Source organism: Pistacia vera, unplaced genomic scaffold (assembly GCF_008641045.1).
Source record: "Pistacia vera cultivar Batoury unplaced genomic scaffold, PisVer_v2 Contig1044, whole genome shotgun sequence".
Lineage (NCBI taxonomy): Eukaryota > Viridiplantae > Streptophyta > Magnoliopsida > Sapindales > Anacardiaceae > Pistacia > Pistacia vera.
In genome coordinates this window covers 1-72,089 of record NW_022195076.1, presented here as the reverse complement: position 1 = coordinate 72,089, position 72,089 = coordinate 1, and the positions used below count along the sequence as shown (strand labels likewise).

The 72,089-nt window shown below is 34.4% G+C and overlaps 3 protein-coding genes and 2 pseudogenes across 3 annotated transcripts; 4 read left to right on the top strand and 1 right to left on the bottom strand.

Moving 5' to 3' along the window:
* Window positions 1-6,656: 6,656 nt before the first annotated feature.
* Window positions 6,657-7,500, top strand: LOC116126951. Its single transcript, XM_031412626.1, has 2 exons — window positions 6,657-6,786; window positions 6,920-7,500. The coding sequence occupies exons 1-2, from the start codon at window positions 6,657-6,659 to the stop codon at window positions 7,498-7,500; spliced, it is 711 nt and encodes a 236-aa protein (XP_031268486.1).
* Window positions 7,501-30,006: 22,506 nt separating this feature from the next.
* Window positions 30,007-31,098, bottom strand: LOC116126922 (annotated as a pseudogene).
* A 26,557-nt stretch (window positions 31,099-57,655) lies between these two features.
* LOC116126987 lies at window positions 57,656-59,951 on the top strand. Its single transcript, XM_031412655.1, has 5 exons — window positions 57,656-57,707; window positions 58,547-58,597; window positions 58,752-58,841; window positions 58,967-59,145; window positions 59,649-59,951. The coding sequence occupies exons 3-5, from the start codon at window positions 58,808-58,810 to the stop codon at window positions 59,745-59,747; spliced, it is 312 nt and encodes a 103-aa protein (XP_031268515.1). The 5' UTR covers window positions 57,656-57,707; window positions 58,547-58,597; window positions 58,752-58,807; the 3' UTR covers window positions 59,748-59,951.
* Window positions 59,952-63,081: 3,130 nt separating this feature from the next.
* On the top strand, window positions 63,082-65,216 carry LOC116126933 (annotated as a pseudogene).
* A 1,701-nt stretch (window positions 65,217-66,917) lies between these two features.
* LOC116126969 (diaminopimelate decarboxylase 2, chloroplastic-like) lies at window positions 66,918-71,027 on the top strand. Its single transcript, XM_031412639.1, has 8 exons — window positions 66,918-67,459; window positions 67,575-67,749; window positions 68,149-68,298; window positions 68,932-69,093; window positions 69,532-69,717; window positions 70,187-70,309; window positions 70,387-70,476; window positions 70,750-71,027. The coding sequence occupies exons 1-8, from the start codon at window positions 66,972-66,974 to the stop codon at window positions 70,828-70,830; spliced, it is 1,455 nt and encodes a 484-aa protein (XP_031268499.1). The 5' UTR covers window positions 66,918-66,971; the 3' UTR covers window positions 70,831-71,027.
* Window positions 71,028-72,089: the final 1,062 nt, after the last annotated feature.

Sequence of the window (72,089 nt, the reverse complement as noted above, 5' to 3'; positions counted from 1 at the left end):
CAGGTAGATTATTGCAGCAATATATTGTGGATGCATATATGGTTGTTGAAGAGGAAAGATTTCGTTGGATTAGAAACAATCAGAAAAAATTAAGGAGTGATTTGTATAGTGGGTTGATGGATGCCATTTCAAAGGATCATGTTAATGCACAACATCTAGGGAAATCTACATTGCTCCCTTCGTCTAACACTGGCAGTCCCTGATATCGTGTTTTGAATTATCAAGATGCAATGACGATTTGCAGATGTTATGGATATCCAGATATTTTTCTGATGTTCACCTGTAATCCAAAGTGGCCAGAGATACAATATCTACATAATTGTATTGGACAATGTGATCAAGAAAGTAGAATAACTGTAGTTTGAGGAGTTTTTGAGATCAAATTGCTTGAGCTAATGCAAGATATAAAAAAAAGGTGAATATTTTGGGGCAAGTAAGTATGCCAACGAATAATATTTCTACTTTTTTTACAAATTGTAGTACATTAATAATTTATGATATGAAATTATGTTATACCAACTATTGTTGAACACGTTATAATTGTTTCTGTCAGTTATCTACACTATTGAGTTCCAAAAAAGAGGCCTCCCACATGCTCATATATTGGCTTTTCTACATTCCCAATATAAGAATCCTTCGGCATCCAAAATAGATGAAATAGTTTCTGCTGAAATTCCAAATAAGGAAATTGATGGTGTTGCCTTTGCAGTTGTGGAGAATCAAATGATCCACGGTCCGTGCAGTGATGTTAACAAGAATTCACCATGTATGGAGAGAGGAAGATGTAAAAAAAAAAATTCCGAAGAAATTAGTCAATGAAACATTTGTGGATGACAACGGATACCCAATGTATAGAAGACGAAATAATGGAGCATTTGTTGAGAAAAAGGGTATCAAACTGTGTAATGACTTCTTTCTACTAGTATACTTTATAACATATAAAATGAAAACATACATAATTAACATATGAAAATAGTTGGGCCCAAATTTTTTTTTTCTTTACTTACAAAATATAATTCTTTACATATACTAAACAACAAGTACAAAAACTTAGTAATGGTGGAATATGCATGAATGAAATGCATGGTAATATGCATGAATGAAATGCATATGCAATAATGCATAAAAATGCATTTTCTTTCTTCTTTCTTCTTTCTATTTCTTTTTCTATTTTCTTTTCTTTTCTTTCTTTCTTGTCTTGCTTGCCCAAGCTTCTCTTTTCTTTCTTGTTTTTCTTTTCTTTTCTTTGCTTGTTCAAGCCTTCTCATTCTTTCTTATTCTTATTCTTTCTTTTCTCATTCTTTCTTTTCTTATTCTTTCTTTTCTATTCTTTGCCGATTGGACTCGGTTGATGCATGGATTTGAACCTTGGCCGTGTGAGTATTATAGTCCTCATCTACAGGCACTCTTGCGGACCATACAAATTCTTCTTCTTCTTAACCACTCAATTAAGGTGGCGTGCATGTAGAAAATTCTTCTTGGTACAACCCTCATCCACATACAATCTTATGGGTCGTACAATTCTCTTCTTCTTATCACTCAATTAAGGTGGCGTGTATGTGGAATTTCTTCTTAACACTCACGGTTCCCCATCACCAACCTATTCTTTTCTCTTCTTTACCACTTTTTTTTCTTTCTTTAATTCTTTAATGTTTATTCTTTCTTTCTCTTTACTCTTAAAGTTTTTATTCTAAAAATTCTTCATCTTCTTAAATTATTACACAATAACAAATATATGCATATATGGCTCATGCTTAAAATTTACTTATGCACTTATGAAATGCAATTATGCAATGTTGCATAAAATTAAGGTTTACTTGAGGAATGCAAAATGTCTATTCAACCCCCTAATGTCTAGTATTTTATACTTATGCTGCCTAAATGTACTCATTATTTCTTCTATTGATTTAGGATGCAAATGGAGGCGTTAATTGCAAAACGGAACTAATTAAGAGAATTCAGACAGTTTTGACATTGCTTCGTAATCTGGGCATAACTCTCTCATCCAGCTCCGATTGAGATGATTCAAAATTCCGTGGAACGCTAAGAAAGAGTCTAAAACTTTTATGTTTTGAGTTTGGAGAGATACTGATGCGTGTTTCTTACAACATGCAAAACTAGCAAATGCACTATGCTCAAGTAATAATGATGGGTAGATATCGTTCCCACGAGGACTGTTAGCAAAGCACTAAGTTTCCTAACGTTATCAAGTTGAAGTAATCGAATTCTTTGGATTGGTGGGAGCAAGTTTTAATTTAAAACAACAAAATAAATTTACTAAGGTGAAACTAAATTAGAAAGCAATATAAAAACACGAAATATCATTCAAGTAAAACGGGTAGGGTTTTGACTTCGTTGGGACTTTATGGGTTAAACCTAAAATTACACTAGGTTCACATTCATGCGCAGTGGTTGTAAATCAATTACTAATATGTTAAACATACCCTACGGGCTAGTTTTTCCTATTCATCCTTATTAACATTCCGCACCCAACAAATTGAAGGTTAATAATTCTAAATTCTTAAGCACAAGAATCCTAATTGATTTCATTAATCTTGAATCTATCTCTAGCATCCAATACTATAATGGTGATTACCCAAGAAGCCTAACTGAATTATTTCTCATCTCCTCATGTTCACACATACAGCATTCAATTTCAGAGTAACACACACCCAAAGCTTATTCACATGGAAATAACACAATCAAACACTTAACCCATTTAAAATCCAACTACAATCAAAACCCTAACCCATAAAGATTAGTTCTAGCTAAATAATACTACAAAAACGAAAAATGAAATAACAAGTTAAACATAATGAAACTGAGATGAAAGATAAAAAATCTCCCCAAAAGATAATCTTCAAGTCAAAATCTGAACCTTCTCCTTAAACAACCGAAAAACTCAAAGCTTTACTCTAAGAAAAGTGTAAAAAACGGCTTAACCTAACAGCTACCGATCCCTTGGCAAAAGGTTAGTTTTTCTTTTATACTTAGTCCAAAACCCCAGCCAAAACACGCACAACAAAACGTGCATTTAACAAAACTGAATAATTGACTGTCGCCGCGGCGAAGAAGAATTCTTCGCCGCGACGAAGAATGAGTCAGATAAGTCGTCCCTGGCCAACTTCGCCGCGTGAAGACATTTTCTTCGCCGGGGCGAAGCTTCTTCCTCATTTCTGAAATTACAGAACTGCCACTCCGCTTGCTTCTTCGTTCGATTCTTCGATTCTCGCTCCTTCCTTGGGAACAAGCTTCATTGCTTTGTCCTGCCCGGAACTCTCCTATCTTCTGAGATCCGCTAATTTCTGAGTCAAAACTATTAATTTTGTCTTTATTTGCTCAAAAAGTCCATTTTAACCTGAAACACGAAAATAAAGAATTAAGCAACAATTCAGGTCAAAATGCACTAGAAAGTACCTGAAATCCGACAAAGTTCTAATAAAAACTGTATAATTTACGGATTACAGATACTCACTGCATCAAGGTTGTAATCGAGCTTGAAGTTGACGCACCCTGCACTGCCGACGTTCTGGAACATTCCGCCTTGTCATGCAATTCAAATAGGCAGATTATTACAAGAAGTTTTGAAGACTTGTTGCACGCGAATTACACTGGGCACACCACTTTCCTATTTTGATTAAGACTTTATTTTATTTCAATTACTCAGATTGATAAAGGTTATGTTGGGATTTTAGAATATTTTTAGGAGATTTAGATTGAGTAGAATTTGAATTTGATTAGATATTTTTAAAGGGAGATCAGATTAGGGATTACAGGAGAATACACACGCTCTCTCTTCTCTCTCTGGTGGATTTCGTTTTTCCTTGAAATTTTCATGTGGCCATGATGGCTAATTTTTATAACTGGGTCGAAGGAAACAAGGCCTCGGATCAATAAACTGTGAGATCAACTGTTTTTTTTTCTTAAGCGTTCAATTTTGTTTGAGTATTGGATGTTCTTCTATGCATTTTTTAATGATTGTTGCGTTTATACTATAGGCCTACTAGTTTATTATTTTTTTGCAATCTACTGCTAAGTTAGATATCAAATCTGTGTTTGATCTTTTAACTTGTGACAATTAGCGTTTAAGAATTTGCTGCGTCAGAATTATTAAGTCTTAAGAAGAACATTCAACTAAATTAAATGCAACCGCTTGAGTTTGTGTTGTTTAGCTTCATCGATCTCTCTAGGTCTAAGGCTACCACTATTAAATCTTTAGCGCTTGTCTAGGGTTGTTTGTAGTAAGGTTAATTAGATCGCTTGTTTCTAATTAATTACAACTAAGGAGAGATAGGAAAAGTTCGAACGGTGAATATTCAGGGTATGAATTGATTTATTTTTGCATCGATGATCAGTTGTAAGATTCCGATGGTGGATGTTGACCTGACCAAGTTTCGTTATTTGATTGATTTTGATAGTTTAATTTGAATTGTTTTTCCTGAAATTATTCTCTTTTACTCAAAACCCCCAGCCTTGTTCACGTAACATTAAACTCGGCTAGACACTCTTCGTGGGAACGATCCCTACTCACACTACTCGTGATTTTTTAGGGTTTTAATTCTGGGTGCCTATGACAGCACGCCACTACTCATACTCATGCTTCTCTTAGGCATTTCGTCAAACATAAATGTGCATATGCAAACCCTAATTTAATTATCATTCTATTTGTTTCTTAAACCATCCAAATTGAAGAGAAAAACTCTCTTATATCATCACCATACCTACACGGCAAAAACACTCCCAAAAGTTTTCTCCAACTTCCAATTTCAACCTCATCATACCATCACATACACTTCTCATACTCAATATATCCACAACAAGCATAATAATCATCAATCTCATCTTAATTTCTCAATATCTTAACATATGCTGCTTAAAGAAATCTCTACTCACTGATTTCTTAAACTTTAATTTAATTTGGATTTTTGAGTGAATTACTTACCTTATACTTGAGTAATCTCTACTAAGCTCTCTACTCTTGTTGGATTCAAACCTTCTCTTAACCCTAAGCATAAACTTCATAAGAACTCAACTTTTCATAAATAAATCATAGATAAAGACAAGACTTCTTGACTTTTGTTGCCTAGGATCAAAACCCTATTAAAATCCACTCAAAATCCTTGGAGAATTGAGTGAAAAATTGAAAGAAAATGGAGAAGGAGAGTGGCGGTGGAATGAGAGAAATAAGGGTTTCAAACCCTTAACTTTTTATTTTATAACCACACTTTCCCATTTTGCCCTTACTCTTTCTTAGAAATTCCATCTTTGTCCCTTAGTCAATTACCATAATGCCCTCATTTTTATTGTATTCTCTATGAAATTCTATCTCTTTTCACTTCCCACAATTTCAACTAATCTTGAGTGAAAAGACTATTTTACCCTTAATGCAAGTTTAAGGCAATTTCTTCATATTCTCTTAAAATAATTCTAACAAAAATCAACTAAGGGCTATAAAACATAATTTAAATCATGTAACTCCATGTTGGGCATTACAAACTGGATAACCGTTTTGTTGTTTTTTATAATATGAATCTTTTGGTTAAGTTTGATGCTCAGATAAATATTGAGATATGTAATCAACATAGATCAATCAAGTATCTATTCAAGTATGTCAACAAAGGGCCGGATAGAACGAGAGTTTCTATGGAAATTGAAAACAATGGTCAATAGAATAATCAATGCGAGATTTTATAAGACAAAGACGAAATAAAGGCATATTTGGACTCCAGGTATTACAAAACACATCAAATATAATGTTTTTATATTGTTGTTGATAGTTGTTATAAATATGATATTAAGTAATTCAATCGAAAACATTACAGATATATCTCTTCTATGGAAGCTTGCTGGAGGATATTTAAGTTTGACATGTATTACAAAGAACCAGCTGTTGAAAGATTGCCATTCCACTTAGAGAACAAACAAACAGTTGTTTTCGATCCCAGTAAGTGTTTGGTTCAACTTTTGGGAAGCAATGTTGTTACGCAAACGAAATTGACTGAATGGATGAAGTGTAATCAATGATACCATTCTGCAAGATCATTGACTTATCCTGATTTTCTGAGCGAATGGGTTTGGAAGGATACAGAAAGACAATGGTCACCACGACAAAAATCAAGGTGTATTGGCAGGGTGTATTTTGCATTTCCAGGTAGTGATGAGAAATATTATTTGCGAATGCTCCTGAACTTAGTAAGAGGAGCAACATCATTTGAAGATATTCGAACTGTCAACAGAGAAATATTTGCTACATTCAAAGATGCATGTTATGCATTAGGATTGCTCGATGATGATAAAGAGTGGAATGATTGCTTGGATGAAGCATCAACGTGGGCTACCAGAAGACAGTTAAGACAACTTTTTGTAACTATTCTTGTTATAATGAAGTGGTGAGTCCAAGAGACTTGTGGAGAGCAAATGTAGAACGCCTATCTGAAGACATTCCCTACATCCTTAAATAGAAAATACGGATGACATAATTGAGATGCACTGAAGAACAGATTCACAATTATGCATTGTTCGAGATTGATGAGCTCATGAAAAAGGGAGGAAAATCCTTGGCTGATTTCCCTGGAATGCCAATTCTAGACTATTTTGTTTTTGAGAATTCACAAAATAGATTAATTGCTGAAGAATTAGATTATGATATCGACAACATGAAAACAGTGCACAGTGATTTATACAAGGGTCTTAACAATGGCCAGAGACATGTATATGATTCGATCCTTGATTCTGTCAACAACCAAAGTGGAACACCATTTTTTGTTTATGGACATGGTGGAACAGGCAAAACCTTCCTATGGTCAACAATCATGGCCAAATTAAGATTTGAGGGTAAAATTGTATTGGTCGTAGCTATATCAGGAATTGCTGTTATCCGATGGAAGAATAACACATTCATGTTTTTGAATTCCTTTAGATATCATTGAGGAAAGTACATGTGATATCAAAAAGGGGACACAATTGGCAAAACTACTTGCGCAAACAACTTTGATCATCTGGGATGAAGCACCCATGGCAAACAGGTACTGCTTTGAAGCTTTTGATAGAACTCTGAAAGATATTTTGTCTGAAAAAGATCAATCAAACACAGATAGCATATTTGGAGGCCTCACCGTTGCCCTAGGTAGTGATTTCAGACAGATTCTACCGGTTATACCAAAAGGGAAAAAACATGACATAATACAGGCATGTTTATCATCGTCTTCCCTTTGGAAACATGTAACAGTGTTGACACTTACAGAGAACATGAGGTTGAAGACAAACTTGGTGAACCCAATAGAATTGGATAATTTTAAGGCTTTTGACAAACGGTTACTTAATATCGGAGAAGGAAGGGACATTACAGAAGATGAAAGTTACATCCAAATACCTAAAGATTTGAAAATTGATCAACATGCCAGTCACAAAGAAACGATTATGAACGTTGTTTTTCCAGATTTATTTGCTCAGATAAATAATATTGATTATATGAGAGAGAGAGAGAGAGAGCAATATTGACACCCAAAAATAAGACAGTACATAGATTGAATGACTATATCACCTAGAGTCAACAGATGGAAAGACGTATTTCAAATCAGACAGCACTTACAAAGCAGCAAGTATCTCAAACAATAATGACATTCTCTACCCCACCGAATTTTTTTAATTCTCTGATGTGCTCCGGCATGCCCAAACATGAATTGCATCTGAAAATTGGCATTCTAATTATGTTGTTGCATAATTTGAATCAATCTGATGGTCTTTGCAATTGAACCAGATTGATCATAACCCATTTAGGAAAGTGGTACATACAAGCAATGATTATCACCAAGTCAAACATTGGGGATATTGTCACAATTCCCAGAATAATATTGTCAATTGCAGATATGAAGTGGCCTTTCAGGTTGAAGAGAAGACAATTACCTGTGACAGTTAGCTTCTATATGACAATAAACAAAAGCTAGGGTCAATCACTCAAAACAGTAGGATTATATATGAACCATCAAGCCTTTACACATGGTCAATTGTACATGGCACTATCAAGAGTAACTTCAAGACAAGGTATCAAGATTCTGCTAGCCTTGCAAGAAGATGAATCGGCAGAGACATTGACAAATATTGTTTTCAAAGAAGTCTTTAACTGTAAGGATTAATATGTTCTATATTATATAATAATTGTTTATAACAGAAAGGATTGATACATTGTATATAATATAAGAGATTGTTTATGAGAGATTGATGTGAAAAATTAAACATATTTATATGACTATGAAAAGTTCACATTAAATGTTTAAATAAATACAGTAATATAATTTGCTTGATACATAGATATTTATATGTTTTATATTATTATTGTCAGATACGATGAACACTACATTAAATGTATTATCTGTTATAAATACATATGTTTTACACACATAACTGATCTATAAACTATCACGTGACAAGTGTCATCAAGATATTTAACCTTAATATTACAATTAAACAATTTAAATATTTACAAAAATAACATTACATAAACTGGAGATTTTGTTTCGCATGCACAAAAATTAGCATCAACTGAATACATCCATGTCCATGATAATAATATGATTATAAACACTTGTGAGCCAAATTTTGACAAAATACGGTGAAAGTGCTTAACAAATGGTTTAAATATTTATAGAAGTGCCATTAAGTGGACCAGAGAAAGGTACAACAACATTGCAATCAATATAATCAAAATTAAACGGCATCTCCTCATTTTTCAACACAATTGTCTCTAAAAAACTAGAATCTTCATTTGGGAATTTGTCCTTAAATTCTTTCACACAAGCTTTTCTAGTGGTCAAAAACATATCTGACACCGAATCATAAGCCTCTTCTTTATCTTTCTCAGCTTGTGCAATTAATGATCTAATCTTATTATTTTCTTCAAACAATTCATAACTTTTCTTTTTAAAGACTTCCTTTTGTTGTCATTCATTTGCAAAAGACTCTTCAACATTTCTAAATGATTCTTGACAGTGTTTCAATTCGGTTTTGACCTTTTCAAACGCATCCTTTGATATTTTCAACCGTTCTTTCAATCTACGAACCTTGGCAATCGCATCTTCATTTTGTTTTGTCAAATCTGCAACCACGTCTTCTAAAACAAGCTAACGTTCTCTGATTTCTAAGAAACCTTCATAAGCCTATTTCAAAAACAATGAAACCACCTTAACATTATCATGCCATAAGAATATATTCACATGATACAGTGAAAAAACATTACCTTTTTCCCTAGACCGAAAGTTTTGCTGTCTAGATCTTCTTTACAAAGATTTTTCCATTTTTGTTCAGAATTTGTATTTGGACATTGTTGCTAACAAGTTTTCTGTTGTTTCACCAATTGACATAATGGAATTTCTTCTAATTGATTATCTTCTTCTTCAGTTATTTTAACATGGCAAGAACCAGAATCAGGTTTCACAAGATTGGAGACTGATGCATGAAGATCCAAGATTTATTTTTAAACCCTAGGTTGACCCACCAATTCCTATAAGGTCGAGGAAATCGGTTTTAGTGGGCCATGTACTAACATGTTTAATTTTTTGTTTAGAATGTATGCTAAGGTTGAATGTTCAATAACATGCCAAACAATGTCATTCTAACAAAGATAATAATCTGGTGCGACATTAAATAAAAACCCTCAAATAAGATATATTAACTCACGTATATCTTCCATCACCATGGTTTTAATCAAACCACTGTTCGTCGGAACCTTGTTCACCACAGCGAAGGGTACACTTCTATCAGTGGGAGGTTAAAATTCATTGGAGTTTTCCTTAATGATGATGGATCGACTTAAAAAATCAATTGGTGTGGATTAAGTTTGTTGGCCTACCTAATCAACCCATTTTGGCTTGTTTGCCACAGCGAAGGTTTGAAATGGGCCAGATGGGATCTCAGTCCACTAGGAAAGCCAACAGGCTTTCCCGAGTTAATAGTTAGGGCTATTGGCTTGAGGAAAATAGTGGGAGTGTTTTTTAATAAAAGACCATATTAAGAAATAATAAACATTATATTGACTTTACTTTTCTGAATTTTAGATTCACTTAAAAATGAGCATTATGAACCTACGACTGATAATCGAGAAAGAAAACAGGTTGGATGAATCCAATTTCTCGGACTGGTATCATAATCTTCAGATTATACTTAAGTCTGAAAAGAAATTGTAAATCCTTGATAAGCCATACATGGCTGAGCCTGATCCTGATGCCACTCAAGAAGTAAATGATACTTATCAAAAGTTCCTTGATGATGCTGATGGTGTTCAATGCTTGATGTTAGTATCGATGACACCAGTGCTGCAAAAGCAACATGAGAATATGGACGATAATGCCATCATTCTACACCTTAAGGTGCTTTACGAAAGGAATGCTCGACATGAGAGGTACAAGGTGTCAAAAGCACTGTTTGGAAGTCGCCTGACTAAGGGATTCCAAGTTGGCCCTCATATGCTCAAAATGATCGAGCTCATGGAGAGGCTTGAGACTTTGGGGTTTGAGTTAGATGCAGAATTACAAGTGGATTTAATTCTGTAATGCTTGCCTGACTCTTATGCACCGTTCATAATGAACTTTAATATGAACGCTATGGTGAAAACCTATCGGAGCTTTTGAACATGCGAAGGACTGTAGAGCAGGACTTGAAGAAGTCCAAGCCTGTTTTACTGGTAGCTACCAAAAAAGGAAAGGGTAAGGGCAAGGGAAAGGCCAAGGCCAATCCCAAGCCCAAGCCAAAAGGACAGGATGCTCTCAAGCCTGCAGGTGGTGTTGGGAAAGATGGGAAGGTAGTTTGCTTCTATTGTGGCAAGCTTGGCCACTGGAGGAAGCACTGTAAGGCTTTCCTCGCAAACAAGAAGAAGTCAGATGCTTCGACTTCAGGTATGTTTATGATTGAGATTAACTTCTCTCCTTCAACATCTTGGGTCATTAACACAGGATATGGTACTCACATTTGTACTGATGTGCAGGGACTAAGGCAAAGTAGATTGCTCGCCAAGGGAGAAGTGGACCTACGAGTTAGAAATGGAGCACATGCGGTTGCATTAGTTGTAGGGACTTATTGTTTATCTTTGCCTTCGAGCTTATTATTAAAACTCAAAGACTGTTATTTTGTACTTGCGATTTCTAGAAACATTATTTCAGTATCTGCTTTGGATAATATAGGATATCGTTTTGAGATTTCTAATGGATTGTTGTCCTTTAGTTTGAATGGTATTCTATTTGGAATTGCAAGGTTATATAATGGATTATATGTTCTTGATTTGAACAATAAGGATATTCTCAACGTTGAAACTAAGAAAGCTAAACATAGCAAACAAAACCATATACATACATCTGGCATTGTAGATTGGGTCATGTTAATCAGACCCGTATTGCAAAACTTTTAAGGGATGGAGTTTTGAACCCTTTTGACTTCCAGTCATTTGAGGTATGCGAGTCATGCCTTTTAGGCAAGATGACCAAATCACCTTTCACAGGACAAAGTGAAAGGGCTACTGAACTGTTAGGCATCATCCATAGTGATGTATGTGGTCCACTAACAGTTGAAGCTAGAGGTGGATATTCCTACTTCATCACATTTACTGATGATTTTAGTAGATATGGTTATGTCTACCTCATGAAACATAAATATGAAGTCTTTGATAAGTTCCAATAATTTAGGAATGAAGTACAAAATATGTTGGGCAAAAGAATTAAAGCTTTTCGATCAGATCAAGGAGGTGAATACTTAAGCTCAAGGTTTTTTGAACACTTGAAGGAATGTGGGATAGTATCATAACTCACCCCTCCGCATACAACCTAACACAATGGAGTGTCTGAAAGGAGGAATATGACCTTACTTGACATGGTTAGGTCCATGATGAGTTTTAGTGATTTACCTGCATCATTATGGGGTTATGCCCTAGAGACTGCAACTCACATTTTGAACCGTGCGCTGTCAAAGTCTGTAGACAATACTCCATTTGAACTATGGAATGGGCGAAAGCCCAATTTGTCTTAGCTAAGGATTTGGGGTTGTGAAGCTTATGTCAAGAAATTGACTTCGAACAAGTTGGGCCCAAAATCCTACAAATGTATATTTGTGGGGTATCCTAAAGAGACCAAAGGATACTAGTTCTACCATCTAGAAGAGCGCAAAATTTTTGTTGCTTTACTGGTGTCTTCCTAGAAAATTAATTTTTTCTAAGAAGTACTAGTGGGAGAAAAGTATAACTCGATGAAGTTCTAGAGCCACAAGATATACTAGACGAAGGACGGGAAGATGTGCCACAAGCAATGGTTGAACATCAAGAGGAGGTTACTCCACAACTTGTGGATCAAAGTGAACCACCTCAAGTAGCACAGGAGTTACGTAGATCTGGGAGAGTACGCCATGAGCCTGAGAGATACGGTTATCTCGTGACTCAACATGGTGCCGTACTTGTTTACCAAGACGATGAACCCAGAACCTACGAAGACGCTATATCGGATCTAGATTCTATTAAATGGCTTGAAGCCATGAAATCTAAGATGGACTTCTTGTACTATAACCAAGTAAGGTCTCTAGTGGATCCATCTGAAGGGGTAAAACCTATAGGGTGTAAATGGGTCTTCAAGAAGAAGGCTGACATGGATGGCAAGGTCCACACTTATAAAGCACGAGTGGTTGATAAAGGTTTCAAACAAAATCATGGTATTGACTATGAGGAAACCTTTTAGCTAGTTGCCATGATTAAATCCATCCGGATTATGCTTGCGATTGCTGCATATCATGATTATGAGATTTGGCAAATGGATGTCAAAATGGCTTTCTTGAACGGAAACCTTGAAGAGGATGTGTGTATGACACAACCGATGGTTTTGTTCTTGATGGGCAAGCTGAGAAGGTATGCAAGTTGCAGAGATCCATTTATGGACTCAAGCAAGCTTCAAGGAGCTGGAACATTCATTTTGATGAAGCTGTAAAAAATTTGATTTTATCAAGAACGAAGATGAGCCCTGTGTTTACAAGAAAGTGAGTGGGAGCGTAGTGGCATTCCTAGTATTGTATGTCGACAGCATACTTCTGATCGGGAATGATATACCGAACTTGCAGTCGGTAAAGACTTGGTTATCCAAGTGCTTTTCCATGACAAACTTAGGAGAAACAGCCTACATCCTCGAAGTAAAGATCTACCGAGATAGATCACGTAGGTTGCTTGGCCTAAGTCAGAGTACATACATTGACAAGGTACTAAAGAGATTCAGTATGAAAGAATCCAAGAAGGGATTTCTTCCGATGTCACATGGTGTCTATCTCTCTAATGATATGTGTCCTAAAACACACGATGAGAAAGATATAATGAAGAGGATCCCATATGCGTTAGCAATTGGATCCATCATGTATGCCATGTTATGTACTTGGATTGATGTCTCATGTGCGTTAAGCACTTGTAGTAGATATCAATCAGATCCAGGTGAGCGTCACTGGATAGCTATCAAGAACATCCTTAAGTACTTGAAGAGGACTAAGGACATGTTCTTGGTTTATGGAGGGGAAGATGAGCTCACTGTAAGAGGATACAGTGATGCTAGTTTCCAAATGGATAAAGATGATTATCAATTGCAATCAGGGTTTGTATTTTGTCTCAATGGGGGTGCAGTGAGCTGGAAAAGCTCCAAGCAAAGCACTGTAGCGGACTCTACAATGGAGGCTGAGTATATTGCATTATCTGATGCGGCCAAAGAGGCAGTCTGGATTAAGAAGTTCATCACCGAACTTGGTGTGGCTTCCATGATTAATGATCTGATAGTTGTCTATTGTGATAAAAATGGATCAATTGCTCAAGCAAAGGAACCATGGTCTCAACAGAAGTCTAAACACATACTCAGACGTTTTCATCTCATCAGAGAAATGGTTGAGAGGAAAGATGTACAGATCAGTAAAGTGCATACTGATGACAATCTCGCCGATCCACTGATGAAGCCTCTATCGCAACAGAAGCATGAAAAACACTTAAGGTCATTCGGTATTAAATACATGAATGATTGGCTATAGTTCAAGTGGGAGATTGTTAGAGTAGGTGTCCTAGAGCCAATCAATTATTGTAAAATTGACTCTGTAATAAACGTTTATTTATCAATAAAAGGCATATTATTCTATATCATGTATGTAATGATATATATCCTTAGGATGGTAGAACCATGACGAGGGTATCAAGTGTTTCAAATCTTGATAGTGAGAACCCTATGATCACATATGGTGGCTATTCTAGAAATGTCTGTAGCCTAAGTATTATTCTGACCAAGGACACAGATAATACGGTAAGGTTATCATAGTGTTGAAAGACCCTGTCGAAAGACAGTGACTGATCTCACTTATCAAGATTGTTTGCCGACAACCTAGTGCAACGCTTGAGTGCTTGCTAGAGGTAAGTTCACTGGACATACCCACTAGAGGATTCCATATGGATGATAACCCCAATGTCTATGGAAATAATCCTCTAACGGATGGTGGTGCATGTGATCCTTAGACTTGAGATCACTGGAGCGCTTTGTGGACCAATTGGTGTAGTTTGACAATAGCCCAACGTAGTTCTATTCAGAGTTATCAATACGATAGTGATTAGCTACACTGAGAAGTGTATCGAGACTATGGTGGATCGACAAAGGATTCATCACTCCTGGGTACGGGAGAAGTTATCTCACTAGGTAATTCAATAAATGGCAATGATACTAAATATGTGGCTACAGTGGGATTGAGTTGATGCTCAATCCAATTTAATATTCCTGTCATTGGTCCAATAACTGAATACAAACATGTCGAGGATATCTGAGGTTGACACTATTTCTGTACCTCAGTCTCGATGAGATAACAGTTGATGAAAGGATTTGATTGCCCGGTAACCAAACCGTTGATAGGCTGCGATTTCGCTGAATCCGAATCTATCGGGTGGCTATGATGCCTTGCTAGGGGTCAATCTTGATCTGTGTGTAGTGAGACGATTAATTGGTGTTTATCGTGATACTACACACTACCGATATGATGAAGAGCCTACGGGTCACACACTTAGAAGATAATTTAAGAATCAATTTGTGAGAAGGGTATTTTCGTCTTTTAGGATGAAAGGGTATTTTGGTAATCTCACAATGCAATTAAATTTGCTGAGGTTGTTGCCTGTATTTAATTTTAATATTAAAATTAAATTAGTGAGATTATATTTAAATATAAATTTTTGTATATATTTAAATGAATTATTATTATTAATTAAATGTTAATATATTATTATATATTAATTGATTTTAATTATAATAACAATTAATTAATTAAAATACCATAAAGGGTGTGTTTGGTTGCAAGGGTGAACAAGGGTTGGAGCCCATGACTATTCTTAAGTGGAATAGGGTTTTAATTATTGCACTATATAAGTACAACTTAAAATTAAAACATAGAGGGATTATTCATTCAATTAAAACCCTAGCCACCCCATCTCTCTCTCTCTCAAGAAGAAAACATTTCTTATTCTTCTTTCTTGATTCTTGAAGCCCTTGATTGTTCTAGCAAAATAATCAAGGGTTCTTCAGATTATCTTCATGTGGACTTCCGTGAGTACGATCCTACTTTGGATCGATTGGCGAAAAATCATGTGAACAATATATGGTGAATAGTAACAGTGAACAGTAGACTGTGAACAGTAACCGTGAACAATAGACTGTGAACAGTGTTCCTGTTCAAAATCAGAGATATTTGAAGGAGCCTCCAAACGTACGTAAGTATTCTAATCTTTGAATGGATTTACTATATACATATTTTTGTTTATAAACATGTAAACAGTATAATCTATACTCGGATCTAGGCATAGAAAGGTAATTGATTTACCGATTGAATTTTTGTTTTCCGCTACGTATGGTAGATCAATTACTTACATAAATAAGGGGTTATAAAAGGAGCGCATGTTCAGTTGTGGATCATCATAATTTGTTGATTGGTGTCAACAATACGTCTGGTGTTTGATTAATTGTTACATTGAATGAGTGTTTTTGTTCGATCAATTTATTTGAATGATTAACTGTATTTCTTTCGAACGGTTAGTCTGTTCTTTGATAATTTTAATATGAACATTAATTAACTTTTGTTGTTTTTGTTTCTAGGTACCAGTTTTTATACGAATGGATTAATTATTCGTTAACGATGTTGACATGAAGATCAATTACATTTTATTGTGTTTGTTTTCAAGGGAATGTGGATATGCATTCCGTTATTTAATTTTTCGCCAATCGATCCAAAGTAGGATCGTACTCACGGAAGTCCACACGAAGATAATCTGAAGAACCCTTGATTATTTTGCTAGAACAATCAAGGGCTTCAAGAATCAAGAAAGAAGAATAAGAAAAGTTTTCAAGGGAAGAATCCTTAGTCATACAGAAAACCGTATTTCAACTTCCAATAATTGAAACCGATTATGCCGAATCACTTGTGTGTTTAGTTCTTAACAGTTTTCTTAAAAAAATTTAATTTTTAATTTCTTGATCCTACAAGTAATGATATTATGATTACCAACTCTCGAAACAATTATTTACACATTTTTTTTTTTTTTTTGTGTGTGTGTGGATCTTCTGTTTGGAAAACACCTTTTTTTTTAATTATTGTGCATCTTGTGTTTGAAAACCATTATTTACCTTACAAATTACAGATGCAAATCTCTAAACGAACAAACAAACGTAAAGGAAGTCTTACATAGAAGAAACATCTTCAAACAATGATACAAACTACCAACAATAACAGTAGGTCTCACCATTTTGAAGATCCTTGCAAAAGAAGATAATAAGCATGCTTCGCTACTGTTTTTAACACATTTGTTCTTCATGGAACATGATAGAAATAGAGGATTACAACTACTCACTGTAGCTTGCAAACAAGATGACCATCAAGCAGTGTATCAAATCCTCGTTGCTCTACTCACTATGCATGACAATAGAGGTATAAATTATATGACCTATTAATTCCGCATGTTTTCTTTAAGTATCAACAAAATTTTAAACGACAACGTTTTTCATCATTTACAAATTTTACAAAGGCAAAACGACAGCACAAAGTAAAACTTTAATATTACCACTTCAATCGAACAATTCACTATAACTTATCCTCAAACTGTAAAAGAAACGATACTCAAAGATTCATCCAAAATCTCACTATCAAATACTAAACCTGACAATAGAAATGAATTTCACAATAACAATTACAAAATAAATAACATGAATTGAAATATATAAAATACTCTACCGTATTATCTGTGCCCTTACTTCAGAATAATACTGGGGCTACAGACGTTTCTAGAATGGCCACCATATGTGCTCATAGGGTTCTCACTATCAAGATTTGAAACACTTGATACCCTTGTCACGGTTCTACCATCCTAAGGACATATATCAATACATATTGCAATAAAAATGATTTACGTGATATAGAATAAAATGTCTTTTATTGATTAATGAACATTATTACAAAGAGTCAATTCTACAATAATTGATTGGCTCTAGGGCATCTACTCTAACATGAGGTAATACAGTCGATGCTACTGTTGACAGGGAATTAGTACAGGAATTGCAATTGATGTTTGATGCGAACAATGAATTGGTTAAAAGTTTTTGTTTTGTTAGGGGCCATATCCATTGGAATGATATTAGAGATGTGCATTTGCAGTTAAAAATGAAAAGGGAAAAGGATGGAAGGCAATACAATTTGCCAACTGCATTTGAAATTACAGGTTTAATTGTCAGTGATATTGGAATTTTAGAAACTGGAAAAGATATCATTGTTCATCATTTGAAAAAGGGTCTTCAAAGAATTTCTGACTTACATCCAACCTTTATGGCATTAAGTTATCCAATATTATTTTCGTATGGAGAAGATGGATACAAAATCAACATTAACCATAAAGACTTTCCTGACAAAAAGTCTTCAAAGAGAAACAGGCTAAGCATGAGGGAATATTATGCATTTTGATTGCAGTATAGATTATGTGAAGGGCATACTCTGTTGAAATCAAGTAGATTATTGCAACAATATATTGTGGATGCATATATGGCCGGTGAAGAGGAAAGATTTCGTTGGATTAGAAACAATTAGAAAAAATTGAGGAGTGATTTGTACAGTAGGTTGATGGATGCCATTTCAAAGGATGATGTTAATGCACAACATCTAGGGAAATCTACATTGCTCCCTTCATCTCACACTGACAGTCCCCGATATTGTGTTTAGAATTATCAAGATGTAATGGCAATTTGCAGATGTTATGGATATCCAGATATTTTTTTGACGTTCACCTGTAATTCCAAGTGGCCGGAGATACAATATCTATATAATTGTATTGGACAATGTGATCAAGAAAGTAGAATAACTGCAGTTTGCAGAGTTTTTTAGATCAAATTGCTTGAGCTAAAGCAAGATATAAAAAAAGGCGAATATTTTGGTGAAACAGTGGCAAGTAAGTATTCAAACGAATAATATTTCTACTTTGTTTACAAATTGTAGTACATTGATAATTCATGATATGAAATTATGTTATACCAACTATTGCTGAAAAAGTTATAATTGTTTCTATCAGTTATCTACACTATTGAGTTCCAAAAGAAAGGCCTCCCACATGCTCACATATTGGTTTTTCTACATTCCCAATATAAGAATCCTTTGGTACCCAAAATATATGAAATAATTTTTGCTGAAATTCCAAATAAGGAAACTGATGGTGTTGCCTTTGTAGCTATGGAGAATCACATGATCCACGGCCCGTGCAGTGATGTTAACAAGAATTCACCATGTATGGAGAGAGGAAGATGTAAAAAACATTTTCTAAAGAAATTTTTCAATGAAACATCTGTGGATGACAACAGATACCCAATGTATAGAAGATGGAATAATGGAGCATTTGTTGAGAAAAAAGGTATCAAATTGGATAACCGTTGTGTTGTTTCTTATAATAGGAATCTTTTGGTTCAGTTTGATGCTCACATAAATATTGAGATATGTAATCAACATAGGTCAATCAAGTATCTATTCAAGTATGCCAACAAAGGGCCGGACAAAATGAGAGTTTCTATGGAAATTGAAAACAATGGTCAATAGAACAATCAATGCGAGATTTTATAGGACAAAGACGAAATAAAGGCATATCTGGATTATAGGTATGTACAAAATATGTCAAATATAATGTTTTTATATTGTTCGTTGATATTTGTTATAAATACAATATTAAGTAATTCAATCAAAAACATTACAAATATATCTCTTCTATGGAAGCTTGCTGAAGGATATTTAAGTTTGACATGTATTACAGAGAACCGGCTATTGAAAGATTGCCATTCCACTTAGAGAACGAACAAACAGTTGTTTTTTATCCAAGTGTTTGGTTCAACTTTTGGAAAGCAGGATTGTTACGCAAAGGAACTTGACTAAATGGATGAAATGTAATCAACGATACCATTCTGCAAGATCATTGACTTATCCTGATTTTCCGAGCGAATGGGTTTGGAAGGTGTAATGCCTACATCGAGGTACGTAGCTTAACTTATGCCCTTATACCCTTAGTTGAATTTTGTTAAAGTTATTTTGAGAAAAATGTGAAGAAAATGCCTTAAAATTTCATTAGGGGTAAAATGGTCTTTTTACTATAATTAGTTGAAAATGTGGGGAGTGAAAAGAGATAGAATTTCATAGAGAATGTAATAAAATGAGGACATTATGGTAATTAACTAAGGGACATAGATGGAATTTTATAGAAAGTGCAAGGGCAAAATGGGAAACTATAAATAATATTATGTTATATCAAGAATTCAAGAGTGAAACCCTAGCCACTTCTTCTCCTCTTTCATGCCGCTTACCACCCAAATTCTCTCAATTTCTTCAATTCTTTTTCAAGGGAAATTCATAGATTTGGGTACTTTTTAGTGGATTTTCAATCCCAATCATCCTTAGGTAAGATCCTTGCACTAAAAAGCGAGTTTTAATTTTTAAAGTGTTGAATTTTGATGATTTGTGTTCATAGGATTTAAGAGAAAGAGAGTTGGATCAAAGAAGATTTGTAAAGTGTTGGATTGCTCACACTAAGGTAAGTAAATCCTACCCTAAGTATGATTTATTTAATATTGTGTAGAGAATTTCTTTTATGCATATATGTGTTTTATATGAAGAATTGTTGATGGATTTGGTGTTGAATGATGATTAAAACTTGTCCATAAGAAGTAGTGTTTGTGTGTTTGATATTTGATGTGAGTTTGGATGAAATTTGGAAGAATTAGAGTAGAAATTTTGGAGTGTATATTTTGGACAGGTTTGGCGTTAAAGATAGAAGATTTTATACCAAATTTTTGGTGGCTTAGAAAAGAGGTAGAAGTGTAGCCAAATTAGAGTTGATTTATGCACATGAATTGTTTGATGAAATGTCAAAGAGAAGTGCATGTATGAGTATGATTATGTGTTACTTTGGGTTGAGTTTGTAGATGGTAGAGAATGACATGTTTGCATTCCATATAGCATAATTGCATATAAACATGTGAATTTAGAAATAATTATAAGCATGAAACCATCTACATGCATACATACCCATAAGAGCATGAAAAAGCACTAAAGAATGTTAAAGAGTAAATAGAAAGAAATGAGAATATTAAAGAAGTCCAAATCTAAATTTTTTTGTGAACAAGTGTAAAAAGAAGAGAAGGTTGTTGCAATGGAGAGCCCATGAGTGACATAGCCCCACATGCACGTCGACTTTAGTGAGCGGCCTTAAAATTCAAAAAGAAGAATTGTACAATCCGTTAGAAGCATGGGCAAATTCAGCCCCTTTGAGGGTAGGCCTGGGCCTACTCTCATATTTGAAAAAAAATTTATTAATATACATACTATAAAAAATTGTTAATTAACATATATACCCAAACCCACATTCAGATTTTTTAAAAATAAGAACTATTATACATACTGTATATCTAGGTCTACAAAAAAACTTGTTATTAATATATATATATATATTCCAAGTCCACATCATATTAAAAGTTTAAAACTCTCTCTAGTGTTTTTCTACACGGCTTTACCTACTTTCTATGATTTTATCCTCAAATTCTTTACTCTCTCTTTCTCTTTCTCATGTTATTTGCTCTTAAAATTTTGAAGACTAAAATTGTTAAATTTTCACTACTCACGGTGTCATAATTTGCTCCGTTTTTTATTTTATCGATTTTAAGTATGTGTATTATTCATTTCAATTTATTTTATTTAAGGATTGAATCATTTTTTTTCTTTTTGAGGTTTTTTATTCTAATTTGAGAGAAAAAGATATTAATCTTGTGAGTTTATTTTGTATTTTTCGTCTAAGAATGAATCTGCTTTCTCAAATTAAAACCTTAACTATATTTTTAAAGGACATTATTCTTCACCCTTCACCCACCACTTTCCTACATTTTAAATGTCAACGTTTAGTTGTTCAAAATTATTAAAGAAATTTGAGTTACCATCTATGTTTATACTAAAAAAATTTCCCCTCTTTTATTAATTCATATTAAAAGTCAACACAACGTTGACTTTATTTAAGCTTTGGTTGACTTTAGCTTAATTATGCTAAGTTTGATCAACGCTATAAAAATTTATATTATAATCTTTGAAAGCCAAAAATAAAAATATTAAAAGAATGTTTTGTTCAAGGTTTACTCAACACTTTTACTCAAAATTTTGCGTCTGATAGATTTATTCAAGCAAGAAAATATTTTGTTATTGTATATTCTTTTTTCTCAGGTTCTTAATATTGTATTTTTTTTTTATTAAGGTTTGGTGATTTTTTAAAGTTTTCACTAGTTATTTGGCAAATAATGGTGGAGCCGCGGAGGCCACCCTTGGACAAAAATCCTGGATCCGCCATTGGTTAGAAGTGTGTATAGATGAGGACTGTACCCAGAATTAGAGAATACATTCACACGGCCAGGGTTCCAAATCCATGCCTCTACCGAGTCCGATCGGCAAGAAAGAAAGAAAGAATAGAAAAGAAGAAAGACTAGAAAAGAAAGAAAGAAAGAAATACAAAAAAGAAACAGAAAACAGAATAAGAAAAATAGAAAAGAAAATGCACATTTTATGCATTTGTGCATTTGCATCATATATATGCATAATACCATGCCCATTATCTTGAGTAGTGGGAATTAGAATAGAGAAAGAATAGAGAGAAACAGAGAAAAAAATAGAGAAAGAACAGAGGGAAAAACAGAGAAAGAACAGAGAGAAAAATGGAGTAAGAGTAGAGAAAGAATAGAGAAGAATGAGGAAGTGTGAAGTAAGGAAAGAAATTCAGAATTTAAGCAACGGAGAGAGAAGGGTAGCATAGCGGGTTTACTTATTGAGCAATTAGTGCTCACCCCGTAGTTTTCAATGTTTTTGCAGGTAATAGGTGAGAGGCGATCACCTGGAACATCACGCAGCGGAAGGGTTGGGCAACACTGTCGAGTTACTATTTTGAGACTTTATTATATTATGTAAAGATTTGTATATAAAGAAAAATTAAATATGGGCCCATTATTTTATACTTGTTTATATGTATATTTTCTTATTTATATATATATTTAGTGAGTTTTACTGTTATTTTACGAGTATACTAGCTAAAAAGAAAGTATTATAGAAGGACACAGAAAGACAATGGTCCCTACGACAAAAATCAAGGTGTATTGGCAAGGTGTATTTTGCATTTCTAGGTAGTCGTGAGAAATATTAGTTGCGAATGCTCCTGAACTTAGTAAAAGGAGCAACATCATTTGAAGATATTTGAACTGTCAATGGAGAAATATTCCCTACATTCAAAGATGCATGTGATGCATTAGGATTGCTCGATGATGATAAATAGTGGAATGATTGCTTGGATGAAGCATCAACGTGGGCTACCAGAAGACAGTTAAGACAGCTCCTTGTAACTATTCTTGTATATAATGAAGTGGTTAGTCCAAGAGACTTGTGGAGAGCAAATGCAGAACGCCTATCTGAAGGCATTCCCTACATTCTTAAATAGAAAATGTGGATGACAAAATTGAGATGCACTGAGGAACAGATTCACAATTATGCATTGTTCGAGATTGATGAGCTCGTGAAAAAGGGAGGAAAATCCTTGGCCGATTTCCTTGGAATGCCAATTCCAAACTGTTCCATTTTTAAGAATTCACAGAATAGATTAATTGCTGAAGAATTAGATTATGATATCAACAATATGAAAACAGTACACAGTGATTTATACAAGGGTCTCAACAATGGCCAGAGACGTGTATATGATTTGATCCTTGATTCTGTCAACAACCAAAGTGGAACACCATTTTTTGTTTACGAACATGGTGGAATAGGCAAAACCTTCCTATGGTCAACAATCATGGCCAAATTAAGATTTGAGGGTAAAATTGTATTGGCTATAGCTACATCAAGAATTGCTACATTGGTGTTATCCGGTGGAAGAACAGTACATTCACATTTTCGAATTCCTTTAGATATCACTGAGGAAAGTACATGTGATATCAAAAAGGGGACACAATTGGCAAAACTATTTCTTTGATCATTTGGGATGAAGCACCCATGGCAAACAAGTACTGCCTTAAAGCTCTTGACAAAACTCCGAAAGATATTTTGTCTAAAAAAGATCAATCAAATGCAGATAAAATATTTGGAGGCCTCACCATTGCCCTGGGTGGTGATTTCAGATAGATTCTACTAGTTATACGAAAAGGGAAAAAACATGAAATAATACAGGCCTGTTTATCATCATCTTCCCTTTGAAAACATGTAACAATGTTGACACTTACAGAGAACATGAGGTTGAAGACAAACTTGGTGAACCCAACAGAATTGGATAACTTGAAGGCTTTTGACAAATGGTTACTTAATATCGGAGAAGGATGGGACGTTGCAGAAGATGAAAGTTACATTCAAATACTTGAAGAATTGAAAATTGATCAACATGCCAGTCATCAAGAAACGATTATGAACACTGTTTTTCTAGATTTATCCACCCAGATAAATAATATTGATTATATGTGAGAGAGAAAGAGAGAGAGAGAGAGAGAGAGAGAGAGAGAGAGAGAGAGAGAGAGAGCAATATCGACACCCAAAAATGAGACAGTACATAGATTGAATGACTATATCACCCAGAGTCTGCCAACAGATGGAAAGATGTATTTAAGCTCAGACAGCACTTGCAAAGCAGCAAGTATCTCAAACAATGATGACATTCTCTACCCCACCAAATTTCTTAATTCTCTAATGTGCTCCGGCATGCCCAAACATGAATTGCATCTGAAAATTGGCATTCCAATTATGTTGCTACACAATTTGAATCAATCTTATAGTCTTTGCAATAAACAAAAGCCAGGGTCAATCACTCAAAACAGTAGGATTGTATATGAACCATCAAGTCTTTACACATGGTCAATTGTACGTGGCACTATCAAGAGTAACTTCAAGACGAGGTATCAAGATTCTGCTAGCCCTGCAAGAAGATGAATAGGCGGAGACATTGACAAATATTGTTTTCAAAAAAGTCTTTAACTGTAGGGATTAATATTCTCTATCTTGTATGACTCATTGTTTATAACAGAAAGGATTGATACATTTTATATAATATAAGACATTGTTTACGAGAGATTGATGTGAAAAATTAAACATATTTATATGAATATGAAAAGGTCACATTAAATGTTTAAATAAATACAGTAATATAACTTACTTGATACAAAGATATTTATATGTTTTATATTATTATTGTCAGATACGATAAACACTACATTGAATGTATGATCTATTATAAATACATCGTTTTTACACATGCAATTGATCTATAAATTATTGCGTTACAAGTGTCATCAAGATATTTAACATTAATATTACAATTAAAAGTTTAAATATTTACAGAAATGACATTACATAAACTGGAGATTTTGTTTCGTGTGCACATAAATTAGCATCAACTGAATACATCCATGTCCATGATAATAACATGATTATAAACACTTGTGAGCAAAATTTTGACAGAATACGATGAAAATGCTTAACAAATGGTTTAAATATTTATATAAGTGCCATTAAATGGACCAAAGAAAGGTACAACAACATTGCAATCAATATAATCAAAATTAGATGGCATCTCCTCATTTTTCAACACAGTTGTCTCTAAAAAACTAGAATCTTCATTTGGGAATCTGTCCTTAAATTCTTTGACACAAGCTTTTTTGGTGGTCAAAAACATATCTGACACCGAATCATAAGCCTCTTCTTTATCTTTCTTAGCTTGTTCAATTAAAGATTTAATCTTATTATTTTGTTCAGACAATTCATAACTTTTCTTTTTAAAGACTTCCTTTTGGTACCGCTCATTTGCAAAAGACTCTTCAGCATTTCTACATGATTCTTCACAGTGTTTCAATTCGGTTTTGACATTTTCAAACGCATCCTTTGATATTTTCAACTGTTCTTTCAATCTGCAAACCTCGGCAATCACATCTTCATTTTGTTTATTCAAATCTGCAACCACGTCTTCTGAAACAAACCAACGTTCTCTGATTTCTAAGAAACCTTCATAAGCCTATTTAAAAAACAATGAAACCAGCTTAACATTATCATGCCATAAGTATATATTCATATGATACAGTGAAAAAACATTACCTCTTTCCCTAAGCCAAAAGTTTTACTGTCTAGATCTTCTTTACAAAGATTTTTCCATTTTCGTTCAGAGTTCATATAGGACCTTGTTGCTACAAATTTTCTGTTGCTTCACCAATTGACATAATGGAATTTCTTCTGACTGATTATCTTCTTCTTCAGTCAGTTTAACATGGCAGGAACTAGAATTAGGTTTCACAGGATTGGAGACTAATGCAGGTAAAACAGAAGTCTATACAAGCATTAACGATTCTGACTTGGAATCATTGCTTGATCCTGCTCTATATAGTACTTCTTAATCAAGTCTTCAAATAAATTTCATCAAGTTTTTTGGAGCCATTACTACAATAAAAATAAATGACAGTATTACAATATATACTAAACACAACAAGATAAGATACCACTGGCATTTCATAACATGGATTCATATAACAATGACAGTATTATAATATATATTAAACACAATAAGATAATAAACAGAATCATAACGAGAAAAACACCAACTTTAGTCGTAATTTACTAATGAGATAATCCGCAACACGACTACCAGAACAATAGATAAACAACCCAAGCAGAACAAACAAAATCCTAATAAAAAAACACACCCATTTCAGCAGTAAAAAGACCGACAGAATAATCTACAACACAATTGCCAAAGAAACAAATAAATGACGTGAATACAATAAATTATCAGCACAACTATCTAAGAACAACTTCTTATAACAATAATAACGAATCTCAGAGCTATGTAAGAATACATGCACTTTAATCAAAGTTAAAATCGATGACAAATTAATTAGACCAATGTAAAATAGAAAACGACATTGTCACTATAGCTAAAGAAAATGTACTTACTTTTCTCCGTTTCAGTCAACAATAAAACACGGATGTAGAAAATGCAACAAACAAACTGGGACAAATGCTCTTAATGCTGGAAATGACAGAGAAAACCTAAATCCCAAAATTTACTTCAAGTAATTAAATATCTACAACATGTTAAACGACAACGTTTTTTATTGCTTGCGAATTTTACAAAGCCAAAATGACAGCGCACTGTGAAACATCAATATTACCATTTCAGCCGAGTAATATCAGTGTGACTTAATATAAAACTATAAAGGAAGGAAAATGAAATATTCCTTCAAAACCTCACTATCAAATACTTAATCTCACAATACAAATGAATTTGACACTAATGTTTACAGAACCAATAGAATTTCAAATTCAATAACATAAGCAATAACAATTCCCTAGATAAAATAACATGAATCACAAATATTATTTGCAATTCAAGGTGGAAAAAATGTAGATATATAAATATGATAAATCAAAAATAGAGAAATCCTTGTAATTTAATTCTAACAACGTAAATGATAGATAAAACACTGATTGTGTATTGATCAACAATAGAAGATCAACTTAGAGTAACAGGAAGTGAAATTTGACCATATGTACAAAATCATGCAAATAGATGATGCTTTTCTAATGGGAGAAGATCATCATGCAAGTATTAAAATGTTGACAAGCCAAGACAAAAGCATTAGGAGGATGACAACCTAAAACCCAATGGACCAATTCTATAAATGCCTATTCAAGAACATATAATGTAGATATTATATACAAGCAATACAACATGTAAAGAAGAAGTACATATGCTGTAGTTTTTGACAAATAAATTATAGTCTCTACACTGTTCTAATCAAAGAGCAAGAGACTTCATCTCATCCATTTTCCATAAGCCTTCCTCATACTTGTACCACCTCAAAAAGCCTTCATCACTTCAGGTACACTGGCACATGATGCACAAGGACTCAATACATATTAAAAACTTCTTAATAATTTTTTTGGGCAACGATGGAGGAAGCAGTAGACCTTCTATAAGAAGAAAATGTGATATGCTGAGGATTTCCAGGTTTGGTACATCATCCAGTATAAGCAATAGGGTATCCTTAACTATCATTGAACATTTCAAGCTCAAAACCTTCAAATTTAGAAGAAATCTGGCTATCGTAAAAGCAAAAAGAACGTCAAAAGGACCCATGACCTTCAGTTCACTGAAGTTCTTGCAATTTAGGACTATTTCCTCTATAAGATAAGGGGAATTTGCTATAATAGGCATTGTCAGAGATTCAAGACATCTCTATCTATGAATGGCCTTACAGATTACGTCCTTTTTTATTATGTTCCAGGCTGGCATTACAAGCTGCCTCAGCCGCAGACATCTGAAAACAACAATATATGGTAGATTACTTCCCAGTTCACTATGCAAAAAAAAAAAAGTTGAAAATGATGATCACTAGTACCAAAGACAATTGAAAAAATTCGGTCAATAAACAGCGAGAATAAAAAAATCACCTTTCCACAAGGTTTTAAACAGAAACATCAAAAAAAAAAACCCTTTCAGTAATATAAATAAATTGTTCGTCCCCTACATAGAAATTGAAGTAAAGAATCAAGATTCATGAATACCCATGCTGGTTGTTCATCATGAATACCCATGCGGATTGTTCTCCATGTGGCACATTTTGGAAGATCTAGAATTGCTCAATTTTGACACATTGGACAGTCAAATTGCTTTATCTTGACATGCTGGGTTGGTATTTATTCCGTCATCTATAATTAATAATTAATAATAATACAGGTGCATTGCATTGGCATTCCAAATATGTGAATTAATAACAAGTATACAAGTGTATTGGATTGCTATTACTTATTGCATTGTATTGATATTGGATAACTCTCTTCGTATTGAATTCGTATTTAATTGCGTTGGTATTTTGAAGGTCTAAATAAGGGGGTTATAAAAGGAGCGCGTGTTCAGTTGTGGATCATTGCTATTTGTTGATTGGTGACAACAATATGTCTGGTCTTTTGTTAATTGTTACATTGAATGATCGTTTTTGTTTGGTCAATTTATTTGAATGATTAATTGTATTTCTTTCAAACGGTCAGTCTATTAATTTTAATATGAACATTAATTAACTTTTGTTGTTTCCATTTCTAGGTACCAATTTTTATATGAATGGATAATTATTCGTTAACGATGTTATCATGAAGACCGATTACATTTTATTGTGTTTGTTTTCAAGGGAATGTGGATTTACGTTTGTTATTTCCTTAATTTGTTCATTTAATAATTTCCTTAGTCATACAGAAAACTGTATTTCAACTTCCAATAATTGAAACTGATTATGCCGAATCACTTGTGTGTTTTGTTCTTAACAGTTTTCTATTACAGTTTTCTTAAAAATTTTTAATAGTTAATTTCTTGATCCTACAGGTAATGATATTATGATTACCAACTCTCGAAACAATTATTTACACTTGTTTTGTTGTTGTTGTGGATCTTTTGTTTGGAAAACACCTTTTTTTTTTATTATTATTGTACATCTTGTGTTTGAAAACCATTATTTATCTTACAAATTATAGATGTAAATCTCTAAATGAACAAACAAACTTAAAGGAAGTCTTACATAGAAGAAACATCTTCAAACAACGATACAAACTACCAACAATAACAACAGCAAGTCTTTCCATTTTGAAGATTCTTGCAGAAGCAGATAATAAATATGCTTCGCTACTGTTTGGAACACATTTGTTCTTCATGGAACATGATAGAAATAGAGGATTACAACTACTCATTGCAGCTTGCAAACAAGATGACCAATAAGCAGTGTATCAACTCCCCGTTGCTCTAATCACTATGCACGACAATTGAGGTATAAAAATTATATGACCTATTAATTCCACTGTTTTCTCTAAGTATCAACAACATTTTAAACGACAACGTTTTTCATCATTTACGAATTTTACAAAGGCAAAACGACAGTACACAGTAAAACTTTAATATTACCACTTCAGCCGAACGATTCACTATTACTTATCATTAAACTATAAAAGAAGCGAGACTCAAAGATTCCTTCAAAATCTCACTATCAAATACTAAACCTGACAATAGAAATGAATTTCATAATAAGAATTACAAAATAAATAACATGAATTGAAATATATAAAATACTAAATTGCGTATTAGTTTGAAACTACTTCATTTTGAAATAACATTAATGAACAACGAAAGATAAATTTGAAACAACAGAAAGTAAAATTTTAACATGTGTACATAACTATGCAAAAGTAAAATTTTAACATGTGTACATAATTATGCAGACAGATAATACTTTTCCCATAAGAAAAGATCATTGTGCAAGTTTGACAGTGTTGACAACCTAAAACAAAAGCCTTAAGAGCATGACAACCTAAAACACAACAGACCAATTCTATATATGCTTATTCAACAACATATTATCTATATATTACATACAAGCAAAACAGAATATTTAAATTACAATCTCTACAACGTCCTAATCAAAGAGCAAGAGACGTCGCCTCATCCATTTTCCATAGACCTTCCTCATACTTGTACCACCTCATAAAGCCTTCATCACTTTGAGTACGCTGGCACATGATGCACGAGTGCTTGATACATGTTAAGAACTCACGTAACCGAGCAGCCTTTTCCAAGATAATTTTATCTAGCTTTTTAAAAAAAAATTCGGGTATCACTGGAGAAAGAAGTGAACCTTCTATAAGAAGACTATGCGATATGTTAAGGACTTCCAGATTTGGTAGGTCATCCAATATAAGCAATAGGGCATCCTTAATTATCGTTGAGCATCTCAAGCTCAAAACCTTCAACTTTGGAAGAAATTTGACTATCATAGAAGCAAAGAGAACATCAAAAGGACCCATGATCTTTAGTTCTTTGAAGTTCTTGCAATTTATGGCTATTTCCTTTATAAGATAAGGCGGATTTACTATACTAGGCATTGTCAAGGATTTGATAAATCTCCATGTATGAATGGCCTTGCAAATTACATCCTTCTTTATTCTATTCCAAGCTGGCATAACGAGACGCCTCAGATGAGGACACCTATAGACAACAATATATAGTGCGTTACTTCCCAATTCATTGTACCAAAAAGAAAATTAAAGGTGATGATCACTGGTACCAAAGGCAATGCCAAAGACTCAATCAATAAACAGTGAAAATAAAAAAACAAAATTACCTTTCAACAAGGTTTTAAACAAAAACATAAAAAAATTACCTTTTAGCAATATAAGTAAATTGTTCATCCCCCGCATACAAATTGAAGTGAAAAATCAAGGCTCTTATCTGTCCCCGACTGAGACTCAACAAAATTTTCAATAAATGAGTCAATGCCTTATCAGAACACTCATCCACGAAAACATATGGCTCTAACGGGATTTTGATAAAATTTGATCTCAACATTGACAAATAAAGAGTTTTCCAAAGCAGAGGATCATGGCAAGCTGAACGCCATGAATTACAGCAATGCCTAAGGTCAACTCCAAAACATCAAAACATAGAAAGATTTTCACTAATAAATCAATGTCCAGATCCTCCCATCTTCTTACAAGAGAGGCACCCTCTTTCATTTGACCAGTTTCCCAATTATCTCATAGAGCTTTCGGAGAATCAGACACTTGCATAAGATATGCACATAATTCATGTACGATGCATAAAATATCATCCAATACATTAACTTACATGAATTTAAAAAGATTCATATTAATCGAATGTATCAAATACTTAATATACCTATGTAGAGATATAGATGATTGCAAACCGTTTACACTTAAGATAAATTAATACTTAACATTAAATGATTATGAACAAAAAAGTTATATCTGCTGAATAGAATAATCAATTTTTCTTGGTAGAACAAAAAAATGAAAGAATGATATCTTATATATATAACAAAATCCAATAATTAATGTTCAACCAAATAAAAATACCATCATTAATTTAGAAGAATACTAAAAACGAGTTTCGAAAATAACAACGCTAATTCCCATTAATAATTAACACGATAATATCTACCAAATCCAAACACACAAAAACTGTTTGCTATCCAATATCGACACAAAAATTATATAAACCACTAACACCATAACAACTCTATAATTTCAATATACTTACACCGAAAAAAACACCACTAGAACAGCATGATTCCTTACAAAAGAACAAAAACACAACCCACAAACCTGTTACAATTACCATCACAAATATTGCAATGAATCATTGTAAAAGCAATTCATAATAACAACACCACTCTTCAAGCAATACGATTAATGTAAGTTTTACTAATATCATTATGTTTTGTTAATCTGTTAATTTCATTGTTTTGTTAGTCATAGAGAAAACTGTATGTTGACTCCCAACAATTGAAACGGATTGTAATACCCAAGATGTCAAGTGTATGTTCCCAACTCAAAATAGTCCTTTAAATGTTAATTTTATGTTAAAAAGCATAAAATCTAACTAAGGGCAAAATAGTCAATTCATTTGGAACGGTATGAATCATTTATCCATAATATGGTATTAGGGGCAAAATAGTCAGTTTTCCTATGGATAAGCATTGCAAAAGTGAAGGATGAGTAGGCTTAATTGCATTTAATGGAAATAATTAAGTAATAATTATATTTAGTGCCAAATGACCAAAATGCCCTTATATGAAGAATTAAGGACTTATGAGTTATACAATTAAAATAATTCGGCTAATAGCATAATTTTGGAAAATTAATGAAATATTTTCCTATAAATGAGAGGAAATTCGTTCAAGCCAAGGGAGATATCATTTCTTCAACCTTTCTTCCATTTTCTCTCAAATCTTCCATGAAACAAGCTTTCTCTCTCTAAGTTTTAAAGGAGTTTTGCATAATTTTTCAAGGAAAACAAGATAGGAGCCTTGGATCTTCAAATTGAAAGGTTTAAGGTAAGGATTAAAAGCCCTAGTTTTGATGTGATTTGAAGATTTGAGGTAGATCGATGTTGAGGTATAATGTTATATATGTAGGATTAAGGTGTAAAAGAAGATAAAGGCAAAGGACTCGGTGGGGGAATTCTTCAAGAAGATAAGGAAGAACCTCCCATGACTTTAGGGATTATTCTAGGGTTTGTAGATTTTAATGAAACCTTAAATTAAGGCTTTAAGGCATAGAATTAATTGATGGCAAGTGTAGTTGAACTCATAAATGTTATTTATTGCCTTGAATTCATTATACATGAAGTTATTGCCATTTATGTTTTATGAGTTGCTATGTTTGATTGAAGAAAATGAAGTATTGATGTTGATTGTGGCAAAACTTGTACTATTGGAGGCCACATGGTGTTGAATGGTTACTATTAGAAGTGTTGATGTGTTGTTTGCATTAACTTACAATGTTATAGCAATGATGGATAATCATGGGAATGTAATGCCCCGCTTGAGGTACATTGTTATTGTTTCCTCTTTCGCCCTCATTTGAGTTGTTTTTGGTAATATTGTTTGATTTTCATTAGTATGAGTGTTGTGTGGATTAATTGCCTTGAAATGGGTTAAAAATGGAAGAAGTGTAGTATGCCGAGCTTCGCCGGGGCGAAGAAGAATCTTCGCCGCGGCGAAGATGTGTTGAAACCACCGGAAACTCTCTGGACGGTTTCGCCGCGGCGACATAAGTTTCTTCGCCGCGGCGCGGGCCGATTTTCATGTTGGTTGAGCTTTAGACATTTTCTTCCCTAAGGGCAATTTGACCTTTACCCCTAATTAGCAGGAAAAGTGGGGAGTTATTGTAAGGATTTTTCATGGAGAATATGTTGTTTGGGGGGTGAGTTGTAGAATCAAAGGAATAGATGGAATTCCCAAAGAAGAGTAAGGGCAAAATGGGAATGATTGTGTTTATATTTATTAAAAGGAATTAGAATCAAAGAAAACCCTCATTTCTTCTTCTCAAACGCATCTCTCCATCTCACTCCTCTCAACTTCTCTTTTTTGATCAAGGTTCCAAGGGATTTTTGAAGTGATTTGAGGTAGAAAAGAAACTAAGGCTCTAAGGTAAGGATTCTCTTAAGTTGTGTGATTGGTGAGTTTTGGTTTATATTGGAGTTTGAGAGTTTTTATTCTTTTGGTTAAGGTAGAGAAGAAGGTCAAGCTAATCAAGTGAAAGGAGGATTGTGAAGTCTCTCCATAAAAGGTAGTAAAACCAACCCAAGTTGAGATTCATGAAATTTCTTGATAGGGTATGATAGAAATGATGTATGGATGTGATGTGCATGTAATATGCCATGTATGGAGTATTAAATGGAGATTTCTATGCTTGTGCATGTTAATACCTTGCAAATATGAGAAATGGGTTGTTGGGTTGACAAGGTAGTTGAGGGATTTGGGGGGTGGTATGAAACCCTTTTTGGAAGTGTCTTGTTGACAGGTTTTCATGGCTTTGTGAAGGGGTTTTCCCATTTTGGATGGTTAAGAAAAGTTTGATCATGGCTATAATAGGTTTTATAGTGCACATGAGTTGTTTGATGAAATGCCTAATAGAGGTTTGAGTGTGAGTAATGAACCTTAATTTGCAACATTGCATGTTGGCATATCATAAGTGCATTGATGAAGTTGAACCATCCATAGGCACTAGTTGTACATGGAGAAGTGACCTAAGAAAGGGTAAGAGAAATGTGTGTGCAAATACCCTATGAGTAGAAAGCTTGGTGGGTACAACTACTCTAAGGGTAAGAGGCATTGAGAATACACAATAGAATGAATTAGAAGAGTAGTATAGTGGGATGATGCTTTGTGATCATCACCCGACCGCTATGGGTCGGATTGATGCTTGTGATCATCATCCGAATAGCCCTTAGAGATGGGTCGATGCTTTGTGATCGTCACCCAATGAGTAATAGAAATGGGGTAGATGCTTTGTGATCACTTCCGATTAGTTATTAGATAAGTGGGTTGATGCTTTGGTGTCATCATCAATGGCTAGTAGAAGCGGGTTGATGCTTTGTGATCATCACCCGATAGTGACTAGAGACGGGTAAATGCTTGGTGATCATTACCCAAAATTCATGAGGAACTGGTGGTGCTAGGTGATCTCCACGGTAGTTAGGAGGAACCGAGTTGGTGCTTGTGTGCCTCACTCGGTAGTCAAAGAAAGGGTTGGTACTGTGTGAATTCCATCCGATAGCCATAGAGAGTGAGATGGTGCTGTGTGAACGCCATCCGGTCGTACCTCCGGTAAGATGAGGCCCTGATGATTTGAAACAGAAATAAAATAAGAAAGAATTAAGAGTTAACACGGGGACAGACAGTTAGAGGGTTTACTTACTGAGCATTATTTGTGCTCACCCGTTATTTTCCTTTGTGGATGCAGGTCCTAGGTGATGAAGCAGTCGGAAGGGGCGCGGCAAGCGAAGAGGATTAGCTACACTGTTCCCCTAATTCGTCTTTTAAAATGCATTTTTGTAAACAGTACTATTTGTGTATAAAAGACATATGTATTATTAATGAAAAGAAACTTTGGGCCCAATTTTATATTGTATTCATGCATGCATTGGACTAGTTTTCAGTAGATGTTACAGGGAATGAGGTTTTACACTTCCTTTAAGATGTTGAAGACTACTAAGGGGAGGTTTAATTGATCCATAACTTGACATATTTGTTAATTGTCAATAGAAGTTGATATGGCATGGTTTAATATGAAAAATTCGGATTCGGCAATTTTAAGGGTTATGTTAAACATGCTTCAGTATTTTGACCATAACTTGAGTTATAAAAATCAAAATGAGATGAGTCTTCAAGCATTATAAAGTTAAGACATATCCCTATAACCTTTATGTTTAGGCCAAGAGCCAATTCGTTTGAGCAATGGATGGAAAATAGCCTAAAGAATAAACGTCTGGTTATTAAAGTTTAAGATTTAACATGATTAATTCTTATAATTATGAATTGATTATTAATGTATTGTTGTAATTAAGCCATGTACTAATGTTTATCCATTAGTTAGATGATATTTGAAAGATATACATGGTCATGGATGCGAATGCATGATTAATGTTATGAAACGGCATGAAGATGCAATGTAATATATGATTCAAGTGGATCAATGTGAGCAAGAGGTAATGTAAATGGATTGATAATCCATAGATGAATAAAAAGTATTAAGCTCACTAAAACATGTATTTACATGCCATAAAATGTTAGAGATGCATATAGACAGGATGGAAAACGTGTAAGCATATCCTCGTATACCGGTTGAGGAAAGATGAATATATGCTTTAGATGCTAAATAACGCGTAAGCACGCCTCTCGATGGTATGAGCTCTAGATGAATTTGAGGCTACATGAGAGGAAAGATGAATATATGCTTTAGATGCTAATTAACGCGTAAGCATATCCTCGTATTCCAATTGAGGAAAGATGAATATATGCTTTAGATGCTAAATAACGTGTAAGCACGCCTCCCAATGATATGACCTCTGGAAGAATTTGAGGCTAGATGAAGAAAGATGAATATATGCTTTAGATGCTAAATAATGCATAAGCATGCCTCCTGATGATATGAGCTCTAGATGAATTTGAGGCTAGATGTTATTAAGTGCTTAAGACGCTAAGAAAAGTTCGATCAGCTAGACGTTGGATGATTCATATGTATTTAGTTGCATTACATGAGTTATGGTGTTATTTACATTATGAGATGGTTTGTACTCATGTTGGATGATATTTAGATGTTACGTCATGACATGTGATGTGTGTGCACTATGTTTACATATTTATTTGTATGTGTACACTTGATGTTTTATATGACCATGGGGAAGATGATGAAAAGTATATGAGTTAGTAAAGAAAAGGAACCATACTTAGTTGCAAAAGACATGTGGTCTGTGAATGAATGTCAAATAACATACTTGGTATTAAATGGATCATTCCTTACTGAGCAATTAGCGCTCACCCTTTCATGGTTGAATGTTTTACAGGTAATTCAAAACCGAAGGATGCTGGAGACAAAAAGGCTATGCGTGAGGGGAGATAATTTATTGTCATCCTGATATTTTATCTTGATGTAAATAATGTAAATAACAAATGTTTTTGAAACACCTTTTTAAAGCTTCCACCATATGAATGAAAATGGCATTAATATGTTTTGATTGATTGATGCCCAAATGAATTCAAGTTTTTATTCTTATTTTTATTTTTGAAGGTACAAATTTTGATCCTGCGGTACATCTTATAGTAATGTTTTGGACATTATTATTATTCTTGCATAGGTTTTCTAAATACAACTCCTTTCCCAGATATGAATTCTCTAGATTCTCATTGAGGGATATTCAGAGGGTACCTGACTAGGGAGGGGTTTTACATTTGGTATCAGAACAAGTATTTCATTATTTTAAAAGGTGTTTTAAGATGTTTTCTATTATGGAGTCATGCATTCATGAGAATTGATGACAATATTCCTCATGTAAAGTTTCGCTGCTCCAGTCGTCCAATCGTTGTAAGTATGTTTACCTCATTTTAGGTAAAGATTGATTTAGATGATTAACCTTACGTGTGTGACTATGAAAGGGAATAAATATGAGAAAAACAAGGAGAACGGATCTAGGTCATAGTGATGCTTTGAATGCACAAGATGTTCCAACTGCGCCTGAAGCTCTTAACTTAGTAGCTGCTACTTCAAGCACTTTGGGTTTAGATATTTCAACATTGGAGTGTATGATCCAGGAGGCTATTAATAAAGCTTTAAGGAGAGCCCCACTAGAAAGTACAACTACTCTGGTGACGACAGCGATGACCAATGTGGTACCGAGCTAAGAAGTAGGGATCAACACCCTAGAAGCAATGGTTCCTCCGAAGCAAATTGAACCGATTTACGACCTCTCAAGTACACATCAACCTCCAGAATTTAGCAGCACTAATGATACGGTAGTAGTGGAACAATGGATCAAGTTGATGGTGAAAGCTACTGCTCTATTTCCTATGGCAGACCAGGAGAAGATCCGGTATGCTATGTACCTATTGAGAAGAGATGCTATGACATGGTGGGAGCTTATGAAGCAGACTCAAGATAGCACCACTCTCACTTGGTCAGGGTTCAAGGAACTATTTGAGGAGCAATACCGAATGGCATACATGATATCCTTTAAGCTACAAGAGTTTATTAGTTTGCAACAAGGAAATATGACGGTTAAAGAGTACTTAATCAAGTTCAACTCCTTGGCTATGTTTGCACCCACACTGGTCAGTACACCACATACATGAGTAGAGATATTTGTGGGCAAACTTCATCCCACTATTGCCAAAGATGTTATGTCGGGTCATCAGCCCTCTCAAATGTATAGTGAAGCACTCACAAGAGCCATTAGAGCAAAGGTGTACTTGAGGAAGGAGACCAGATTAACTCTTCCCTCAATAGTGGCAAGCAGTCCTCTCTAGATTGGATAGTCTAGTAGTGTAGAACAAGTTATTGATAAAGACAATAAAGGTAAAGGCAAGAAAGGAGTCCCATCTAAAGTTAACAAAAAGGGCATGAAGAAAAAGCACCAAAAGAGGCAAGATGAGATATGTTACTATAAGAAATGTCGGAAGAGATATAGAGGGAATGTTTGGTAAGGACCAATGTTTGTTTCATATGTCACCAACCAGGTCATATTGCTAGAGATTGTCCTATTGGTTCTACAGCCTCAATACTCATAGTTGGAGGCACGACAGCCAAGGTATATAATGTGGCCCAAATGCAGGCATGTGCCAACCCTTCAATAGTCATGGGCCAGTTATTATTCCATGATACTCCCTTGTATGCCTTGATTGATTCTGGTGCTACACATTCCTTCATCTCTTATGGTATTATTAAGAGATTGGGGTTAATGTTTATTAGAGTATAACAAGCCATTATGATTGAATTGCTTGATGGTGAGGCTGTAATGACCAATGAAGTCTTAATGGGGGAGTTAGTGACTATTAGAGGCCGAGATATGATGGTAGGTTTGATTGTCTTCAATATGCTAGACTTTGACATCATTCTCGGGATGGACTTTCTTAGTAGATATGGAGCAGAGATAGACTGTCGCAAGAAAAAAAAAAAGTCAAGCCTAATCTAGACCATGGGGACAACTTCGTTTTTGGAGAAGGGTATCCAACTAGCATGATGATTAATGCAGCAAAAGCTGGGAAGATGTTGAAAAATGGGTGTTTTGTGTACATTGCACATGTAGTAAATAAGAGAAAGAGTCCGAGCCCAAGTGTACATGAGATACCTAAGGTAAAGGAATTCATTGATGTGTTTCCAGATGAATTTCCACGTTTACCTCCACAGAGGGAAGTAGAGTTTAGTATAGAACTAGTCCCAAGTACGACCCCTATTTCAAAGGCTCCCTATCGCATGGCCCCAACTAAGCTCCAAGAATTAAAGAAACATTTACAAGAGTTGTTAGACAAGGGCTTTATCAGGCCAAGTCATTCCTCATGGGGTGCTCCAATTCTATTTGTGAAAAAGATGGATGGGTTCATTAGGATGTGTATAGATTACCATGAACTGAATAATGTAATGGTAAAGAATAAGTACCCATTGCCCAAGATAGTTGATTTGTTCAACCAGTTGAGAGGTAGTGTTTTCTAAAATTGATCTAAGGTTAGGATACCATCAGGTTAGAAGTTTTTTGGGCTTAGCAAAGCACTACAAGAAGTTTGTGGAAGGCTTTGCAAAGATAGGTAGACCACTTGCAACTCTCACCAAGAAAAAAGTTCCATTTGAATAGACAGAGGCATGTGAGCATAGCTTTCAAGAGTTGAAGAAGAGGCTAACTACAGCTCTAGTCCTTACACTATCAGAAGAGGGCATTGGTTATGATATTTATGTAGGTGGCTCCCATAATGGTTTGGGAGCAATGTTGATGTAGCAAGGGAAATTCATTGCTTATGCCTCTAAACTGTTGAAAGACTATGAGAGCAGATATCCTACCCATGACTTGGAATTAGTAGTAGTGGTTTTTGCTATAAAAATATGTTGACACTACCTGTATGGAGTGAAATGCAACATATACACTGACCACAAGAGTTTAAAGTATTACTTCACCCAGAAAGAGTTGAATATGAAATAGAGGAGATGGTTACAATTAGTGACATACTATGACTTTGACATCAGATACCACCCACGGACAGCTAATGCAATAGTAGATGCCTTTAGTAGAAAAGTCTTTTTATCTCATATTACAGTACAAGGATGGTTATAGCAAGAGATCCTCTAAGAAGGAATTGAAATTGTGATGATAGGAGGATTAGCCCAGATGGAGATCAAGTCTACTTTAGTGGAGGAGATCAACATGAAACAGGTTAAAGATGATACCTACAAGTTGATTTGCCAACGGATGACATAGGGTAAAGAGATGGATTTTAAAATGGTCAATGCGGTATTGATGTTTAGATATAGAGTATGTGTACCTCAAGATGAAGAACTAAGGAATAAAATCTTTAGTGAGGCACATGATACACTTTATACAGCCCACCTTAGGAGTCTAAAGATGTGTCAAGATGTAAAGAAAACTTACTGGTGGCTAGGTATGAAGAAAGACATTGCCAATTATGTTGCCAGATGTATAACATGTAAGCAAGTAAAGTCAAAGCATCAGAGAAAGAATGAAGCAGGCCCAAGATCGATAGAAGAGTTATGCCGACCTAAAAAGAAAAGAAATGGAATTCCAAGTGGGCGACAAGGTTTTTGTAAAAGTCACGCCTTATAAACATATTATGAGGTTTGGAAAGAAGGGCAAGCTCGCTCCATGTTACATTGGACCCTCTGAAGTATTGGAAAGGGTAGGCAAAGTAGTTTATAGACTTGCGCTACCAATGAGCACGAAAAGAGTCCATAATGTTTTCCACGTCTCTTTGTTGCATAAGTATGTTAGTGGAATTATAGGATAATTTAGCTTATGAGCAACGCCCATTTCAAATCCTTGACCAGAAAGGTAAAAGAGCTCATAAACAAGCAAATTCCACTAGTAAAAGTGCTTTGGAGGAATCACAAGATAGAAGAAGCTACTTGGGAAATGGAGAAAAATGTGAAAAGTCAATACTGGGAGCTATTTCTATAATTTCGGGCACGAAATTATTGTAAGGGGGGAGGAAATGTAATACCCAAGATGTAAAAGGTATGTTCCCAACTCAAAATAGTCCTTTAAATGTTAATTTTATTTTAAAAGCAGAAAATATAAGGGCAAAATAGTCAATTCATTTGGAACAGTGTGAATCATTTATCCATAAAAGGGTATTAGGGGCAAAATAGTCATTTTTCCTATGGATAAGCATTGCAAAAGTGAAGGATGAGTAGACTTAATTGCATTTAATGGCAATAATTAAGTAATAATTATGTTTAGTATCAAATGACCAAAATGCCCTTATATGAAGAATTAAGGACTTATGAGTTATACAATTAAAATAATTCGGCTAATAGCATAATTTTGGAAAATCAATGAAATATTTTCTTATAAATGAGAGGAAATTCGTTCAAGCCAAGGGAGATATCATTTCTTCAACCTTTCTTCCATTTTCTCTCAAATCCTCCATGAAACAAGCTTTCTCTCTCTAAGTTTTAAAGGAGTTTTGCATAATTTTTCAAGGAAAACAAGATAGAAGCATTGGATCTTCAAATTGAGAGGTTAAAGGTAAGGATTAAAAACCCTAGTTTTGATGTCATTTGAAGATTTGAGGTAGATGTTGAGGTATAATGTTATATATGCAGGATTAAGGTGTAAAAGAAGATAGAGGCAAAGGAATTGGTGAGGGAATTCTTTAAGAAGGTAAGGAAGAACCTCCCATGACTTTAGGGATTATGCTAGGGTTTGTAGATTTTAATGAAACCTTAAACTAAGGCTTTAAGGCATAGAATTAGTTGATGGCAAGTGTAGTTGAACTTATTAATGTTATTTATTACCTTGAATTCATTATATATGAAGTTATTGCCATTTATGTTTTATGAGTTTCTATGTTTAATTGAAGAAAATGAAGTATTGATGTTGATTGTGGCAAAACTTATAGTGTTGGAGGCCACATGGTGTTGAATGGTTGCTATTAGAAGTGTTGATGTGTTGTTTGCATTAACTTACAATGCTATAGCAATGATGGATGATCATGGGAATGAGGTTTTACGCTTCCTTTAAGATGTTAAAGACTATTAAGGGGAGGTTTAATTGATCCATAAGTTGACATATTTGTTAATTGTCAATAGAAGTTGATATGGCATGGTTTAATATGAAAAATTCGGATTTGGTAATTTTAGGGGTTATGTTAAACATGCTTCAGTATTTTGACCATAACTTGAGTTATAAAAATCACAATGAGATGACTCTTGAAGCATTAGAAAGTTAAGACATATCCACTATAACCTTTATGTTTAGGCCAAGAGCCAATTCGTTTGAGAAATGGATGGAAAATGGCATGAAGAATAAACTTCTGGTTATTAAAGTTTAAGATTTAACATGATTAATTCTTATGATTATGAATTGATTATTAATGTATTGTTGTAATTAAGCCATGTACTAATGTTTACCTATTAGTTAGATGATCTTTGAAAGATATACATGGTCATGGATGCGAATTCATGATTAATGTTATGAAACAGCATGAAGATGCAATGTAATATATGTTTCAAGATGATCAATGTGAGTAAGAGGTAATGTAAATAGATTGATAATTCATAGATGAATCAAAAGTATTAAGCTCACTAAAACATGTATTTACATGCCATAAAATGTTAGAGATGCATATAGACAGGATGGAAAACGCGTAAGCATACCCTTGTATACTGGTTAAGGAAAGATGAATATATGTTTTAGATGCTAAATAACGCGTAAGCACGCCTCTCGATGATATGAGCTCTAGGTGAATTTGAGGCTAGATGAGAGGAAAGATGAATATATGCTTTAGATGCTAATTAACGCATAAGCATATCCTCATATTCTGATTGAGGAAAGATGAATTTATGCTTTAGATGCTAAATAACACATAAGCACGCCTCCCGATAATATGACCTCTGGATGAATTTGAGGCTAGATGAAGAAAGATGAATATATGCTTTAGATGCTAAATAACACATAAGCATGCCTCCCGATGATATGAGCTTTAGATGAATTTGAGGCTAGATGATATGAAGTGCTTAAGACGCTAAAAAAAGTTCAATCGGCTAGACGTTGGATGATTCATATGCATTTAGTTGCATTACATGAGTTATGATGTTATTTACATTATGAGATGATTTGTACTCATGTTAGATGATATTTAGATGTTACGTCATGACATGTGATGTGTGTGCACTATGTTTACATATTTATTTATATGTGTACATTTGATGGTTTATATGACGATGGGGAAGATGATGAAAAGTATATGAGTTAGTAAAGAAAAGGAACCATACTTAGTTGCAAAAGACATGTGGTATGTGAATGAATGTCAAATAACATACTTGGTATTAAATGGATCATTCCTTACTGAGCAATTAGCGCTCACCCTTTCATGGTTGAATGTTTTATAGATAATTCAAAACCGAAGGATGCTAGAGACAGCAAGGCTATGCGTGAGGGGAGATAATTTATTGTCATTCTAATGTTTTATCTTGATGTAAATAATGTAAATGACAAATGTTTTTGAAACACCTTTTTAAAGCTTCCACCATATGAATGAAAATGGCATTAATATGTTTTGATTGATTGATGCTTAAATGAATTCAAGTTTTTATTTTTATTTTTATTTTCGAAGGTACAAATTTTGATCCTATGGTACATCTTATAGTAATGTTTTGGACATTATTATTATTCTTGCACAGGTTTTCTAAATACAACTTGTTTCCTAGACATGAATTCTCTGAATTCTCATTGAAGGATATTCAGAGGGTACCTGACTGGGGAGGGGTTTTACACGGATGATGCCGAATCACTTGTGTCTTTAGTTGTTAACAACTTTCTAATATATAAAAACCAAAACACATGTTAGAATGGATGTTTAACCGAACCATATTTTTCACACTTTTTTATTGTTAACTTGTTCGTCATACAAGTAATGATATTATGATTGCCAACTATTTGAAACTATTATTTACACTTTTTTTTTTTTTTTTTTTTTGGTGGATCTGTATTGGAAAGCACTTTTTTTTTTTTTTTTTTTTAACTTATGTTTGAAAACCATTATTTAACTTACAATTTACAGGTGTGTAATAGCCGCTTTCTACTCAAATACTCATAAAACATATACATAATAAAATACATATAAAATAGCATAAAAAGGTTGGGCCCAAATTTTCTTTTATTAAACATATACATTCTTTTATATAAAAAGTTGTATCATGTACAAAGGATCAAAACAAGGTGGACAATGTAGCCATTTCCCTTCACTCGCCGATGCCCATCCGACTATGTCCTCACCTAGATCCTGCAAAAACATGAAAAAAACAACGGGGTGAGCACAACTAATGCTCAGTAAGTAAATCCTCTACTCATCTATCCCCGTAACTTTCTCTCTCTAATTCTTTCCTTAAAATTCTCGCTTACTCTCTCTCTCTCTTATACTTCTCTCTATTTTCTCTTTCTCATAACTCTTTTCTATTACTCTCTTTAGTAGTCATGGCCTCATCTTACCGGAGGCACGGCCAGGACTCGCTCCCGCTCTACGTGACTTCTCCTCATTCTAGCCGATCGGACTCGATTATGCATGGATTCGGAACCCTTGGCCATGTGAGTAAATAATCTCTCTCTCGGGTACTCTCAGGTATAGCCCTCATCCGCATGCACTCTCACGGGCACACCACTTCTCTCTCTCATACTCATGCCGCTCTCTCATTGCAGCGTACATGCGGGAATACTCTACCCATTACTCACGGGTTCCCCATCACATAACCTACTCTATGCTCTTTTCTAATCTTTACTATTAGAGTTGCTTATTCTTAACATTCTCTACTCTTTCTCAAACTACTACTCAAAGTGTAGCTTATACTCAAAAGTCTCTACTCTATCTCAAGCTATTATTCAAGGCACAACTTATGCACATGGATGCTTTACGCTCACTAATGCAAGTAGGAAATGCCAATATGCAATGTTGCAAGAATTAAGGTTAACTATTCATACTCATACCTCTTTTAGGCATTTCATCAAACAACTCATGTGCATACAAAAACTCTACTATAATTACTACTCTACTTCATTCTCTAGCCATCCAAAATGGGAGAAAACTCCCTCATATAACCATAATCCCTGTCAAAGAAAACACTTCCAAATAGGTTTACACAACATCTCCCAAAACTTCATCTCAATTTCCACTTCTCAATACACATTAAAACACTTCTCATAAATGAAGTGTATCCACAACCACAAAATAGCTACTCATCTCAACTCAATTTCTCATCAAGCATATTGCATACTTATACATGCATACATCTCTACTCAATCTCTACTCAAAAGCTTATTTAAACCTCAACTTGATTGGATTTACTTACCTTGTGAAAAAGTGACTTCTCTACCACTTTTCCTTCCCCTTGTTGTCTTGTCTTCTCTCTTCAACTTAGGATGCTTGAGATGAAATTTTTACTAAAATTACCCAAAAGCTCTCTTAAACTCCTTAGAAATCTTGGGAAAATTGAAAGGAAAAATGAAAGGAAGTAGAGAATGAGAATGGCGGTGGAAAGTAGAGAATGAGAATGGCGGTGGAAATGGATGAAACTGAAGGGTTTATTTCACTTAACCCTTTTTAGCTCATATTATAACCTTCCTTTCCCATTTTGCCCTTGTTCTTTCTTGGAAAGTCCATCTATATCCTTTGATTCATTACATTTACACCCCCACACTAACCTATTCTCCATGAAATTTCCTTCCATTTTACTCACCACTTTTCCTGCTAATTAGGGGTAGAATGGTCATTGTGCCCCAAAAGAAAGAATTCTCTAGAAACTTATTAAACTTTTCAACTGGCTCGTCGCTGAGACGAAGAAACTTCCATTGCCCCGACGAAAAGTTATAAAGCCGACACCGCCTTACTCAAGCCAACGTCACCGCGGCGAAGACTGAAATTCTAAGATTCCTCAAAACTCAACCAATTTCCAGGCAAACACTCAACCAACTCAACATACAAACTCAATTAAAACTGAATCATACCTCAAGTGGGCCGTTACAATTCTCCCCCTCTTAAAAGAATTTCGTCCCCGAAATTCACACGAATAACTCCGGGAAGTGATTCTGCATGTCTTGTTCTACCTCCCATGTCGCTTCTTCTACCTTGTGATTCCTCCAAAGGATCTTCACTAGCAGAATACTCTTGTTCCGGAGTTCTTTAATCCTTCGATCTAGAATATGTACTGTACGTTCCTCATACACAAGGTTCTCTGCTAACTCAACGTCCTCTACACTCAGGATATGGGAGGGATCACTTACATACTTCCGTAGCATTGAGACATGCAAAACATCATGCACCTTGTCCATACTAGGTGGAAGTGCCAATATGTAGGCAACTTTACCCACTCGTTGCAATATCTCAAATGGACCTATAAATCTTGGTGCTAACTTCCCTTTGTTCCCGAAGTGCATCACTCGCTTGTAAAGCGAAACTCTCAAGAACACTTTATCACCCACTTGAAATTCCACTTCTTTTCTCTTTAAATTGGCATAACTTTTATGTCGATCTTGGGCTTGCTTCATTCTTTTTCTGATTAATCTTACATCCTCTATCATTTTCTGAGTCATCTCTGGCCCAAGAGCGGTACTCAACTCATCTTTTTCACCTATCTCATCCCAATGTAGTGGAGATCTACATCGTCTACCATACAAAGCCTCGTAAGGCGCCATCTTAATTGTAGACTGATAACTGTTATTGTAGGCAAACTCCACCAACGGTAACATTTCATGCCATGACATTCTATAATCCATACAACAGGCTCTCAACATATCCTCAAGCACCTGATTTGTTCTCTCTATTTGGCCATCCGTCTGAGGATGATAGGCAGTACTGAATGCCAAACAGGTACCCAAATTTCTCTGTAAACTAGTCTAGAAAGCTGAGACAAATCTTGAATTCCTGTCTGACACTATAATCTTAGGCACACCATGTAACTTGACTATCTCTTTCACATAAATTTGAGCCAACTGATTCGAGGTGGTACTCTCCTTTATTGGAAGGAAATGGGCAGACTTAGATAATCTATCCACAATCACCCAAATAGCATTATAACCTTTCTGTACTCTAGGGAGACCTGTAATAAAATCCATTGAAATACTCTCCCATTTCCATTCCGGAATACTAAGTGGCTGAAGTAATCCTGATGGCCTTTGGTGTTCTGCTTTCACCTGTTGACACGTCAGACATCTAGCTATAAACTCTACTATATCTTTCTTCATACTTGGCTACCAGTAGCCTTTCTTTACATCTTGGTACATCTTGGTTACTCCAGGATGAGCAGTGTACGGTGTGTCATGAGCCTCTAAAAGAATTCTCTTTCTCAATTCATTATTCGGAGGAATGCACAACCGATTTCTAAAGTAGAAAACACCATCAACTAAGTGGAACTCCATTGTCTTGCCCTCAAACAGTTGCTGCAGTACTCTCTGACACCACTCATCGGCCACTTGTTTCTCTTTAACTTCCTCTAATAAAGTAGACTGGATCTCTAACCTGGCAATCCTTCCCGGAACCACTTCAATCTGTTCTCTACATAACTCTTCTATTAGCTCTTTCTGCTTGGTGAGCCGGGATAAATAGGCTTTTCTACTCAAGGCATCAGCTACTACATTGGCTTTCCCCGGTTGGTACTTGATCTCACATTCATAATCCTTCACTAACTCTAACCACCTTCTCTGTCTCATATTCAGCTCCTTTTGAGTGAAGAAGTACTTTAAACTCTTATGATCAGTGTAGATGTTACTCTTGGCACCATAAAGATAATGCTTCCAAATCTTCAAAGCAAAAACCACAGTTGCCAACTCTAAATCATGCGTAGGGTATCTTGTCTCATATTCTTTCAATTGCCGAGAGGCATAAGCTATTACCCTACCTAAGTACATTAACATCGCCCCAAGTCCTTACAATGAGGCATCCGTATAAATGTCATAATCTACCCCTTCTTGCGGTAACACTAATACTGGAGCTGATGTTAACCTCTTCTTCAACTCTTGGAAACATTCCTCACAAGCTTCTGACCATGCAAAAATAGTCTTTTGTTTAGTAAGAGTTGTCAATGGTTTAGCCAACTGGGCGAACCCTTCAACAAAGCGTCTGTAATAACCTGCCAGGCCTAAGAAACTTCTGACCTCTTTTACTGTCTTTGGCCTTTGCCACTCAAGGATTGCCTTCACCTTACTTGGGTCTACTGAAATCCCTTCCTTAGACACTGTATGGCCCAAAAATATTACTTGATCGAGCCAAAACTCACACTTGGAAAATTTAGCATACAACTGTTTTTGCCTTAATCGTTGTAGCACTATTCTCAAATGTTCCTCATGCTCTTCTCTCGATTTAAAGTAAACTAGAATATCATCAATGAACACCACTATAAACTGATCTAAACAGTCATGGAATACTCTGTTCATCAAATCCATAAAAACCGCTGGGGCATTAGTCAAGCCAAACGGCATCACTACAAACTCATAATGCCGATACCTTGTACGAAAAGCAGTCTTAGCTATATCCTGCTCGGCCACTCTTACCTGATGATACCCTGACCTCAAATCAATCTTGGAGAATACTGCTGCTCCCTTCAACTGATCAAACAAATCATCTATTCGAGGTAGCGGGTACTTATTCTTCACTGTCACCTTATTCAGCTCTCTATAATCAATACACATCCGTAGTGACCCGTCCTTCTTCTTAACAAATAGAATTGGAGCTCCCTAGAGAGAATGACTCGGTCGGATAAAACCTTTATCTAAAAGCTCTTGGAGTTGCTTCTTTAATTCCTGAAGCTCTGTTAGGGCCATTCGGTAAGGGGCTTTAGATATGGGTGTTGTTCCTGGTGCTAGTTCGATACTAAACTCAACCTCTCTTTCTAGTGGCAAACTTGGTAAGTCTTCCGGAAACACATCTAAAAATTCTCGAACTACCGGCACCCTCTGAATTTCTGGCTGTGAAACTTCACCACTCTGCACTACATGGACAATATAACCAGAATACCCCTTCCTCAACATCTTTCTTGCCTTTACACTACTAATCAACATACTCAACTGATGGCCCTCTCCAAAACTAAATTTATCTCCACTATCGAGATTAAATCTCTCTTTCTTTTTTCGACAATCAATCTCTACTCCATATCTCCTTAGGAAGTCCATGCCTAATATCACATCAAAGTCAGACATATCAAAAACTATTAAATCAACTGCTAACTCTCGACCCTGGATCACTACAGACTCTCCTAATAACATCTCCTAAGTCAACACACTCACCCCATCAGTAACTCTATCTTAATAGGTTGACTCACTCTAATAGGTTTCAATCCTAATCTCTCGATCATCCCATGAGAAATAAAAGAATGGGTAGCCCCAGAATCAATTAAAGCATATAAGGAAAAAGCATGGAATAATAACTGACTCGTTATGGCTGATGGACTGGCTTCGACTTCACCCTGTGCCACTGTAAAAACTCTAGCATTCTCTAGAAACTCATTATACTTTTCAACTGGCTCATCATCGCGGCGAAGAAACTTCCATTGCCCCGGCGAAAAGTTGTAGAGCTGACACCATACTCAAGCCAACGTCACCGCAGCGAAGACTATTCTTCGCCTCGGCGAAGACTGAAATTCTAAGATTCCTTAAAACTCAACCAATTTCCAGGCAAACACTCAACCAACTCAACATACAAACTCAATTAAAACTGAATCGTACCTCAAGTGGGGCATTACAAGGTGCAAGTCTCTAAACCAACAATCAAACGTAAAGCAACTCTTACATAGAAGAAACATCTTCAAACAATGACACAAACTACCAGCAATAACAACTGCTGGGCTTTCAATTCTGAAGATCCTGTAGAAGTAGAAAATAACCATGCTTCACTACTTATTGGAACGCATTTATTCTTCGTAGAACATGATAGAAACAGAGGATTATAACTACTTATTAAATCTTGCAAACAAGAAAACTAACAAGCAATGTATCAGACTGTCGTTGCTCTAATCACTATGCACGACAGTAGAGGTGGAAAAATTCTAAAGAAATTAGTGAAAGTAACCAATCAATTCCACAAAATGAAAAATTACAGGGAACTGTTCAAGTCCATGACTCCAACTGCAACAATTCTCATTAAAAGGAGAATATTTCATATTTGCAACAAAGAGAATCAAAATCGTATACATTGGACTAGATCAACGTCACTAGAAAATATCATATGTCCAAGATGTAATGTAGATTACCAAATAATATGTATGAAATATAATTTTTAGTGAGCTCTTTATGTTATTTATTACATATGCAAAAATATCTCAATAAAAGTGGTATTCTGTATATTCAATTTTATCATTGGATTGTCTACACATACGTGACAAACATCGATCTAAATATATTATAATGTAAATTAACAAAATCTATAAATAAACATTCCTATTGCACATAAAAAATAAAAAAACTTCAATTTATTACGAACCAATTTAAATCCCACGCTAAATGATAACATTCATTTGAAGCACGACCGACAAACCATTATTCACTATGCAAACGATATATTATAATATAATCATTACATTTCTAACTTGAATACTTAACAAAATAATTATTATGTTTGTTACCGTTTCGATTCTCTTATACAAGAACTTATTAACGTTTCTTCGATCAACATGTTTTCTTATTCCTAGACATTTTTTTGTTTTGCCAAAGAACCTTTGGTATTCTGAAAACCAGATTCAGATAAAAATACTAACTCCTATTAATAATAAACATCAATCTAAATATATTATAATCTTCCTCTTATACAAGAACTTATTAACGTTTCTTCGAGCAACTTGTTTTCTTATTCCTAGACAATTATTTCTTTTCCCAAAGAACCTTTGGTATTCTCAAAACCAAATTCAGATAACAATACTGACTCCTATTAATAATAAACATTAATCTAATTATATTATAATCGTAATTAAAAAAAAAAAAAAAACTAGAAATTACCATTTCTATTACACGCTTAAAAATTTTGTACCATTATAATCTAAAAACTTTTGTACCATTATCAATCAAACAAAATCAAAATCGAACTATATGCATGTTTAATAACCATATTACCGAAGCACAATTAAAAAATTAATAAATATATTGTGACATCGTCATATCATCTCTGACTTAGATCACATTGTTTGTTTATCATAATAACTCAACATCTTGCCGAACCATTATTAACTACCTAACAAATATTCTGCACACTTAACAAAATATTTATTACGATTTTCTTTAATATTGTACGGATAGTCTACTAACGTTTCTCTTATCTTATCCAAATAATTATTAACACTTTTTCAATTCACACGTTTATTTACTACAAGTTATTTGCTCATATTCCACCTTTTCATATCCTATTCTCCTATAAATATTGCTCTGACATCAATCACCCATTTGACATTCTTCAGATACTATACACTTTAACTGTTCATTTCTTCTCCAAAACTTAATTCGAAAATGGCTGACAAAACATCACAACCAAAAGAATCTGCAACGAATTCTAGCAAAAATCTCAATGACAGTAGTTATCCATCGAAACAATCAGAAGGTATAAATATTGCAAATCTTTTGTATCCTACATTACAAAATTGCAAACAAAACAATGATACATGTTTATAAAATTTGATTGTATATTGTTTTTGCAATTGCTTTAGACATTTTTCAGGGAATGCTGGAATTGAATGAGAGTTTCAATAAAGTTGAGAACAATCTGGATGATCTACATATTGCACAAGACAAATTCAGAGAAGTCATTGATCAGATGTTATAAATCATGAAATCTGCCATGGATATTATTTATAACCTAAACAAAAGAGAATATGCATACTTACTAAAGGAACTGAATAACTATAAGAAAAATAGAAAACAAAGACTATATCGTCCAAACCCATTTCACGGTATGAAAAAACAATGTGCTTATTTCTTTTATAATAAAAGTTTTATTCTCTATACTCAATTTTATCTTGATTTTAGTGTACTCATTAATTGATTGAAAATTGTGCTCCACGATAACACCTTATTTTTTATTTAATTCTTCCATCTTCGCACATTGGATGAGTACTAATAATAAGTATATAAGTACATTAGATAGATAAATCATCTTGACTGCAAAGAATCCTATACTGTAAGAAAAAAATTTATCAGTTGATGGGAATGCAAAATGTCATATTTAACCCCCTTAATATTTAGTCTTTTATATGTATTTTGTTGCCTAAATGTACTGATTTTTTATCTATTTTGACTTAGGAAGCAAATGGGAGCGTTAATTGCAAAACGGAACTAATTAAGTGAATTCGGACAGTTTTGACGTTGTTTCGTATTTTGGGCATAACTCTCTCATCTGAGCTCCGATTGAGATGATTCAAAATGCTGTAGAACGCTAAGAAATATATCTACAACTTTTATGTTTTGAATTTGGAGAGATATTGCTGCATCAAGGTTGTAATTGGGCTTGAAGTTGACGCATCTGCACTGCCGATGTTCTGGAACATTCTGCCTTGTAATGCAAGTCCAAGAGGCAGTTTTATTGGAAGATTTGAAGACATTTGGCACACGAGTTACAGCTGGACACATCACTTTCCTATTTTTATTTTTAAGACTTTATTGTATTTTCAATTAATGAAATCAGATTAGATTAGGATAATTTGTTTTAGGAGATTGAGTTGGATTCAAACACTTGAATTAATTTTTGGGAGGGAGATCAGATTAGTTTTTTTGGGTGACACACGCCTCTCTCTGGTTTTCTCTGAACTTTTCCTCGTAATTCGGTGATGGCCATGAGAGGCTGATTTTGATAACTTGGTCGAAGTAAACGGAAGCCTCGGAATCGATAAACTGTGATCTAATATAATTTCTTTGTGTTCAATTTTCGTTTTGAGTATTGGATGTTTTTCTATGCCTAATTTTATGATTGTTTCATTTAATTACTAGGGAGCCTACTAGTTTATTAATTGTCGCAATCTACTGCTAAGTTAGATATCAAATCCGTAATTGTTTGATCCCTCCACCTTGCGAAGCAATTAGGGTTAGTATTTGCTGCGTCGAATTAATAACCTTACGAAGAACATTCAACTAATTAAATACAACCGCTTTGTTTTGTGTTGTTTAGCTTCATCGATCTCTCTAATTCTTAAGGCTGCCACTAGATTAAATCTTGAGCGCTTGTCTAGGGTTGTTTAGGGTAAGATTAATTAGGATCGCTTGTTTCCTGATTAATTACAATTAAGGAGAGATAGAATAGTTCCAACGGTGAATATTCAAGTGTGAATTGATTATCTTCGCGTCAATGATCAGTGTAAGATCCGATGGTGGATGTTGACGGAGACCAATTTCGTTATTTAATTGAATTCGAATTATTGTTTTTGTTTTTGCTGAGATTGTTTTCTGTTTTACACAAAACCCCCCAGCTTTGTTCACATATCCAAATTCGGCTAGACACTCTTCGTGGGATCGACCCTGACTTACACTACTACTTGTATTTTTAGGTTTTAATTCTGGGTGCCTACGACAGCACGCCATCAGTCAATCTCAAACGTGAAAATGACTCAATTAATTTTAAATTCAAATAATAATCTTCATATATTAACCGATGTTATAAGTTAATTTAAATTATTAATTTTATGTTACACAAACTCTGTACACATATACAAGTTATTTTTACTCTAAAACTTGTATAATTAACACGTTAAGGTAAATCATTTTTTTTTTTTATCACCAAATTAAATTTGATTCTGTTTTGTGATAACACCACATAAACCCTAAACCATTATTCACAATCCAGGCAATATTTAATATCATCATGACGTTCTTACTTGAATGCTTAACAAAGTATTTATTACGTTTACTACCGTTTCATATCCTCTATCCAAAAAGTTATTAACGTTTTTCAATCAATGTGTTTACTTATTACCAGACATTTATGATTTTCCTAAAGCAGCTTTGTATTCTCAATACAAATAAATACTTTTAAATTTTAAATAAATATTAACATAACGTTAAAGTGATACAGCTTAAATCGCTCATTCAAGTTGAGAAGACTACCTGAATATTATGTGGTCTAATCATACAATTGATGTTATTTTTCCAATTTATTCTTCTCATCTTTTCTATTAAACTCATGCTATTTAGGTCTTATCTTCTTAAACACCATGTTTATTCATTTAATATCTTTATTCATGTTCCATCTGTTTCTTTGTATTCCAATTAAACAGAACCATCTATCAATAACATCAATACCCTTCTCATTATACTTTTTGATGATATCTCGTGTTGTACCATGTGTGTACTAATCAAATATATAAATATTTAATATACCTATATAGAATTAACATGAATGCAAACCGTTTACATTTAAATCAACAATTATTTTACAAAACTATTAAAGACCAGATTCGGATAAGAACGCTGACTCCTATTAATAACAAACCGAAAATTATCTAAGCAGTTGAAACCAAAAAAAGGGAAAAAAAAAAAAAAATTGTTGGCTACCTACACACAACATATAAATCGCAGATACCATATCAACAACTAATTTCCATATGCTTACATCCAAACCCACCACCAGACATCATGATTCCTTTCAAATTACACAAGAAACAACCCACATGTTTGTTACAATTATCGTCAGAAATTCTACAACGAATCATTGTGAAGCAACCGACAAAGATCACACCACTTTACAAGTAATACAGTTAACTTAAGTTTTGCTAAAACCATTGTATCTCATTAATATAATTTTTTCATTGTTTTCTTACTCGCACAGAAAATGATATTATACAAAATGGTTAAATACAACTAATAACATAAGATAGTACTTTGTTCTACATCAGTCTTATAACAATAACGATTAACCATAGAAATGACTTTGCCGAACTATCTGCATCTTTAGCTGTTAAAGTTTTCTAATAAACAAAAAACAAAATGCATTTTAGGATCCATATTTAAGTGATTTATATTTGGTACACTTATTTATTCTTAACTGCTGAATCATAAGGTAATTGTATTATCATTCCCAACTGTGAATTTTTTTTTTTTTAACTATTATGAATCTTATGCTTCAAACCATTACTTACCGTACAATTTACAGGTGCAAATATCTAACAAACGAGCAAACATAAACAAATATTACGACAATGGACATTTCGAACAACAACACAAACTACCAACAATAATGACAGTGGACTTTCAATTTTGAAGACACTTGCAGAAGTAGAATAACAAGCTTTGCTACTGCTAGAACACATTTGTTCTTCATCAAACATGACACATATATGGGATTGAAACTGTTGATTGTAGTTTGCCAAAAATATAACATGCAAGCAATGTATCACACTGCCGTTGCTCTGCTTACTGTACATGACAAAGAGGTACACAAATTCTGATGAAATTAGTAAAACTACCTAATCATTTCTACAAACTGGAATATTGCAGAAAAGAATTCAAGTCCCTTACTCCGACTGCAACAATTCTCATTAAGAGACGAATATTGTGGACTTGCAACAAGGATAATCAAAATCGTATCCATTGGGACAGATCAACGTCACCAGAAAATATCACATGTCATAGTTTAACGTGGATTACCAATAGTCTGTATAAATTTAATTTTTAGTATTTTCGTATGTAATTTCTAGCACTGTACAATTTCAAATGCTTTTTAGTTTAATCTGAAAATAAAGTTAAAAATTCATTCGATTATCAACGATTGATCCAATATTAATAACTTATAAAGAAATTCATCACAAGATTACAATATTTAGTACACGTAAACATAGTTAAAAAAATATTAAATACCAATGATATGACAATTTCAAATAATAAAAATGTTCGCAACACAACATCTAAATACTGTTTCAACAATAAAAATAAATTCCCTTCCATTATTCATTAGAATGATTCTACACCGAACCACAACATATTTGGAAACCTGCTTGCCGAACCATTGTTAACTATTTATGACTTCTCCTTTAATGCACCACAAACAGTTTTGCTACAGTTGTCAACATTTCTTTCAATCAACGTGTCTATCTTTGTTGTTAGAAGTTTGTAAATTTTCCCAGAGAAACTTTCATACTGAGTGATATGTACCCCAGATACTCTACTAACGTTCATATCACCTTACCCATTATTATTGACACTTTTTCGATCGCTATTTATTCATTACCACACTCGGTTGATATTCCACCCCTTTGTATCCTATACTCCTATAAATATTATTTTAGACTGATAAAATATTATTGTCCATCCTTTGAAAATACGATAAGATTTGTTATTAGTAAATCACATTTTTGTTTTTATATATAACTTAACATCTTGCGAACCATTATTACCGACCTAACTAATATGCCACACACTTAACAAAATACTTATTACCATTTCCTTTAATATTGTACAGATAGTTTACTAACGTTTCGTATTACCTTCCAAACAATTATTAACCCTTTTTCGATCGACACATTTATTATTACCAGATGTATGTTCATATTTCCCCTTTTCGTATCCTATTCTTCTATAGAATGCTCTGACATCAATCACCCATTTAACTTTCTTCAGATACTAGCATTGTATTGTTCATTTCTTCTCCAAACTTAATTTGAAGATGGCTAACAAAACATCACAACTAGAAGAATCTGCAACGAATACCAGCAACGATCTCAATAACAATAATCTCTACCAAGGCAACTAGAAGGTATAAAGTTCCACATCTTTTGTATCCTAAATTACGAAATCACAAACCATGATACATTTTGCAGGAATATAAAAACCACTAAAAAGAAAAAAAAATTGATATGTCAGAGTTAATCTGATAATTAATTTACGCATTCATGTTACCGTTTCATATATATAAAAATGATTGTATATATTTCTCACAATTTTTTAGACATTTTTCAAGGAATGCCGGAATTGAAAGAGATTTTCAAAAAAGTTGAGACCAATCAAGATGATCTACATACTGCAAAGACAATTCGCAGAAGTCATTAACCAACTGTTACAAATCATGGAATCTGCTATGGATGTTATTTATAACCTAAACAAAAGGAGTATGCATATGCACTAGAGGAACTGAACAACTATAAGAAAAGTATGAAATAAAGTCTATATTGTCCAAACTCAATTCTCAGTATAAAAAAGCGATGTACTTAGTGTCTTTATAATAAAAGTATTATTCTCTATATTCAATTTTATCTTGATTTTGGTGTTGCTCATTAATGATTAAAAATTGTTCTATATTCAATTTTATCTTGATTTTGGTATTGCTTATTAATTGGTTGAAAATTGTTCTCTATCATACACGTTCTTATTTTGATTTGATTATTTCATCTTTGCACATTGGATAGTACAACAATAATTATATATGTACATTCATAGACATTCCAAAATCTAACCATTTTCAAGAAATATATAAAGAAAAAAAACAGTCAATACAAACCTGAAAATGAACTCAATATAAATTTTAAGTTCAAATAATTGATATTCATAATATTATTGACATTAATAATTATAAAGGTACAATTACTAATTTTATGTTACACACATTCTGTATGTATATAAAGTTATATTTAATCTAACACTGGTACATATATAAAAATTATTTTTACAACCTATTCTAAAAATATTAAAATAACATCCCCGCGCAACATGCGGCCGATACCTAGTTAAATTTTTATATACTCAGATAAGATACATAATCAAATTTCTTGTTCATTTTACAATTATTATTTTCTCTAAATTTCATATAATTTATTACCAATTGAATTTAACATATGCATATATTTAATAATAAGATTTTATTCAGTATTCCATTAGCACTTGCAGTGATTAGTCATGAGTTCTAAATTCTAAAGAATATCATACTTTTTTTTTTTTTTTTCAAAATTAATTGAAAATCACACGCTTCGCAAAGCATCATCTCTCAAAATCACAACTTTAGCAAAAAATATTGACACGTCATTAGTACCAGTGGTCCTGACACACCGGATTATCGCCTAATTATATAAACAGATCACAATTTCTCTAGAAATTTCTATCTTTCGTGTTCAGCCGCCGCCGCTATAAACAGCATGCCTACGAAGCTCCGGAGGTCAGTGACCGTTCAGATCTATTGATTTTTTTGTTCATTTATACCATTTTGATTTGGTATTTTGGTTTGCTGCGAAATAATCCTGAAATATTTTTTTTTTTTGTTTTTGAAAGGAAAAAGTGAAATAAGTCTAATTAGTTTGTTTAGAATGATAAAGTGAGTTGCTTTTAGAGTTCAGAATGAAAGTTTTTTGCTTTTAGGGTTTAAAATGTCAAAGTAGGATGCTTCTAGGGTTTCCAATAGCAAAGTTTATAGGTTTTTTTTTTTTTTTTTTTTTTTTTTTTTTTTTTTTTTTTTTGGTAAACCCGGTAATTGCCTCCCCCGCTAATCGAACACGAGACGCTTGGCTATGGCTAACACCAGTGACTAAAGGACTTGCCATCCGAAGTTATAGCTTTTACGGTTTTGAATGAAGAACTTTGTGCTTGCAGGGTTTAGGATAGAAAAATTTGTTATTTTTAGTGTTTGATATTTGTTTGTGATCGGGATGTTAATTATTTGCAAAACTATAGGCTAACGTTTAATATTGTCAGTTTTTGTCGTATGATTAATGTCTAAGATATTTATAGGTTAGTATAGAAGTTTTGGGTGTGATTCGGATATTTATTTGGTTTTGCATTCTGCATTGAATTTGAGGTAACTGGGTCCAAGATTTGATACCGTGGCTGTAAATTTTTCTTGGTTTAGGTTATTGGTATGTATATTAAACCCATTTTGTCCAAACTATAAAAAGGCTTTGGGGTCTAGTGTTCTTGTGGAGACGCTCAGGTTGTATGTGTCTACTGCTGTGACGGGATATTCTTTATTGATTCTAATGGTGATTTTACTTTCTTCTGTAGGAAGACCTGCACCCCGCGCTGCTCCACGACGTAGCCCACCCCCTCCACCAGGTGCTTTTTTGTATATTTCAAATAAACACGCAACATATTGTTTTTGTTTTACAGTGTATAAATAAATGTAATTTTTCAACGTGTTTTTTCTTACCATATTTTAAAATTGGGTATGCACTTGATTTTAATGTCTGATATTTCTTATTTTATGCAGTTCAACATGCCCCTTCTCCTGCTCCAGCTCAAAGTGGTGGTGGTGGTGGTGGATCGATGCTTGGAGGCATTGGCTCAACCATAGCTCAGGGTATGTTAAGATTATCGGTTTTGTTAGATTTATTACATATAAATTTTTCTAAGGGTTGCTATGTCTATTAAATTCAAATTTGAGTCATGGAGCAAATCTGAACTTTTGTTCTCTCTGTCTTTTAGGCATGGCTTTTGGTACTGGAAGTGCAGTGGCACACAGGGCTGTGGATGCTGTCATGGGTCCTCGAACTATCCAACATGAAACTGTGGTCTCTGAGGCTGCTGCTGCTGCCCCATCTCCAACTACAAACAGCCTTGCCGGCCCTGATGCCTGCGGTATTCACTCCAAGGCATTCCAAGATGTACGTATATTTTTTTCCTTCAGCTAATTGTTATTATTGATAGACTTGCTTTGATATGCGGACGGTTTCATCCTGTTTCCTAGAAGAACTTAATGGATAAGTTAGAAGCAAAAGAATTACTCTGCTTCTAGTTAAACCAATATATTGATGTTTGCTAAATGTGTATTCACAGATTTTGAAAGCATAGAACTTACAGAAGCTAAAACGTTTTCTTTCACTGGAAGCATCAAAACCAATTCTTTAGTTTGTTTGTCCTTGTTGGTACTGTCAATAAGTTTATGTTTTAACCGGTGTGATAGTTCTTTGTTTTCTTATGTGAGATATCATCTAAAATCTAATTTTTAAATTTCTATAATTGACTTGCTAAATTATGTTTATAATAATTTATATTAGATTCACTTGCAGTGCTTCCTGAATAGTCTTTTGATATTTATATGATTTGGGTCATTAAAAATATTCTAATAAGAGATTGGCTGACGTAATACTCTTTTTGTTACTTGTAGTGCATCAACAACTTTGGAAACGACCTCAGCAAGTGTCAGTTCTACATGGATATGCTTGCTGAATGCAGGAAGACCTCAGGCGCTGTGTTGGGTGCATAAACGTTCCCTTTGCTTCGCTATTTGATGGGTATTCAGCTATGAAGTTGTGATGTTTTAATGACGATGATTCTGTGCGTATGTAGTTGAGGATTTACACGGGAAACTCTTTGAACCCCGATATTGTTATTGAAACATTGGTACTTTTAAATATTAATGGTGCTTGGATAAAAGATTCAATTGATTACTGCTTGTGGCTTATTAGTAGTCTATGCATTTTCTTGATGTGGCAAAATCTGAAAGGGCTGGAATTGTTGTGTTGTATGATCAAAGTGGAAAACATATTTGCTGCAAGCAGAAAGGAAAATGAGTCTGGGTTTTTTTAAGTATTCATCTTTGGAAGTTGTACAAATTATTTTATTTAAAAAATCGATTAAATGGGAGTGCACATGGAAGAGTAAATAGCTTGTTAGGTGCACTGTTTTAAAAACCGGACCGGATTGGCCGGTCCAATCGGTTGGACCGGGAACCGGTCATGTGTTTGGTTCGAGTCAACATTAAACCTGTTATTATGCATTAAATCGTTTTAACTCGATCAAAACTTGGATAAAGTCAATGGATAAATCGGTCTGATTTCAAAAACCCCTAACCTACGCAAACGCGCTATTGCGTAGCCCATTCCATTGATTTCCTTTCTCTGTTTCTTAGCTTCTTCTCTTTCTCTGTTTCTTAGCTTCTTCTCTTTCTCTGTTTCTCTACTAAAATTTCACAGATTTCTCAACTTCTCTTCAAAAATTTTTCTCTGAAATCCCACTCAAATCGCAATCAACTCCATTCCCAAAGTTTAAAATCGCAACCATTCGGCATTCACCAAATCGCAACTAAACTCTCTCGCCAAAAATCAACAACGTTTTCCTCCCTCGCTAGAAATTGAGCTAAGGAAGGGTAGAGGGCGATAGTGTTGTGGCGTCGCTCATAGTGAGGGTAGAGTACGACGACGTTGTTCACTGCAAGGGGAGAGGACAACGACATTGCTCACAGTAAGGGAAGAGAATGATAGCGTCACTCACAGTGAAAGGGAGTGGACAGTGGCATCATTTGCTGTGAAGGAAGAGGATGGTGGTGCGACTGATTGGGAAGGGAGGAGACGACAGAGGTTGAGAGTGGTTTTATCCTCTTTCTTCGCATTTCGCTGTGAGGGAAATGGGGATTTTAGCTAAGAGTGGTGGTGGAAGTGGAAGAGGATAGAAGATGGTTGAGATTGGCAATGGGGTTGTGAACTTGTGAGTGGTGGTGGAAGAGGATAGACAAAGGTGGTGGTTATGGTTTGTTATTTGAAAGGGAATTGGGGATTTTGATTTAGTGGTGGTGAGATGTATTTTAGAATCCAATGGTTTTATTTTTTATTTTTTTTTATCGCATAAAGACATCAAAGACCCTCATTCCTTTAAGACCATTTGTGTTGACAATTTCGGCAAAATGAAGATCGACCAAATAGTTTCCAGGACACAAGTTTTTGAATCGGTAACTGAAATTTCCAAATCTTGCACATTGATAAATGGATGGCATATCACCACCATCAATTATATTTTCATTTGTTCTCAAAACCTCCCCTCCTTCGAAATAGCAATCCAAGTCCAAGTCAACGCTAGAATCTCTTTTCTTTATAGCCCCACCTCCGGTCACAAACGTCACAAAGATTATCTAGTTCAAGAAACAAAACAAGTATGAAACAATTGGACTGAAAATAAAAGTACTTCTGATTTCTAAGTTACCGAAAAAGAATCAAGGTCTTGGTTTCTTTTTCCATCGTTTAGCAAAAAGCCAAAAATGAAAGAAAAACTAAAGTTGAGAATAGAAGAAAACGAGTGTAATTAATATAAACCTCTTATGTTTGTACTGAGAACTCCCGATTTAATCAATCTTGCACCCGAGACGTAGAGTACCGCATCAATTGAATTCGTATCGTAATTCTCCATTCTAAAATATTTTAATTAATATAAACAGGTTTTTTTACACAAATTATCGATTTAAATAGGTTTTTTTTAAATGTGTTGACATCATCATGCTGTGTGATGACATCACCGGTCCAACCGGTTGAACCGTGACCGGGCAGTAGAGCAGGTTGTCCTCCGGTCCGGGATTTAAAACAGTGGTTAGGCGTTAGGTTAATGGTAATATCCAATGTTTAAAAACCCGGCAAATTTAACCAGTTCGATCAGGAACCGGCCATTGAGTTGGGATGGGTTGGCCTATAAATCGGGGATATGCATTCACCCGGCATGATCCACAGTTGGATTAGGGTCATTGTAGCAACCCATCGGTTCAATCAGTTATGGGGCAAAACCGGGTGAATTCTTACACGGTTTTCAAGCCCTTAAATTGACTTTCTTTACCGTTTTCCCCAATTTTTTCATTCTTTGTTGGGCCTAACCCATTTTTCTCTCTTCCATCTCTTCATTTGAATCACTTCTTCATTTCATCTCTTCACTTGAATCACTCCTCTTGTTCAACAATGGCCGTCACTCAGCTTTTCTCCCACTCACCTTCACTTTCCAAAACCTTAACCCAAAATCCATTTACTAAATTCCCCATTCTACCCCTCAAATCCTCGTTCAACCTTTGAACAACCCCTAAACCCTTCACTCTTTAGGCAGTACTGTCTAAGAACCCGTATTAAAAATTGTTCTTATATTCTTTATCTTGATTTTGGTATTGCTTATTAATTGGTTGAAAATTGTTCTCTATCATAACACGTTCTTTTGATTTGATTATTTCATCTTTGCACATTGTGGTACTAACAATAATTATATATGTACATTACATAACATTCCAAAAATCTAACCATTTTCAGAAAAAATATATAAAGAAAAAAAACAGTCATATCAAACCTGAAAATGACCTCAATATAAATTTTAAGTTCAAATAATTGATATTCATAATATTATTGACATTAAAATTATAAAGGTACAATTACTAATTTTTAGGTTAACACAATTCGGTATGTATATAAAAGTTATATTTAATCTAAAACTTGTACATATATAAAATTATTTTTACAACCTATTCTAAATATTAAATAAACATACCCGCGAACATGCGGCCTCGATACCTAGTTAAATTTTTATATACTCAGATAAGATACATAATCAAATATTTCTTGTTCATTTAACAATTATTATTTCCTCTAAATTTCTATAATTTATTACCAATTAGAATTTAACATATGCAATATATTTAATAATAAGATTTTATTCAAGTATCTCAGCATTGGCACTTGCAAGTAGATTAGTCTGAGTTCTAAATTCTAAAGGAATATCATACTTTTTTTTTTTTTTTCAAAATTAAATTGAACACACCGCTTCAGCAAAGCACTCTCTCAAAATCACAACTTTAGCAAAATATTGACACGTCATTAGTACCAGTGGTCCTGAGCACACCGGATTATCGCCATAATTATATAAACAGATCACATTTCTCTAGAAATTTCTATCTTTCGTTGTTCAGCCGCCGCTATTAAACAGCATGCCTCGACGAAGCTCCGGAGTCTGACCGTTCAGATCTATTTTGATTTTTGTGTTCATTTATACTCATTTTGATTTGGTATTTGGTTTGCTGCGATAATCCTAAATATTTTTTTTTTTTGTTTTTGAAAGGGGAAAAGTGAAATAAGTCTAATTAGTTTGTTTAGAATGATAAAGTGTATGCTTTTAGAGTTCAGAATGATAAGTTTTTTGCTTTTAGGGTTTAAAATGTCAAAGTAGGATGCTTCTAGGGTTTCCAATAGCAAAGTTTATAGGTTTTTTTTTTTTTTTTTTTTTTTTTTTTTTTTTTTTTTTTTTTTTTTGGTAAACCCGGTAATTGCCTCCCCCGCTAATCGAACACGAGACGCTTGGCTATGGCTACACCCAGTGACTAAAGGACTTGCCATCCGAAGTTTATAGCTTTTACGGTTTTGAATGAAGAACTTTGTTGCTTGCAGGGTTTAGGATAAAAAATTTGTTATTTTTAGTGTTTAGATATTTGTTTGTGATCGGGATGTTATTATTTGCAAACTAAGGGCTAAGCGTTTAATATTGTCAGTTTTTGTCGTAGTATTAATGTCTAAGTAATTTATAGGTTAGTATAAAGTATTTGGGTGTGATTCGGATATTTTATTTGGTTTTGACATTCGCATTGTTTTGAGGTAACTGGGTCCAGATTTGATACCGTGGCTGTAATTTTTTCTTGGTTTAGTTATTGGTATGTATATTAAACCCATTTTGTCCAAACATAAAAGGCTTTGGGTCTAGTGTTCTTGTGGGAGACAGCTCGTAGGTTTATTGTCGGTATTTGCATGTGCTCTAGTTTCTGTTACTTTCTTCTGTAGAAAACCTGCACCCCGCGCGGCTCCACGACGTAGCCCACCCCCTCCACCAGTGCTTTTTTGTATATTTCAAATAACACCGCAACATTTTTTTGTTTTACAGTGTATAAATAAATGTAATTTTTCAACGTGTTTTCTTACCATATTTTAAAATTGGGTATGCACTTGATTTTAATGTCTGATATTTCTTATTTATTGCAGTTCAACATGCCCCTTCTCCTGCTCCAGCTCAAAGTGGTGTGGTGGTGGTGGATCGATGCTTGGAGGCATTGGCTCAACCATAGCTCGGGTATGTTAAAATTATCGGTTTTGTTAGATTATTCATATAAATTTTTCTAAGGGTTGCTATGTCTATTAAATTCAATTTGAGTCATGGAGCAATCTGAACTTTTGTTCTCTCTGTCTTTTAGGCATGGCTTTTGGTACTGGAAGTGCAGTGGCACACAGGGCTGTGGATGCTGTCATGGGTCCTCGACTATCCAACATGAAACTGTGGTCTCTGAGGCTGCTGCTGCTGCCCCATCTCAACTACAAACCCTTGCCGGCCCTGATGCCTGCGGTATTCACTCCAAGGCATTCCAGATGTACGTATATTTTTTCCTTCAGCATTGTTATTATTGATGACTTGTTTTGATATGCGGACGTTTCATCCTGTTTCTCGAAGCACTTAATGGATAAGTTGGAGCAAAGAATTACTCTGCTTCTAGTTAAACCTATATTGATGTTTGCTAAGAGTGATTCACAGATTTTGAAAGCATAGAACTTACAGAAGCTAAAACGTTTTCTTTCACTGCAAGCATCAAAACCAATTCTTTAGTTTGTTTGTCCTTGTTGGACTGTTCAATAAGTTTATGTTTTACCCGGTGTGATAGTTCTTTGTTTTCTTAGGTGAGGTATCATCTAAAATCTAATTTTTAAATTTCTAATTGACTTGCTAAATTATGTTTATAATATTTATATTAGATTCACTTGCAGTGCTTCCTGAATAGTCTTTTGATATTTATATGATTTGGGTCATTAAAAGTATTCTAATAAGAGATTGGCTGACGTAATACTCTTTTTGTTACTTGTATTGCATCAACAACTTTAAAACGACCTCACAAGTGTGTTCTACATGGATGCTTGCTGAATGCAGGAAGACCTCAGGCGCTGTGTTGGGTGCATAAACGTTCCCTTTGCTTCGCTATTGTGATGGGTATTCAGCTATGAAGTTGTGATGTTTTAATGACGATGATTCTGTGCGTATGTTTGAGGATTTACACGGGAAACTCTTTGAACCCCGATATGTTATTGAAACATTGTCTGAGTGATATAGTACCCCAGATACTCTACTAACGTTTCATATCACCTTATCCAAATTATTATTGACACTTTTTCGATCGACATATTTATTCATTACCACACGTCTGTTGATATTCCACCCCTTTGTATCCTATACTCCTATAAATATTATTTTGATACTTGATAAAATATTTATTGTCCATCCTTTGAAAATATATCGATAAGATTTTGTTATTAGTAAATCACATTTTTGTTTATTATAATAACTTAACATCTTGCCGAACCATTATTAACGACCTAACTAATATGCCACACACTTAACAAAATACTTATTACCATTTTCTTTAATATTGTACAGATAGTTTACTAACGTTTCGTATTACCTTTTCCAAACAATTATTAACCCTTTTTCGATCGACACATTTATTTATTACCAGATGTATGTTCATATTTCACCTTTTCGTATCCTATTCTTCTATAAAGAATGCTCTGACATCAATCACCCATTTAACTTTCTTCAGATACTAGACATTGTAATTGTTCATTTCTTCTCCAAAACTTAATTTGAAGATGGCTAACAAAACATCACAACTAGAAGAATCTGCAACGAATACCAGCAACGATCTCAATAACAATAATTCTCTACCAAGGCAACTAGAAGGTATAAAAGTTCCACATCTTTTGTATCCTAAATTACGAAATCACAAACCATGATACATATTTGCAGGAATATAAAAACCACTAAAAAGAAAAAAAAAATTTGATATGTCGAGAGTTCATCTGATAATTATATTTACGCATTCATGTTACCGTTTTCATATATTTATAAAAATTGATTGTATATTATTTCTACAATTAGTTTAGACATTTTTCAAGGAATGCCGGAATTGAAAGAGATTTTCAAAAAAGTTGAGACCAATCTGGATGATCTACACACTGCAAAAGACAAATTCGCAGAAGTCATTAACCAACTGTTACAAATCATGGAATTTGCCATGGATGTTATTTATAACCTAAACAAAAGAGAGTATGCATATGCACTAGAGGAACTGAACAACTATAAGAAAAGTATGAAATAAAGTCTATATTGTCCAAACTCAATTCTCAGTATAAAAAAGCGATGTACTTATGTCTTTTATAATAAAAGTATTATTCTCTATATTCAATTTTATCTTGATTTTGGTGTTGCTCATTAATTGATTNGGGCTAGGCAAGTACAGGTAGGGTAACCACGGGTAACAGGTCAAACGGGTATGGATTGACATAATTTTTTTTTGAATGGGTAGAGAAAGGCATCACCAGTACCCAACCTGTCCGCAAAAATAACGGGAGGGCCGGGTACGGGTAAAAATGGTGTGGGTATTAATTAAGGTTACTCATACCTACAAATTTTATTTAAGTACTCATAGACCTGTGAGTACGAGAGCCTTATTTTGTCAAATTTACTTAAGATCTTTTGAGTAATATCATCTAAACACCTTGGATGGTTAATTTAAATATATATTATATGATGATTTCCTAAAAATTAATTAAAAAGTTTTTTAATAAAATTTAGAAGCAAAATAGGCACATGACTAAAAGCCATCCCTATACATGAAGTCAAAGTGTTGTGGTCTCAGTGTGGCTCCTCTTGTTCAGCAATGGCCGTCACTCAGCTTTTCTCCCCCTCACCTTCACTTTCCAAAACCCTAACCCAAAACCCATTTCCTAAATTCCCCATTTTACCCCTCAAATCCTCTTTCAACCTTCGAACAACCCTTAAACCCTTCACTCTCAAAGCAGTCCTGTCTGAGAACCCCACAAAACCCCTCACTCAAACGAACCCATTTGAGCACTGTTTCACTAAGAAAGCTGATGGCTTTCTATACTGTGAAGATGTTAAAGTTCAAGATGTCATGGAAATCGTTGAAAAAAGACCTTTTTATTTGTACAGTAAGCCACAAATCACTAGAAATGTTGAGGCTTATAAAGAAGCTCTTTCTGGGTTGAACTCTATTATTGGTTATGCCATTAAGGCTAACAATAATTACAAGATTTTAGAGCATTTGAGAAAGTTGGGCTGTGGAGCTGTTCTTGTGAGTGGGAATGAACTGAAGCTTGCTCTTCGAGCTGGGTTTGACCCCACCAAGTAATGCTTTGTTATGTTTTTATATGCTAGCTTTTATGTTTTTTTTTTTAATTTGATGTTTTGCTTGTGGGTTTGCTTTGTTTGTTTTGTTGTTAACGTGATGATGGATGGATAGGTGTATATTTAATGGGAATGGGAAACTCTTGGAAGATTTGGTGTTGGCTGCACAAGAGGGTGTTTTTGTGAACGTTGATAGTGAGTTTGACTTGGAGAATATTGTAGCGGCTTCAAGAATTGCTGGCAAGAAGGTTAATGTGTTGCTCCGCATAAATCCTGATGTGGATCCTCAGGTTTGTAGTTGCCTCAGTGTTGATACATATGAATGTTTTGATGTATTACATGCTTACAATGTGTAACTTTGTAGAAAAAGAGAACATCATTAGAAATTCAATTTAATACTTAGAAGTCTTCCTAGTTAGAAGTCTTCCTAGTTCATTGATTTTAATGTCATGTTAAGTTAGACGAGTGGTTTGGGATGTTGGTATGCAATGCAACATCAAGGAATTTTAGCATATCTGAATTTGAGAATTTGTGTAGGCATTCCCAGTTTTGAGCTAATGGTATATGAAAGAGATCTTGCTTTTATGTGACTAGATTCAAATTGACTATGATGAAATTGAGTATAATTTGGATTCTTGCTGTATACTCTATTTACACAAATTGTATTATGTGTGGGTATACTTTTGTAGGTTCATCCTTATGTTGCTACTGGAAACAAGAACTCTAAATTTGGCATTAGGAATGAGAAGTTGCAGTGGTTTTTGGATACTGTGAAGGCACATCCTAATGAGTTGAGGCTTGTGGGGGCGCATTGCCATCTTGGTTCAACCATTACTAAGGTCTGTTCCAATACTTTGCTTAAATCTGTCACGTCGTGATACATTTTTGCAATATAGAAATTTTTGTGAATAATGTAAAAATATTTCGTGAGATTTTATTGGTCATACTTTTGTACTCCTATATTTTTGGAATAAAGTTAAAAATGATTCCTTGTAATCGCTTCTTGTTATTCATTAAAATATGGTTTTGGATATGTATACTTGGGCAGATTACAAGAATCTCCAAATGCCAAGTTTGTCTCTTTATTATGTTATTTTCTATATAAATGAGTTGGACTTCCTATTTTTAAAGGAAGAATCTATAAATTTTTTTGCGAGTTATACTTGTGCAGGATTACCAATTTCCGTTACCCATATTTGATGACATTGTCATGAACCAAATAAAGGAACGCCAGGCGTTCTATACTAAGAATCTTTGTAATTTTAAGTGACTGATTCAACTGTTGGAAAACATAAGAAATTAATTATCTGGTTTACTTTTGGGTGAATGTCCAAATTTTAACAATTTGAATTTCTATAATGCATTCTTTCTCTTTTTACTTGGGGAGATGGTGCTTGTTTCCCTTGTTAGTATGTTTTGTTGTCTACCTTGATATTAATGACATAGGCAAGTTCTTTTTTTGATAATTTCAGGTGGACATTTTCAGGGATGCTGCAGTTCTTATGGTTAATTATATTGATGAAATACGTGCCCAAGGGTTCGAAGTTGATTACTTAAACATTGGAGGCGGCTTAGGGATAGATTATTATCACACTGGTGCAGTCCTTCCCAAACCCAGAGATCTCATTAACACCGTGAGTATCACTTTCGTAAATCTTTCATATTATTTCACGTCTGATAGCTCATTCATGGTTGAATTACTATCAAACTAACGAAATTAAGCGCTCCTGCTACTATCACATTATTTAGTCTCTAGATGTTTTCTGATAGCTGCTTAGAAAGTTATTGATATAGTCTACTGACTTTTATATTCTAAAGATTACACATTCTGAGCTTTGGCACACGAGATATTAATCAGTGGTCCATAAAGTGGGGATTATGCTTAACAACTTTTATATTTTTCTTGATTTGTAGCATTAGAATGAATTTAAGATTTGAAGGGCAAAGGTTTTACTTTATTGTAATCAGCTTCATCTCATGGCCATGTTAGAAGCATAATCATGTATTTACAATGCTAATTTTTATCAATATGAGGAATGACTTTCTCATTTTCTTCTTGGTGGTTGGAATAGGTAAGGGAGTTGGTGATATCGAGAAATCTGAATCTGATCATTGAACCAGGGAGGTCACTTATTGCAAATACTTGCTGCTTGGTTAACCGAGTCACTGGGGTCAAAACCAACGGAACAAAAAATTTTATTGTGATTGATGGCAGCATGGCTGAACTTATCCGTCCTAGCCTTTATGATGCTTATCAAGTATGTAGCCAAGTTTATTGTTCAGTTTATTGATCGATATTGGTTCATTTGTTTCCTTAGTCCTTTATTTATTGATGTTTTCTTGGTTTGACAACTTGTCATCTATTTTCAATGACTGCCTTTCTTCTGAGGCAGGTTTATTCCTGTGTATGTGTAACAAGAGAAAATGATGACGTCAAAGTCAATGTCCTTGATATGTAAAAGCACTCAGTTGTGCCTTAAGAGTCAAACAAGGTTTTAGCGAACTATGCTTCAATCTTTACATTCTATTTGTCATTTTTTTCTGCTGATTGCCAGTCATTTATGGAATAATAACATTCCAGTTTTCATAGGGATGAGCCATTCCGTTATGTGCAAGTTCTTTTTTTTTTTTTTTCAGAACCCTTTTGTATTGCTTTTATATTTCTTATGTCCATACAATCTGCTGCTTTGGTTGATTGCAATTGACTCGGGTCATGTTTGGTTGCAGCACATTGAGTTGGTTTCCCCTGCACCACAAGATGCTGAAACTTCCAAGTTTGACGTGGTGGGTCCTGTCTGTGAATCTGCAGATTTCTTGGGGAAGGAGAGGGAACTTCCAACCCCATCTCAGGTAATGTGCTAGGCTCTTTATAGGATGGTTGGACCAATTATTTCTTTCCTTTCCTAATCAAGAGTTTTGCTTTGTAGGGAACTGGTCTGGTTGTTCACGATGCAGGTGCCTACTGCATGAGCATGGCATCAACTTACAATCTCAAGATGCGTCCTCCTGAGTACTGGGTATGGTGCCTAGAAATCTGTCATGTTTCTGCTACATGTATTTACTGTATTATGTGCTTATTAATTTCAGCTTGTTTTTCTCTTTAGTTTTTATCGTTTCCCTCGATGACTGCTCTGTTACATTTCTACTATCCGTTTCCCATGGATGTCTTTGCGTGTTAAGTTCAGAATTGGTCATAAATTTTAGAAACCATAGAAAATGACAGCAGATAGTAGTGCCTTAGAATTTCTATGTCAATAAAAAGTTCTGAGAATTTGAATTGATGCTTTCAGATTGAAGAAGATGGATCAGTGTCGAAAATTCGGCATGGCGAAACTTTTGAAGACCACATGCGATTCTTTGAAAGTCTTTGATTTAGATATTAGCCATTGAGAAGCTCAAATTTGATAGGTCGTGTTCATTTCCTTTGGAACGAATATGCGTATGGGAAATATCATTGGAACCGAATTTAATTAGCTGTTGAGTTTTATATATTAGCTTTGTATTGATTAGAACATTAAAAAAACAGAACCATGTTCAATAAATCAAATTTCAACCTGGTTATCACTTAGCTGTCCAGTTTTTGTTCAGTAATTAGCCTGTTGGAGGTGTTAGAATGATTGCAATTTTTTTTTTTTAATATTTTCTTAGTGTATTTCCAAATAAGGAATGAGAAGCGAGTCGAACAGTTCGCGAGCTACTCGAGCTTGGCTCTTGGAAAGCTCGAACTCGATTCGAAGTCAATCGAGTCGAGCTTGAGCTCGAGTGGCTCGTTTAAGGGGTTGAGCCGAGTTTGATCAGGGCGAAGCTCGGCTCAATAGGCTCGCAAGCCTCATCTCGAAGAGCCAAATTACAAGTTTTGTAACTTTTTTTATTTTCAAGTTTTTAAAATGAAAAACAGCCCCCTTCTCACAATAAACTCGAAGGTCGAGCTCATTTGAGCTCGAGCACGAGGTCGAGCCTAAGTATTCAAGCTCAAACGAGTTCGGCTTGAACTCGAACTCGAACTCGACACTATTAATCACAAACCGAGCTTGAGTGTCCAGATACTTGGCTTGGCTTGTATACACCCTTATAATTCCAATGGATCATTGTGATCCATGAGCTGCTTGATATGCCTTAAAGATAATATGGCCCTTATGGTTGGAACCAAACAAAGAATCTGTCAGCAGCCATATCATATTTCTTTCGGTAGCTTTAAAATTTTAAGTTCTGGGAATGTCATTATCTGTAGATGTTAAGTTACAAGAAACTGAAGTGGGTTTTTCAAAGCATCTTTGATAATTGATATTCTGTAGTGGTGATGGGCTACCGAACGCATATGTGACTAAACAACCTTATCTGATTCTGACCCATCCTCTTGATTTTATTATATTTATATTATAATTCATGGAAGCTTGAATTCTGCATTCAGCTGTTGACAGAAAAACAGCATCTGCCACATGTATCAAAATCCTTTCATTTGCTAAATTGTTGCTTTCAATCCAATATGAGAACTGCATATTTTTTCCTCATTAAAAGAGAATATTGACTATAATTTTTGTATGAATAAACGACTTTTTCCTACCCAAGTTTTGCCTTAATGAGACACTTTATCACCCAAAAAGTTTCAAAAGACTATTTTCTCACCCAA

Bases quoted from the DNA above. Each gene is read 5' to 3' on its own strand.
- LOC116126987 (XM_031412655.1), top strand. From the start codon at position 58,808: ATGCTTGGAGGCATTGGCTCAACCATAGCTCAGG. The intron at 58,842-58,966 runs GTATGTTAAGAT...TCTGTCTTTTAG, and splicing joins TGGCTCAACCATAGCTCAGG to GCATGGCTTTTGGTACTGGA. The intron at 59,146-59,648 runs GTACGTATATTT...TGTTACTTGTAG, and splicing joins ACTCCAAGGCATTCCAAGAT to TGCATCAACAACTTTGGAAA.
- LOC116126969 (XM_031412639.1), top strand. From the start codon at position 66,972: ATGGCCGTCACTCAGCTTTTCTCCCCCTCACCTTCACTTTCCAAAACC. The intron at 69,094-69,531 runs GTGAGTATCACT...TGGTTGGAATAG, and splicing joins CCAGAGATCTCATTAACACC to GTAAGGGAGTTGGTGATATC. The intron at 69,718-70,186 runs GTATGTAGCCAA...GTTTGGTTGCAG, and splicing joins GCCTTTATGATGCTTATCAA to CACATTGAGTTGGTTTCCCC.
- LOC116126951 (XM_031412626.1), top strand. From the start codon at position 6,657: ATGAAAACAGTGCACAGTGATTTATACAAGGGTCTTAACAATGGCCAG. The intron at 6,787-6,919 runs GCAAAACCTTCC...GAATTCCTTTAG, and splicing joins TTATGGACATGGTGGAACAG to ATATCATTGAGGAAAGTACA.